The sequence below is a fragment of the Rhipicephalus microplus genome, chromosome 6 (assembly GCF_043290135.1).
Source record: "Rhipicephalus microplus isolate Deutch F79 chromosome 6, USDA_Rmic, whole genome shotgun sequence".
Taxonomy (NCBI): Eukaryota; Metazoa; Arthropoda; class Arachnida; order Ixodida; family Ixodidae; genus Rhipicephalus; species Rhipicephalus microplus.
In genome coordinates, this window is record NC_134705.1 from 141,408,348 (window position 1) to 141,480,436 (window position 72,089).

The 72,089-nt window shown below is 45.5% G+C and overlaps 3 protein-coding genes across 4 annotated transcripts in view; 2 read left to right on the top strand and 1 right to left on the bottom strand.

Moving 5' to 3' along the window:
- The window catches only part of LOC119167294 (endothelin-converting enzyme 1-like), a 22,180-nt gene extending 15,782 nt beyond the window's left edge, over positions 1-6,398 (bottom strand). The window contains exons 1-4 of the mRNA XM_037418752.2: positions 6,050-6,398; positions 4,406-4,729; positions 1,521-1,690; positions 1-382 (exon numbers count right to left, since the gene is read on the bottom strand). The exon at positions 1-382 is cut by the window's left edge and continues 672 nt beyond it. Coding sequence (XP_037274649.2) covers positions 1-382; positions 1,521-1,690; positions 4,406-4,729; positions 6,050-6,361 — 1,188 coding nt within the window. The 5' untranslated portion in view covers positions 6,362-6,398. The remainder of the gene's footprint in view (positions 383-1,520; positions 1,691-4,405; positions 4,730-6,049) is intronic.
- A 26,393-nt stretch (positions 6,399-32,791) lies between these two features.
- On the top strand, positions 32,792-47,046 carry LOC142765571 (endothelin-converting enzyme 1-like). Of its 2 annotated transcripts, none has more exons than XM_075866754.1 (6): positions 32,792-33,085; positions 36,660-36,835; positions 37,293-38,346; positions 39,258-39,689; positions 43,275-43,457; positions 46,790-47,046. In XM_075866754.1, exons 1-6 carry the CDS (start codon positions 32,999-33,001, stop codon positions 46,976-46,978), a joined length of 2,121 nt encoding a protein of 706 aa, XP_075722869.1. In that variant the 5' UTR covers positions 32,792-32,998; the 3' UTR covers positions 46,979-47,046. The 2 variants fall into 2 exon arrangements, with proteins under 2 accessions (XP_075722869.1, XP_075722870.1); XM_075866755.1 differs by having other exon boundaries at positions 39,258-39,545.
- Positions 47,047-67,072: 20,026 nt separating this feature from the next.
- The window catches only part of LOC119168421 (endothelin-converting enzyme 1), a 21,184-nt gene continuing 16,167 nt past the window's right edge, over positions 67,073-72,089 (top strand). Inside the window, exons 1-2 of the mRNA XM_075867856.1 lie at positions 67,073-67,276; positions 70,468-70,749. Of these exons, the coding sequence (XP_075723971.1) occupies positions 67,073-67,276; positions 70,468-70,749 (486 nt within the window). The remainder of the gene's footprint in view (positions 67,277-70,467; positions 70,750-72,089) is intronic.

Sequence of the window (72,089 nt, forward strand, 5' to 3'; positions counted from 1 at the left end):
TATGATTCTCAAGGTGAACCAGAGGTGGACGTTCCAGTTGAAAGAGAGGTCGAAGAGGGGTTTCGCCGGCGTAACTGGTTCATCTGCATCATCGGGCCAAAGGATGTCACACTCGCGCATAAATTCTCGCATGACGTGAATGTGCGAGCCTGTCTCTGTCATGCAGCTGTCGAAAATAGCGGCCACTTTCTTGCCCACGGGGAAGTGGACCACGCCTTTGGCGAGCGTCTCCGGGAGTTTGTACAGCCAGGACAGGAACATGTCGGACAGCTGTGAGCGTGAGAGCTGAAACTCCTTGCGTGGCTTCCAGCGTGCACAGACGTACGCGCCGAAGTCGTCGCAAGGGTCGATGCTTTTGTCCAGTTGGTGGGATATCTGATACCTGTGGACAAGAAGGCCAGGAAGCGTTGAATGTTGAGCTGCGCATACGGCACCAGGGAAGAGCTATCTGAGCGTTCTGTAATAAACGTCCTCTAAGTGTGTGCATCTGATTTCATCGTTCATTTTGAACACGATGCTACGGGATCATCGATGTCAATGCCACGAGGAAGGCATGCACACGTTTCATAGCAATGAATCAGAGTCTTGAATGCTGAAGAATGTACACACACATCTTTGGGTTGTCAGCTGCTGAAGGTAAATCTAGATAAAATAGCAAAGTAATGAACATGGCGAATACGTGTCGATTGCCGTCCCTCGTGTGAACTATACAACGAAGTCCAAACAAATACCCCTTTCGCAGTGATTCAAGCATGAAGTCCACTGTGTAATCTTTTAGAAAAAAAACACCAAAAAGTGTTGGTTTCCTTGTGCCCTCAAAAAAACATTCGAATCTATCTAAGGGTCCTCAATGCCATTTTTAAGATTAGACAGCGGACATTAGGAAGAGAATGTTCAGACTTATAGGAATATTTGTAACGCGGTAAGTTTGGTGTTATATCAATTTTTAAGTGCCACGTTTGGGTACTTGCTATTTTGCGATCTGCATGCTGGTTTCAGCGTGTGTGTGTATGATTTTTCACGTAGGCAAATGCTGTAGAGGTGTTGCTGTGCGAAGACGGGTACCGCTTATTATTTGTTTTCTAAGGCACTCATGCTTCCAACCTTCTATTCTACTCATGCTTCCAACAGTCCCTTTAAAGGTGAATTAGCATCCCTAGCTGGAGGCTGCAGCTTTTTGACAAACTTTTCAGGGTCCACCTTATAGGGTGTGGGTCGTTCCCTCCTCTGTAGTAGACGTCGTACGCACGGACGAACGGACACGAACGAACGGATGGTCTTCGCCCCACTCATCATCGTTAACTTCGTGGATGTGCTGGGATTTTTTTAGTACGCCAGTAGTCGCCACAACTATCGTTCCCAACATAATGTTTATTATATTGAAGCTATAGTTTTCCTTTATGTACAACTTCACGCATCTTTCTCATACGTTCCCTTCATTTCATGCACTTTGCATCATTAAGTGTGCAACCACAGCCAATGTATTATAGGTTTGTATTAAAGGGAAGCTTGTGTCTCACCGATGTGCCTCGCAGCCTTTCGTTTCGCAATACGATCGAAGACGCCGTTTCGGCTTGGGGTAGAGCAGGAAAACTGATGCCGCGACGATCGTGAGAAGGGTGATCGCCAACAGCGACACCGCGAGCAGCCTCTTCAATCTCCTTCGAGCAGGGCTCGAAAAGTATCGATCCTGCGATTAGTGCACGTATGGTTAGCGAAATTGCATGTTCGGTCCATTGCGAGTTTTACCAGATGATTAGCACCGTGTTATATACAATAGCATTATCGATGCCGTCTATTTTAGCATTTGGTTTGTACTTACCTGTTGAGTTGAGGGTTTCCTGGTAAAAACGCGCAAAAAGTATCCCTAGAGACAAAAGTAAACAAAACCTAGACAACTTATACGACAGGGGCAGTAAATGTGTACAACTAAAGGTATAGCCTCGTCACCATGATAGCCACTGCGACATTTACAAAAATGTTAAGTACAGCATGTACACTTAGAAATCCTAATGATGGATAGCCAAGAATAAATTGTTTGATTTCAGCAACTATTTGGTGTAGGATAACGAAGTTTCTAGCGCTGTTCCTCAATTGGAACTCTCTTAAACGTGTATTGCATAACTTTTATAAATATGACTAGGAAAAACAGTCTTGCACCGACAATAAAAATGAGTACTGTATGAATGCGAATTAAATTACAGCTATTTTAATTGAAGCAAAATTTTAGCCAGTTCCACAGTAATTTTCTGCGTGATGATGAAGTCCGAACGGTTACTATCCTTAAGTCGCGGCGCGAACTTAACCTTTAGAAATTAGGAGAGATATCCCTGGAATATTATGCTTTTAATGCTGATGAGTGCAGAATGCCGATCGAAGAATGCCTTGTACGTGATACGCTTTCGATTGTCCAGTTCATTGCAAATGGTGATTTAAAGCCGCATTCCGAAATGGGCGAACAGTTTTTATGTAGCGTGAAATGGCAGACGTACATCAGAAGGCACATGAGGACACCACACAGCGCTACTTGCAACAGCATGGTGATTTTTCAAAGCTGACCTACTATAAACCATGATCGCCCGGCAGCTGACCACGTGGTTTTTTTAAGTCAATTTAAGCGAAATTTTAAAGTCATTTTAAGCGAAGATATTATGGCAAGCATAATATCTTACATCAACACTAACGCAAGAAACCCAGCTGTTTAGGTGACAATGATATGCACGACTTCCGAATAAAGAAACCACGTGCGTCTGGAAGTTCTGCTTTAAGGGTCATACGGATGGTCTCTTCTTGATGGTCAATTTACCAACACTGACTGTGTTGTGATACAAAGGTCGGCAGGCACGCACAATAAAGCGAGAAACTCTTCAGGTGGCACATCACTGATTTGCAATTGTGTTCTCAAATCGAACATTCACGAACCTGCTCGTTTGGCTGAGATTGTCTGCCAGATGAGAACGGAACCCTATAAATCACAAACGTCTTTAATCCATCAAAATAGATCTGAATGATTTTTGTGAACTAATCTTTTGTAGCCCGATATGGAATTGTGGCAGTTTCCTGAGCCTATTAAGGACTGCGAACACTATCTTAATATAATATTATCGTCTTGCCACCTTCTTGAGATTATGCGACGGCTGGGGAACATGTGGTATTACGGCCATGCGTCTCGTTTCTGCCATCATGTGGCCATGAGCGCTTGACTTATTTAAACTTCTTTGGAACTTCCGGAAACTCTTTTCAATTGTCTTTTTTTTGCTACAGATGCTGTTTTAGCGTCTGTAGTCAGATGTCTATAAGCGTGGAATCTGCTTGTGGAAGTTCTGCTTTGTTAAGAGAGCATAGGACGTATTCAATGCTTTGTTGTATCACGTCGTCACAATACCTGCTTAGTTAGTATTAATTGAAATAAAATAAAGCTGTTTGAACGCATGAGTCATACCACCAGCATATGCTGTTATCAACAAACAATAATTGCGAAAAAAGGGCTCACAGTCTCTAGCAGACTGATTGAATGAACAGAAGGGGCCCCAGACATACTGGCCGATGTTTCAATGGATGGATGTATTTTGCCAAGGGTGTCTTACATGGTTGTTTAAGTTTATGCTAGTTAAACGGTAACTTCATGTTTCCCTTCACCGCTGGTGGTACTCGCTGTGGACCTTTTTACGGAGAAGAGTCCTTCATCCTTTCTGGGTAGTTGTGCGAGAGTAAAAAAAGCTGACGTCACAACCTTGGCAGTGCATTTTTTGGGGGAGTCACGCGTACTGAAAACAGCCCAGAGAGAACTATGGCGGTGCCCGGGGAGTCTTGGGTGAAAATATCCATATCCAATGAATAATCTGGAGAGGGAACGGTATTGTACAGAGGTCGTCGAAAGTTTCTAGGCCACTATCCTATGTATTTCTGTGGCAGCGTGGCCTGTGAACTTTTGACTCCCCCCCCCCCCTCTCTTGTACTCCCCAGTTTTTCTCCTACATAGAAATCACTGCCGAGGATAACTGGGAACTTGATGTCGGTACCTTAAAACCCATGGATAAATCCATAAAACTAACCCACATAAAACTAATCCACAAATGATGACAAAGATAGGTGCCGCTATCGAAAGGTTGCCCAGCATGTGTTAGCCTTGTTCTCTTCCTCATTCAATTTATATGCATCTTATTAACATTCATCGACACGCTCCTTACCTTCAAACCACCGAGATCTATATCTTTACACGAGGTAATGGCGCTAATCGATAAGGGCAGTGAATAGGCGCTAGCAAGGTGTCAGAACGGGTTTTACAGATAATCAGTGCCTACAGCGGCACAGCGGCAGTACCTGTGCCGCATTCTCTGCAGTGTTGCGAAAAGATGGGTGAATGAATTCACTCGACGTGGCAAACCATCTTCGCTTTACTCACAGTGGTAGATGATAACTCCAGGCGAATGTTGTAGGTCGTGTTGGAGGCTCTTGTCGAGTCCTGCCTCGTGCGCTGCTTCTCCCCAAAGGCTGTCAGTGTCTCAAGGGTCTTGTACATGTCGGCTACTTGGGACGACCCGGACACCATTGAGCCTGGTTTCCCTGGAGAAATCGTGGATCCAGTGATTGCGGGGCTATCGGAACCTGTCGATGGCGCATCTCCGAGATGATCTGCCTTAGAAGAAAGATCGGCGGCTGGCGTTCTCTTCGAGAGCGCAGTGCGGGGTGATGCGTCCTGCTTGACAGCGGTATCCGCCAGCTTTGCCTGCACAGGGAATGTTTCCATCATAAATGTGTGAAAGGTAAAAAAAAGCAATAGCAGAATTGACTGAGATTCAGGCTGAATTCAGGACCTGCGTAGCGCTGTGCGACAGCGAGGACTGTTGTAATGCTCTGCATAATGACTGCCTAATTTGTCTGTTAAGGAGCTATGTGCACGCTGACGTCTCGCTATGTTTTAATGAATCGTGTGTCATCGCTAGTATTTTTTTAAACAAGCCAGTAACCGTGGAAGACTTCGCGAGACTTGAGAAGATATACAGACATACAGGGAAAATTTTGGGAACTCCGCCTGGTTTTGCTAGAACATTTGGGACGCTGCCATACCTGGGGAGACATTACGAGAGCAAGCAAGTCTTAGCAAATCCTAGCAATACCTTTTGTTAGCGATTCCCACACAATGCTTTAAATCCCCCTTTTTTTACGAAGCCCTGCACATGCGTCCTTCACCTCGCGGAAAAATCGCGAATGTCTTTGTATCTCTCCAGTATTGCTTTTGGCAATACCGGCTGCCCTGGCCCCGTATCAAAGCCCTACCAAAATTGCATAAGGCCACACAGGAAAATGAAAGAGGTGGATTACGAAATGATTCATAACTATCGGCGCAAGCAGAGATATTTCATGCGCAATATCCTTTCAAGCAGTTCTTCATAGATGGTGACTTGTGGGTCATTTTAACGCGATATCGTTAAAGAGCTCGTCTCGTGGAAATTCCGGCGCCAGCGTCAGTGTCGGCGTCGTTTATTGTGAGCGAATATTGAGAGAGATGCAAATGAGATAACAAAAAATTCTGGGTAGGAGTAGGGGATCTAACCCGGGTCGTTTTCGTGGCAAGTGGATTTTCTACCAAAGCCTCTGCTTACAAACGCAATAAAAATAACTTCCTCTCGTTGGGAATGCAGTGAAAGTAACTTTCATGCTTTACAAACACAGGTGTCCAGTATACATGCTTCACATTATACAACATGAAATAATGCCGTAGTAATGCGTGATACAAGCGTACATTGCCTTTGGCGTTATCATAAGGGCTTCACAGTTTAAAGCCAGTCACTCACTACAAAAAGCACACTATACTGCACCCTTAAGGCCACGTAGAGGGCGCACAGCAAGTTTGCAAAGATTTCATTCACAGAGTGTTTGAAGTACGCACTAGGAGCAAAATATCGCTATCGTGTTCAACTCTTAAAGGCAAAGCTTTAGGGCCTCCCAATTTAGCACGACCTTGTGGTGTAAATATTTATGCGAAATGAATGAATGCTGTCCACGTAATCTAGACAGAAGTAACCTGTACGTGAGGCTTACTCACCGGGACGTCTTGAGCCATCGTCTGGGACGTCCGAGCATCGGAGGCAGAGGCTGCCACTGGCGGTGAAGGCATCACGGAAGGACAGGGCTGTGGGTTCACCACCGACGTCCTTCTGTGATTATGAGGCTGTACCTCAGCGTTGCTCACTCTGGAAGCGACAGCCTTCTCCGAATCTGAATGTACGGAGGCAGCTTCGGGTTTCTCTGCTGCAAATAAAGATGCGGCACTTGCGTCGACGGCGGCAGTCGGCTTGTTCGTCTCGGTGTTGCTCGATTCATTGTGTTCGGTAGCTTTCCTCGACGTAGATGACATTTTGCCGGTTGATTACTGGGGCATTTCTGAAGAATCATCAGCTGAAAAAAAGAAACGATGGCGACCGAGCATGGGATCGTTCACTTCTTCTGCATGTGCCTCACGCACACGTTGCGTCACGCTCAAGCAATGCTACTCAGTCGACTGTAGCAGTATAATTCTATACATTATTTGATGAATAATAGGTGATCTTAGTTTTATGTTTGGCTAGGAATTTCACGCACACATTTTGGTCTTATTTTAGCTCTCTAAAATGTTAGCTACGTAAACGTAACCCTTCGCTGAAGCCATATCTACCATCACGTATTTCTCGCTCTGATGCGGCTCTCTCATGCCGCCTTTGAATAGGTGTTGCATTCACAAAGGCGTACTTGTCTCGCGCTGGCACGGTGGACTCCTGTACATGTGACTCCCACGGAAGTGAATAGAGAATGGAACGCATCGTGTGCAGCAACGCTCGATATATATATATAGTGGGCATTTAGTATACGCATCCTCTTCACCGGTACATTATTATCATTATCATGTGTGGCTCATGCATCGTCATCGTTGTCGCGTAGCATCATCATCTTGGACTTCACTCGAGCGATTGGCGAACCATGACCGTTCCTGCAGTAGCTGGTGCCGCACTCAACCTACTGGGGTGTTCTTGGCTGAGGATTGAGTGGTTTTAAATTTCTGTCTTAGAGTCCGACTCTAGTTTGTTTCTGAGTCTAACCATAACTCTAGTGCTCATGTCGACTACTTCTTTTGGCCAGGCGCGATCCGCCTGGTCAGCGTCCTTGCCGTCTAATGAATTACCGCTAGACTCCTTTTTTCCGCAGTGGTATCGACAGCATTCCCGTAGCACTGGTACCTACAAATGGAGGCTTCATCAGACTTTCAAACCCTCAGGTGGTTCAAAAGGAACTCAAGACAACTTCAAATCATTTCCAGACCATCACAGATGTGCGCCCATTTGGGCGAGGAAGTATCGTGTGTAGGTCGCCGGATCAGACCTGCGTGCAGGATCTTCTCAAATGCACCTCCTTTGCTGCTACCCCGGTGAGTGCTTTTATTCGGCCTCACCTTGCATGTACCAAAGGCCTTGTACGGGGAGTCGCCTCCAAGCTGAGTCCAGCTGAGACCCTAGACAGGCTCTCTGGAGCAGGCGTAATTTCAATTGACAGGTGTAATCGCCTAGTCGACAACCAGAGGGTACCAACCGAATCTGTTATCGCGACATTTGTGGGCACAAAATGCCCGTCAGAAATAAAATTATGGCCACTGATCTTCCGAGTAGAACCCCTCGCTTCTCGTCCGATTCAGTGCAAGAACTGCTGGAGATTCGGCCACAGTGCGGGAGGATGTAAATCTAACGTTCGTTGTTGCACCTGTGGAGAGAGTCATCCTTCAAGCAATTGTACTGCAACAGTGGAAAAGTGTTGTCTCTGTGGGGGCAGTCACTGCGCCGACAACTCTGACTGTTCCGCTCGTTCCCGGGAGGTTCAAATCCTGGAAGTTATTGACCGCCGCCGCTGTTCTCGAAGGGAAGCCATTGACATAGTTAGAGACAGGGCTTTTGGATACTCTGGTATAACAGCGCGCTGCACTTCCAGTATGGACTCAACCCTATCGCAGGCTATTGAAACTGCTGTGGAAAAGGCAGTGAGTAAGGCAATGGATAAACTAATATCTAACCTTTCCGACTGTTTAGTGCAAATTCTTTCAAGCCAGATTGGACAAACAGTACAGACTAGTACAGAACCTGCAGTATTACACATTACTAGTGACGCCACACAGCTACGCAATGTAGTGATGGACGAACTTTCTGCATCTGCAGGCAAGGCTAAGCAGCCAGGAACACAGGTGCACTTGGACCGACATTCGCCTCGGCCGAGTACAAGTACTGATACAGATATGGAACTCGATATACGAACTAATAAACGTACCAGATCTCCTATCTTCACCAATCTCAAGTCCAAATCTAAACGGAATGAATCAGCTATTTCGCGTGAAGATGCTAACAAGGGCGCGACATGCGCCTCTGCGGTGCGCTCAACACCATAGGTCAGTTGAGGGTGCTGCAGTGGAACTGCCGTTCTATATTCTCAGCCTCAACCGACTTACATTACTTTTGCAATAATTTTAATCTTGATATTATAATTCTCCAAGAAACTTGGCTTACACCGGATAAAAATTTCCATCTTGCAGGTTTTCGTTCTTTTCGATTAGATCGCCCATCACGTGGTGGTGGTTTAATGATTCTTGTATCAAGTAAATTATGCCATAAAGCGAAAATTTCTTTCAGAATGTTAGACTTCGATTGCGAATTATTAGCATTAGACTTGTGTCTCCCCGGATACCACCCTTTTTCAATCGTAAATTGTTACTTCCCCTCTGGTGTGCAAAGCACGCGTTATCTTGACAGCGTTTTGGTAGCATGTAGAAAGGAAATTGTACTCACAGGAGACTTTAATTCACACCATTTGTCTGGGGGTATAAGGACAGATTCTTGTGGTAGGCGACTGTGGGAATGGACTATTGATCACAACCTCTCCTGTCTGAATAAAGGTCATGTAACATTTGTCCGAGGTCAAACTAGCTCAGTATTGGATTTAACGTTTTGCTCCAATGCAATCAAGATTTTGTCATGGGCTGTTCTGGATTCGGCAACTAACAGTGACCATCTTCCTGTAGTTTTTGACATTACTTGTCAAACAATAACTTTAGATCAGCCAAAACGCACATACATCAACCAAAGCAAATTTCAAGCCTGCCTCCGTTCTGCCATTTCCAAGCTTGGAAATGCCAGTACTAAGGAGATTGCATCTACGATAGGTTCAATGCTGGAGGGATCTAGAAAAAATTCTGAATTTTCTATTCCATCCAATAAACGATCCTCCTCTCGTTGGTGGAACGATGAGTGTACGCGCGATTATAGAAGACGAAAAGCCGCTTGGAAAAAACTTCTTCTTAATCAGAGCCCAACAAACTGGAAAGACTATCAATTCCTTGCTGGCGTATTTAAGCGTACAGTGAACCGCGCGAAAGAAGAATACGAGAGTAGACATTTTGATTATCTTTCTAAATCAAAGAATAAGCGTGCTTTGTTCGCTTATCTTCGGACAAGAAAAGTACTACCAGCACCTTTAACGTTGCAGTCATGTGTCTTGACGCCGGTAGAAATGAACACCTCTCTAGAAGACATAGCGCAAGGTTTAGAACGCAGCTTCACTGCGAATTTTTCGGCTATTCAGTCCGTTCTGGTAAACTTGCATGAATTTCCAGAAGTTTCTTTAGCTGAATTGAATCAGACAGTATTATGCTTACCGAGGACGGCTCCCGGACCAGATGGGATTACGAACTCTATGTTGAAATGTTTACTCCAGGAATCGCCTAATCTTTTGCTAGAACTAGTGAATTACTCTTTGGGGAATGCATGGATACCTCCAGAATGGAAACTTGCCAAAATTGTACTGTTGCTAAATAATGAAAATGATGCATACACGTTGGATAACATAAGGCCAATCGCACTGACATCAAACTTAGTGAAATTGGTGGAGAGAATCATCAATATACGAATTAATGAACTTATTACCATGAGGTCTATTCTAAGCCCCTGTCAAATTGGGTTCAGGGCTGGTTGTTCAATTTGGGATGCCCACGTTGACTTAGAAAGTAGCCTTCAGTTAGCTCGGCTACATAAAAAATATGCTGCTTTAGTTACCTTAGACATCGCTAAAGCATATGATACCGTGGAGCACTGTATTTTGATAGATCGATTAGAATACCTTAATTTTCCATCATGCATAGTAGCGTGGGTTCACAATTTTCTCGCAGACAGGAAATTTTATTGTTTTAAAGATGGGTTTTCATCATCTACTCATACCCAAATGAGGGGAGTACCGCAAGGCTCGGTGCTTTCCCCGGTGCTATTTAATTTACTAATGAGCACAATCCCACGTAAACAGGATATAACAACTTATGTTTATGCAGACGATATCGCATTTTTTGCAATGGCAGATAACATTCAGACCTTATATGAACGGCTGCAGACTTACCTTAATATATTGGAAAGCTGGCTCGATGGCAACAGCTTTTTACTTAATCCGAGTAAATGTGCCCTCCTTGTTTTCCCGCTGCAATACCCTGTGAACATCTCTCTGTCTTACCATCATGAGGATATACCACAGGTGGAATCTGTTAAATATCTTGCAGTAATTTATCACACATCGCTTAACTGGCGATCTCATATCGAATATATCGCCGGAAAAGGTGTGCGGGCCATTGGCATATTACGTAGGCTAAATAACTACCGCATAGGTATGAGAAGAGACACATTATTAATGATATATTGCATGTATGTTCGTCCCATTTTGGAATTTGGTTGTGTGCTTTTCTCTGGAGTTCCAGCTTACAAGTTGCGGCCTCTAATTCTTCTGGAAAGAGAAGCTTTGCGCTTATGCCTTGGCCTTCCCAAAACAGTCGCCAACAATGTGTTATATCTCGAACCGAGGGTCCCTCCGCTTTCTTGTCGAATTCGCCTTCTGACTGTTCAGACATTCTTAAGAATTTATGAATCACCATTACGACATTCAGAAACAGCCTTTATTTCCACCCCGGAATCATTTTTTGCTGCTAGATGGCCGCGATTTCACACGCCACAAATTATATTTGTGCTAAATTTACTGGAGCCTCTAAACGTACGTATATGCGACATCATGCCGAGTCGTTATAATTCAGCCCCGGTGGAAATTCAATTCGACGACATTTTTCCTAATAATGCCAAATTACTTCCCCATAATATTTTGGATGGTTTACTCCAAGATCACCTGCGCCGTATTACAACGAACGTTATTATTGCTACAGACGCATCGCAATACGACGAAAAGTCAGGGGTTGGTATTTTCAGCCCTATTTTAAATTGGATTTATTCCCTTCGACTACCCGATTTCATACCCGTTTTTGTGGCCGAGTTTCTGGCAGTAGTGCTCGCCTTACGCAAGTTAGATACAGCAATTACATCAGCTGTCATAATAACAGATTCCCTATCTCTTTGTGCGGCACTTTCTGTTGGTGCTGATAATCACGTAACAAAGGCGTTCCGTGCATTAGTACCTGCGCATTTAAGAAAAGTGCGATTAGTTTGGGTGCCTGGACATAAAGGTTTGTTTCTTAATGAAATAGCAGATTCCTTAGCTAAGTCGTCAATCAGCGAACCAATTCTACCGCTCTGTTCATCATCCACTTATGTGACTGCTGCTCGATTCCGCAGACGTACGCTTATGCAAGTCTTTAAAGGTTCAGCACTAACAAACTCTACAGAATATCGCCATTTATTATATCCCTGGCGAAGAGACTTTTGCCGCACTCGAAAACAAGAAGTAGCTATCACAAGGCTGCGTTGCCGGGTACCAAATCTAAATTTCTATAAACACAGGTCTGCTCAGGCACCTTCGCCACTGTGTGCATTCTGTGATGAACTGGAAACAATAGACCATTTCTTTTTGACCTGCAGGCGGTTTAACACATTACGAAAAACCCTATTAGAAATACCTTTGCGTGGCATTGGTATGGACTTATCTCTGCCTGTCATTTTGTCTTTTGGAGCTTCCATTTCTGGTTTCTGTAATGGCACAGTATGCGCGGCCGTCCGGGACTATATTGATGAAACTAATAGGTTGACTAATTAACCAGTTTCAATATCTTAACATGTTCACCTAATTATATACGTATAAAATCAGACTAATGCTCTATTCTAAGAATAAATTTGTTTATGTAAATATTTCTATGCATTACATTAAGCACCACACTTTACTATAGGCTATCGGTAATACCTCCATCATTCTAAATCTGAACAGTAAATTTTAAAGCCACTCGATTCTTGGCCAATCCCCCACAGTGGGTATGCGCCACTAACGATAGGAGAACAACAACAACAATCTTGGCTCATTCATCGTAGCTGTCGGCTGCCGGTTCCTCGGGCCTAATAAAAGGTAATCCTAACCAAGACTTCATACGTGGTGGAGCGTGCTGTTAGATCCCCCGCCATCCTCTCAAGCGCTCTACCCCCTGGAGCTACGTTCAGGTCGCCGCTTGGGCCAGGTGTCCGGAAATATGTTGCACCAAGATGAGGCCGGTGCTGCAGCCGTTCCCAGTCAACCACCGCGTGCCGCGCCTTCTCACGTCATCAACAGCCTCCAGCGTGAGCCCCATCCCTTCGCTGGTATGTGTGGGGAAGATGTGGAGGAATGGCTGGACAATTTCGAACGTGTCGGCGCTGCTAACCGGTGGAATAACACCAACAAACTCGCTCACGTGTCATTCTACCTCACGGGTGTCGCAAAGACGTGGTTCCTCAAACACTTCATCGACATCCCCGACTAGTCAGCCTTCAAAGATCAACTTCGCCATGTCTTTGCCACACCAGCTGTTCGTTCGGCTTTCGCAAAGAAAGCTCTCGCGACTCGGAAACAGCACATCGGGGAGTCGTATACATCCTACATCGAGGATGTTCTTTCACTATGCCGCCGGGTTGACACACCAATGACAGAATCAGACAAGGTGCGCCAGCTTCTTAAGGAGATTGCACCCGTCGCATTCAATGCCCTTGCAATCCAGAATCCGGCTACCGTTGCTGACGTTGCGACAACCTGTCAGCGCCTCGAAGAACTTGAGTCTATGCGCCTACAACCAGACAGTGACGCGGCCCGTATTACGACTGATCCAAACCTGCGAGACACGATAAGGGCGATTATACGTGAAGAATTAGAATCAATGGGATTCACACTACCTTCAATGTGTCCCATTCGGTCTTCTTCAACGTCATTGCGGGATGTTATCAGAGAAGAGCTCACGTCCATCACCCACATGGACAACCTGCTGCCCATTGTCTCTCATACTCTACCATCGTTCCCGCACACCGCCGCTGCACCACCAGGCACCGTCAGCTCGACGTCCCCGCCACGAACGTACGCGTCGGTTGCTGCCGCACCTCTCACAAGCTTTCCCACGAGCTTTTCATCATCACCGCCTGAGCCATCACCTGTCCCCCTGAGTGCTCTCTTTCCCGGTGCAGTTAGCGCAAGCTACTACCCTCCTCATCGATCGACTCGGCCTACTTGCTATTATTGCGGCTATCGTGGTCACATTGCACGCTTTTGCCGCAAGCGCCAGCAAGACGAGCTCCGAGGGTATGACATACGCAAACGGGACTATACCGCAGGAGCCTTGTACCAGGGCCGCCGTTATTCGTCACCGCCACGTCGATCTCCATCTCCGCCAGCATCAGGTGAACTGCGCAGTAGTCACCGATCAACCCGACGCCGTTCACCGTCGCCATACCGTCGCTCTTCTTCTCCCCTCCAGCCTGCTTCCCTTACTTCTGATCGCCGTTCGGAAAACTAAGCGATGAAGTTTTTGGAGGACAAACTGCATTCCAACACAGGACTCCAATTCCTCCAGCGCGCCCCTACATTATGATTGCGGTCACAGTTGAGGGAGTGGACGCTGATGCTTTGGTAGACACTGGGGCTGCGTTTTCTGTTATTCGTGCTGATTTGTGTGCCCGTCTTCGAAAAGTCACGACGCCTTATGATGGACCGACACTGGTTACAGCCCAGAGAACAATGATTCGCCCTTCCGCTCTCTGTACTGCCCGTGTACTAATCGACGAAATTCTTCATCATATAGAATTTGCTGTGCTATCCGCGTGCTCCCTTGAACTCATTTTAAGCTGGGACTTTCTTTCCTCTGCTTCTGCGGCTATTTGCTGTGCACAACATGTCGTCCATCTTACTGACACGGGCCACTTGCTCAACAATGAAACCTACAGGCCACTTCGACTCATCGCTGCAGTAGACATCGAGTTACCACCAAACGAACATCAATTAGTTACAGTTTTGTCCAACGACGTCGACTCTGGTGACATTTTGGTATCTCCGTCACCGCGTTGCTTTAATAAAGGCATAGCTCTCGCATCAGGTGTGGCTCGCTTCAACAATGGATCAACTGTCCTCGCTGCTACCAACACCACACAAGATAAAATTTTACTGCCACGGGGCACTACTGTCGCCTGCGTTGCCGATCTGCAGCCTGTGTGCGTTGTGCCTCTTACCCCTGGCTCCTCTAAAGTCCATCCTGAAGATCATGCTGCTCCCTCGGCCTTTACAGCAGCCATCAACAAAGACTTGAATGACTCACAGAAGCAGCAGCTGCTTGATTTGTTGGAAAAGCATGCAAACTCCTTTGACGTTCATTCATCCACCCTAGGCCAGACAACCGCTACAGCACATCGTATTCAGACCGATGGAACATCCATTGTGCACCGCCGTCCGTACCGCGTCTCTCTAGCCGAACGAAAATTTGTTGAAGAAAATGTAGACGATATGCTCCAAGGGGAGATCATCCGACCCTCAACCAGTCCTTGGTCGTCGCCCAGCGTTCTGGTACGTAAAAAAGACGGTTCCGTACGATTTTGTATCGATTACCGAACTCAATAAGGTCACTAGGAAGGACGTGTACCCCATGCCACGCATCGACGACGCCCTAGATTCCTTACAGGGTGCTGAATACTTTTCGAGCCTCGACTTGCGTTCCGGCTATTGGCAAATCCCCATGCACGAAGATGATAAAGAAAAAACTGCGTTTGCAACCCCGGACGGCCTATACGAATTCAATGTTATGCCGTTCGGTCTATGCAATGCGCCCGCAACTTTTGAGCGCATGATTGACACCGTGCTGCGTGGCCTGAAATGGAAGACTTGCCTACGTTACCTCGATGACTTTGTTGTCTTTTCATCGACGTTTCCTCAACATCTGCAACGCTTGGACGAGGTCCTGACTTGTCTTGCGGGCGCTGGTCTTCACATTAACACTAAAAAGTGCCATTTCGCCAGCAGATCTATCAAGGTACTCGGTCATGTTGTGAGCAAGGACGGAATTCGTCCAGACCCTGATAAAACTGCTGCAGTGCTTCGCTTCCCTCGCCCTGACAAACCGAAAGATTTGCGAAGTTTCCTTGGTCTCGCCTCTTACTTTCGGCGATTCATACAAAACTTTGCCTCCATAGCCGCACCACTTCATAAGCTACTTGCTTCCGGTATGCCCTTTCAGTGGTCTCAGGAATGTGAATCGGGTTTTGACAGGTTGAAGAGTGCCCTCACGACCAACCCTGTACTTGCTCATTTTCACGATGATGCACCGACCTTCCTGCACACAGACGCTAGCGGCCGCGGTTTAGGAGCCGTGCTCCTGCAACACGACAACTCTTCGCGGGAGCGAGTCGTTGCATACGGCAGCCGCGTCCTCTCCGCAGCCGAAAGGAACTACACGATCACCGAGCAGGAGTGCCTCGCCATCGTTTGGTCAGTACAGAAATTTAGTCCATATCTACATGGCCGCCATTTCACCATTGTGACCGACCAACACGCTTTATTTTGGCTTTCGACACTCATTAACTTGTCGGGACGCCTCGGACGCTGGATTCTACGCCTCCAAGAATATGATTTCGAGATCGTGTACAAGTGCGGCAGGAAGCATAGTGAGGCCGATGCTCTTTCTCGCTTCCCACTACCAGCGACTTCCCTCGGGGTTTCCGCCATCAATTTGCACAACACGCCCTCGGAGTCCACGTCTACGGCGGTTTCCTCTCTCGCCTCTACGGACCAGCTGCCTTCGGACGACCCCTACGATTTTCCTTCTCGACAGTTGGCTGACCCATACTGTCGACGTATTATAGGCTACCTCATTGGCAGTTCTTTTCCACCTTATGCAAGGCTCCGTCGCCAATCCTCGCAATTTAAGCTGGACAACTCGGTGCTGTACCGCAAAATTTACCATCCTGACGGTCACCGCTGGGTTCCCGTTCTACCCCGATCGCTTCGGTCCGAAGTCCTCAGGGCGCTTCATGACCATCCGACTGCTGGTCACCTTGGTTACCATAAAACCTAAGATCGCCTTTGAAGTCGGTTTTATTGGCCAGGTGTAGCTCGGTACGTCGGGTCCTGCACTTTCTGCCAATGTAGAAAACTACCACCACCTGCTCCTGCCGGTACACTACAGCCTCTACCGTGCCCAGCGACACCATTCGAAGTTGTAGGCGTCGACATTTATGGCCCCCTCCCAGTCAGTGCTGCTGGAAACCGGTGGATAGTAACAGCCGTTGGCCATTTGACGCGCTACACCGAGACGGCATTCGTTACTACTGGTTCAGCTTCTGAGATTGCCGATTTCATCCTCCGAGCCATTATACTGCGTCATGGTGCTCCACGTGTGTTGCTCAGTGATCGTGGAAGGGCCTTTCTTTCACAACTAGTGAACGAACTTCTTCACGCCTCTGGCACAACTCACAAGACTGCCTCTAGTTATCATCCCCAGACTAACGGCCTCACTGAGCGATTCCACCACACTCTTGCTGACATGATCGCCGCCTATATTCAACCAGACCACAAAAACTGGGACGTTGTTCTACCATTCGTCACTTTCGCCTACAATACGGTCGTTCAGCGGACAACCGGCTACTCGCCATTTTACCTAGTTTATGGACGCTCCCCTACTTCTTTTCTGCACGTCTCTTTCTTTACCTGCCAAGCGAATTCATCTCCATCCTCTTCGGAGGAATACGTTTCACGACTCGCACTGTGCCGCCAACGTGCTCGTATAAACACTGAAGCCCGCCAGCAAGACAGAAAGCTAGTTTATGATGAATCACATCGTGCTGTATTCTTCCAACCTGGAGACGAAGTGCTCCTTTTGACGCCTGTTCGCACACCTGGTTTGTGTGACAGATTTCAGCCTCGGTTTATCGGGCCGTACACAGTTCTTCAAGAGACTTCACCAGTGAATTATCACGTGACGCCACTTGTAGCCCCAGCAGATCGCCGTTATCGAACTACCGAGGTCGTCCATGTCTCCCGTATGAAGCCCTTCATGCGACGTTCTTTGTCCCCTTGACTTGCCGCGGCCAGGCTGGCCGCGGCAAGTCAAGGGGACAAAGAACGTCGCATGAAGGGCTTCATACAGGCTGGCCGCTTTCACGCGGGGGGAATTGGTGTGGGCATTTAGTAAACGCATCCTCTTCACCGGTACATTATCATCATTATCATGTGTGGTTCATGCATCCTCATCGTTGTCGCGTAGCATCATCATCTTGGCTCATTCATCGTAGCTGTCGGCTGCCAGTTCCTCAGGCCTAATAAAAGGTAATCCTAACCAAGACTTCATAATATATATATATATATAAATAAATATATATATATATATATATATATATATATATATATATATATATATATATATATATAATATATATATATATATATATATATATATATAATATATATATATATATATATATATCTATATCACCCGGCGAGGCCCTCTTCGGATGCTTTTGGACCGGCTGTACACGAAACTCTTTTCTGTAACCTAGTTTCCGAGGGCAATGAACATGTGCGTCAACGGTGTATACGTAGAATGCACCGAAATTTGTCACGTCAAGGGACTAGGTCATTACGCCGTAGAATCGCTTGGTGAAAGTTGGTCTGATCACGGAGGCACCACATGAAGTGCGGAAGGCTTGGAATGAAGGAGGAGAGGGGACACAAGCACCGCTGCTTGCCTAATTCTGGCACCGCAATGAAGTTGCTCGAAATACACTAGAGGGAACTCTGGTGCTGCGATCGTTCAGCCATTATAGGAATTATGAGCGGCGTAAAAATTCGTCTAGTATTTGTGCTTACGAGTATAGATGGCCTTGTGGATTCGTTTATGGCTGTGGTTTCGTTTTGTTTCAAATAAAAAAGAGTAAACCACAGACTTCATTTGAATTGGTGATCCTAAAAGATGAGGGCGATGAAATGCAACTGCTGAGCGTTCACCTACGCTTCGTCAAAAAAGCAGCTCCAAGCCACGCGACACCACACGAAGCCGAAAGTATGAAGGATAGGCAAGTTTGTGTACTATCCCATTATTTTCATGCTCGCTGAAGCGCCCTGTTGCAGCTCGCAGAGACAGCGCCAAAGTTACCTCTGGTGTACTTATAGGAAACTCTGTGGGCATCACTGGGGAGTAGCTGCCACAAGTGTCTCAGCGCGGGGGGATTCAGAGGCCCAAGCTGTTGTATGCTGTCGTGTAGCTTTCAAAGACGTCCGGGTCATCGATACGAAACGTAGCCGCACCAAAAGACAGTTCTTAGAGAACTGGCATATCGAAACAATGCTATAGAACAGGGTCTGTAGCTCAACCGCTCAAAAGGAACCTTACCGAGTGCATATGTGCATGGTCTACGGAACGAGTGGAAGAAGCAACGCAGTGACAACAACGGCGGAAAGAAAGATAAAGAAGATGGCAACAAACAAACAAACACCACAAGAAAAATAGCTGAACAGGTACACATGAAGAACATACTGAATCGGTCCTGAACCGTCTGGTCAGTTTACGGTTTTTAAATTCAACATTAGAAATTTGGACTATAAGTTGGCTGGAGGGTTTATGTTAGTCGTAGGAGCTTGGCATAACGCTGGAAAAAGCCCTGGCGCCTGCTGCTGTGCCGACGCAGCAACATGTCACCACGTACAGTGAGGAGGTAGCAAAGGGAAGTGATGCTGATTAAGAGAGCAATGGTGAGAGAAGAGGAAGAAGAGAACGTGGCGCCATCGTAGGCTGTTATTCTACGTCATTGCTTGACGCCACGCACGCGGACAATCTGTAGCGTAGCAAGAAGAGTTCGGGAAAGTGATACGCACTAGGAAAAGAATGTCGCTGTCGCGTTCAACTCCTAAAGGCATAGCTTTAGTGACCCCTATTTTTGTAGGCGGCGGTTTTGAACTGATGCAAAATTGTTGGGAATTATTTACACTACTACAATTATATATAGCGTTAGAACACTTACGATTTATTTTCTTCATTACCAGACGCAAAGCTACGAAGTACTGGAAGAAAGTTGCAACTAAAATTTTCACTGTCACGCGTCCATTGGGCTAGCGTTAAATTGCATGCTGTATCAAGATTCAAAAAGGCGTGCGTGCCGACAAAATAGAGTACGTCCCACCATTTTCAACTGTACCACTAAAAACGAAGAAGGTGACAGTTGGAAAAACAGTTGTTAGTCACTTGTGCGGCTTATCACAAAACTATCACCATCATAAACGGCTGTTTGCCAAAGAAATTATGCAAGTTTCACTACTCACAGCTCCACCAAAAAGGGACAAGGAACAACCGACTGTGAAGCACAGTGGCCAGCCGAGTACGTACAACAAGAGAGCGGTACTAAGTAGCAAGGAAACGAACAGTGGCTGTGCGAAGACCCCGAAGCGATTGAAGGCATACACTAACGACGTGCCTTTGTCGTCTCTGCGACTGTCTGTAGCTGAACTCGAACCTCTCTTGATTGAGAGTCAATGTAAACGCAAGCTTGCATGACCTAGCTATAGCCCAGGAACGATCTGGACGTAAGCTAGAAACAAACTCTGTCACCTAGCTAAGGCCTCGAAAGAACCTTGCAAGAACCACACCATTCTTCAAAATCATCTGGTGTCGCTGTTTCAAGCCTACCGCGGCACAGAGCAGGCAGTGAAGTGGTGCAGTTCAATCCGGTGTGCGGCGTGACCACCTTTACTGCACCTGCGCAACAGTTAGCCCAAGCACTGCCCGAACGCGTGCTATAGCGCGTTTCGGCCTGCGTGAAGGTTTGTGGCCTATCTCCCTTACCATCAGAAACCGTGTGATGAGCGTCAGGGAACGAGATTCTGCAGACGCGCGATGAACTCACGCCCTCCTGCGTGTCGTGTTCCCGCAATAACTTGAGATGACTAACAGCAACAGAAAAAACAGTGGACGCGTCAACATCAGGCAAGGTGTCCGTGATGAACGGAACTTTACGTCGACCCACGCATCGCTGTTCGTGCTACTCATGGTTCCCTTTAGTTGGACATAATGTAATTTTTTCCCTCATCCTTCATCTGAATTAATAATTTTCCCCTTCTATTAACGCCAGTTTTATGGCCCGCCCCCACAGAGGGTGGGAGCGAAGAACCAGGGCAGAAAAAGCAGAAACGAGGGTAGCATGAGCGCGAGGCACGCGCAGAAGAAGTCTAGTCGCTTGGATCGAACGCATCCAGGCATCTAAGGGCCAACCAACTAACCAACCCTCGTCGAGTGCTCCTGTTCCTCGTACGCTAAACAGCAATCACTCGCAATGTCATCCTCGGCGAAGTCTACAAGCCAGGAGAAAGCACCGAATGCTGACTCTACTGCAATCAGTGCTGCAAGCGTAGCACAGGGAGGTTCCTCGGCACTTTCCAAGCCTCCAGCACAGGACAAGCTGGTCCTCGAAGAACGCAGGAGTCGCAAAACCCACCGCAGGCAGAGCAAAGCGCAGCGCAGGCCACGATCTTCTATGCAGAGCAGTGCTACAAAAACGCCGACAAATCCGGATGTACAGGTCAGCCAGTGCTTCAATTCGAGCGTTTCCTATCATAGTGATCGCCGGTAACCGCAGAACGCTTGCCTTACGTTATGCATGACTTGGGAGGTCTTCTGTATGGACATTGTCTTCAACAGCAGTTCTTCAACTGCAGACCTCAAAAACAAGAAAATTTCTGTATATTTTGAGGCCAGATTTCCGCGCCTGCTTCTGCTTATAGTACTGTCACAATTGGCGTTGGCGTTGCCGGCGTAACCAGCAAATCAATCGAGTAGGGTACGATAGAGAGCGACCACAAACTTAGTCTGTCGATATCGTGAGCCACCGAGACCTACCCTCGCTTTCTTCTTCCGCCATGTGCACCGGCCACTCAGCTGGAGCTCGCAAGCGTGCAGGGTTGGCACGTTGACGACGGCTGGTTTCGCTTGTCTGAAGGGGCTGTCGGCATTTCGCTTGGGTCGCGACGTCTGAAATGCAGAGTGATGCGAGTAGCACTCGCGCACCGCAGTTCATGAGGCTATTTTAAGGAATATATGTTACATTGCTACAAATGCGGATAGCCGACACGTCAAACGCAGTTGTCGTTGCCCTGAGCTGAAGCTGCGCTCAGGAGATGTATTTCTGAGTAGTGTATTCATCAGTTCATTTCTTTCACAAGCCGGCCCGAAAAGTCGCGGGGCCGAAACACGGGCGAAGCCGGCTGCATTTTGATGCTGGTGGCCGATGTACTTGCATTGCGGTTCACGTTGGCGAAAACTAATAGGTCAAAATTTCCAGAGCCCTTCACTATGGCGTTCTTCACAATGATGTTTTCGTTAATGTGCTACGTCAACATTCATAACTGAATTGTGGTATTTGTGGTATTTTACTGCTGAGCTGGCTTTAAAGCTAACCACGGTGCTTGTTACCGCGTCTTTCCTGTGAAAGTTTGTTCAAATGAAATTAGACTGTGTTGAATGTTGTTCGACCGCCCTGCCACTCAAGGACGTCGCCTATTCTATCACGCGTATTTTTCTGAGCACACTTGGGCTTAGTTGTACAACTTCTATTCTGCCAAGGGACTTCCCTTCGCTGATTCTTCGTTCCTACAAGTTTTTTCACTTCTGGTCAGCAACGAAATTAATTCGTCATGTCACTTTCATGTAGCGGCAACTTAGGAATTCCTCTACAGTGAGTTAGCTCCAAAAATATCAACTTGGTGCAAAATATTGTCTATTGCGAGTCGTGAGAGAATACACTCATGAAAACAGGGCACGTGACATGCATATGGCGTTAAGTATATATAACGATGACTCTATACGTCAATTTTAAAAACGGTACGTGTGTTTGATATGTGAATATTTTTTCGCGTTTACATTTGCTGTAGGTGCGGGTTATGGGATATTTACAAAAGCAGCACAGTTGTTTTCAAATGTTTGTTGCGGACGCTAAACAGGCCTAGTGTCGCAACGCAAGTTTTTAGCCTTAACTTTTTTTTTTCAAACAGTGTAATTCAGATAACCAGGACGCATAGAGTATTCTTACTGAAGCCTACTGGTCAGTGGAGAAACAAAACTCAAGACGGAGTCGCTATATGAATGAAACATCTTCCTAACATTCATTTTAGATCTTCCCCAACTGACAGAGCGGCCATACGAACTATAGCTTACTCCACGCGAGTCTCCTAAAAATACTGAGTCGGTTACGTATGCAAACTGCTTGGTGCAAAATCCGCCAGAACCAAAGTACCACTGGTCAATCGCATAGTTCAACGTTTCTTCGCCCTCCTTAATTACGATGGATCTGCAATGCCTGCACTGCACCAGAACCTAATGGTGCTTGCAGAAGGAGAAGGTTTCTTGTTCGGAGTTGTTTTGGGTGCTGCATGTGTCTCGGTGACAATTCCGCCACTTCAATCGTCGCAAGACTGTCGAGATGTGTCAGAGTTCAACACTTAGGACGCATTCCGATAGAGGTTAGGTGACCAGGTTTGCCGGAAAGTAATGATCAGATACCGTACACCACTTCGCACTCTTCACGTGGTTTCAAGCAATCAAAACACACCTAAGAGGAATTAGCAAAATGATATGTGCGGCGGTTTCGCTTCCGCTTAGCATTTTTGTCAACACAACACCGTTAAAGAACTAAGGGTGTCATGAGGTTTGAAAGGTCTTGTGGCCTACACATTAGTAAGCGGTTGTTTCGCTTAATTGAGGGAAGTTGATTAGTAACTCATCCTTAAGCTTGCGGGTGGATTCTGTCAGTCGCCGGTGTGAAATGTGAACTACCGCTGTCAATGTATTGACGTTGAGCAGTAATTTCAGTGTTTGTCCTCAATATCTCATGGCCCGTATTAGCCAGAGGTTCTGCCACTGCAGTTGCTCCTTCGGGAAATCTTCAGCCAATCCTGGCATGAGGCATATGCATGAGGCCGAATGCGCCATTAAAATTGTGACGCAATGGTGGTTCTCTTAATATTCTAACGGTTTCACACCCTCGTCACACGAAAGCACATAACTGTTTCAAGCTTACAAAGGGTTAAAGCCCAACTGCAACGAAATTTTACTTTGGTGGAAACGTCCCTATAGATACGTAATGTACATACGGTAAGTTAGGATAACGACTGTGAAAAATCTTGCAGTCGCGAATTTATTTATAATTGCTGCTGTAACTGCCAGCAAGCAGACGACGTAGACCTCTAGCGGTGTGCCCAGGCAAATCGGACAGAACCAGATATGACGATTACTACAGAACGTCGCCGCGTCGCTCCTTGTGAGCAATCCTCCCTGCCACTGAATCCCTCTTTCCTGCGTTGAAAGCACATTTCAATGTAGCTCGCTTAAAACGCGCCTGTACGTTTGTTTGTTTTTTCCTTCCTCCATGGTTTGGACTACCTTGGCACCGCCTAAAGTGAGCGCGTACGAAACCCGTTCGCGCTGCATTGAAATCGTTGGTACCTCAAGTTCATGCCAAGCAGCATTTCTGAATATGGGGATCAGACACTGCAAACCCACCAGTGGGAAGCACTGACCTGCGTACGATAACACGCATGCTCATGCAGTTTTATAAAGTTGACATAAAAAACACACATTTTAAGGGGCGCGTCCACGATATGCGTGCTCTAAGATGGCGGAGCAGATGATATTTCTGTCGTTCACGACACTTCTAGTTAGACGTAATGGCGCCGTTTTAAATGCGAAGCATTTCTTAGCGAACTTCGGCGACTTTGCGCGTATCTATCTATCTATCTATCTATCTATCTATCTATCTATCTATCTATCTATCTATCTATCTATATATCTTTCTATCTATCTATCTATCCGTCTGTCTGTCTGTCTGTCTGTCTGTCTGTCTGTCTGTCTGTCTATCTATCTATCTATCTATCTATCTATCTATCTATCTATCTATCTATCTATCTATCTAGCCCCACACGACTTTTAGCTCTCTTGGCCGTTTCGATAATGGTATCGATACCAAACTTGGTATGCCATAACATGACTGTATGAAGAACCTATTTGAGTAGTCATAACATGAAAATTACGAGATGTGTGTCATGTCTTGATTTACATTTCATGATCCTGCAGCTCTTGCGGTGGTTTCATTCACCTGGCATGTTGCAAAATTGGTATGGTATGTAATGATTGTAGAGCGAGCTCAAGCGGCAGACCCTGGCATGAAAATCATAACATACGTGTCATGTAACAACATGACTACATGCCACGCTCATCATGCGCTTGCGACCGTTTCGCTAGCGTCACACATATCAAATTTGGTATTGAAGTACGTGAATGAATGACGAAGGTATGTGACTAGTGCAAACATGATAATCATGATATACATGTCATGTAACAACATGACTGCATGTCATGCTCATGATGCACTGGCGGCCACTTCGCTAGGTTCCCTTATACAAAATTTGGTATTACGGGACGAGAATGGATTGCGAAGGCATGATACTGGTGCGAACAGGATTAACATAACATGAGTGTCATGTAATAACATGTCTACATGTCACGCTCGTGATGCGTTCGCGGATATTTTGTCAGCGTCACATAAACGAAATTTGGTATTAAAGTACATGAATGGACGACATGAGTAAATGACACATCCAAACATGATAATCGCGACATGCGTGTGATGTAACAACATGACTACATGCCACCACTCATGATGCAATCGCGGCCGTTTTGCTATCTTCACATATGCCAAATTTGGTATTACGTGACGTCAATAAATGACAAAGGTATGTGACTGGTGCAAACATGATAATCATGAGATGCGTGTCATTTGACAACATCACGACATGCCACAGTCAAGGCGCCAATACACTTCGACGTAACACGGTGCGCGTGTGCGCCGGCGTTCATTTTGTCGCGTCACGCCGGCGTTGCCACGCCAGCCGCCGGTCCTGCTATAAATTTGCAAGCGCGCGCAGCGTTGCGTTGCTTTGACAGCGCGTCCGGCGTCCCTCCGTCACATAAAGAGGCAGACGCTGTGCTGTCTGGGTAACGTAGGGGGTGTGAAATGCAGTAGGTCGCCGTTCGCGCTGGTTGGCGTCGGGCCGCGCCGACGGACGCTGGTCGCACCGGTCGCGCCTGGCGCCAGACTATAGAGTTCTCACGTTTTTTAGATGCGGAGCATCTAATACTCGAGGCTTGTAGTGCGGCGCCGTCCGCAAGCTTCCTCCTCCTTCTTCCATTATCTGTGCATCCCTTCCTCCTCTACACACCGCGCGCGCTTCACTCCTCCACCATCTGTGCACCCTTCCTCCTCTACACACCGCGTGCGCTTCTCCTCTTCACGAACATTCGCTAGCTGTATAATGTAGCGCGCATGCGCCGTCACGCTTCGAGAACATCGGCAGCTGACGCGCGCGCATGCGCCGTCGCGCTTCAAGAACATCGGCAGCTGACGCGCGCGCATGCGCCGTTGCGCTTCTCCCCCTTCTCGAACATTCGACAGCTGACAGTGCATGCGCCGTCGCGCTGTATATATACTCAAGGTCGGCGCTCGCTCGCTCAGTTGCCGCTTGTCGGTTGGTTTGTACGGCGCGTCGACGTCCAAGGTCGCGGTGAAATGAATTTTAACGAATCCACAAACACAATGATTGACGTTCCTTCGACCAGCGCCGCCCTTTCGCATACGTGTGTACGTGTTCATTCATTTAACACCCCCTCCTACAACCACGTTAACCAACTTAGCCATCGACCCAAGTAAGTCGCAATTTAACACCCCATTTCACAACCACGTTAACCAATTTAGCCATCGACCCAAGTAAGTCGCACTTTAACACCCCGTTAACCAATTATATGCTCCGCATCCTCCTCAGTGTTCCCCCGAGGGAAGCTGCGGGCAATTTTTTAACGTATAGAGTCGCTGTGCCCAGCGTGCACGCGCGTCAACTTGACGTTGGAGTATATTGGACCCTTCATGATGCACTCGCGTCCATTTCGCTAGCTCCACAAATACCAAATTTTGTGTTATGGGATGTCAATGGTTGACGAAATATATGACTGGTGCAAACATGATAATCATGACACGTGTGTCATGTATGAACATGACGACATACCACGTTCATAGAGTGCTCGCGGTGGTTTCGCGAGATTCTAAATTTGGTATCACGTGACGTGAATAGATGACAACGGTAAAAAACACATCCAAACATGTTAATCCTCACACGGAACTCATGTACCGCATAATTTACTTCCACCTTGTAACATTGTTGTGATTTGAAAGTGACATATGAACCTTCGTCATTCGTGCTTCGCATTTAATCGATTCCCACTTTACGTGGGATCTGCCAATTTTTTTTCTATTTTACGGTTTCAAAAACACCGTCGTGTGCAAGCTTTTCTCTATAAGGTAAGCGCTTGTATTTCGAAGGCGACATTTGGCTGGTAGCACTACCTCTAGCTAAACTACCTATATATTGAGGGAGACGCGTGAGGCGCACGGCAGGAGCAGTCGCTCATCGCGTCGGCTCCGTGTTTTCTGGATGTTTCGTGGCGGAAATCACAATATCTAGCAAATTTGTCGTTACGAATCGACGCCACAAGTCATCGCGACCATCCTGACGAAAAATCAGGTGGGAGGACTTGCATTTGACCATTTTATGTCTGTTTTTGTGTTCGCTGCGCCGGAAGAAGAGCCACCTGCATAGCGTTCGCCGTAGACACCGCCGTCACCGCTGCGACGCAGCTATAGCGTCGCGAGGAACCACGAAGAACGTGGCACCGTTTTTTCTTCGCGGTGTGCCAACGAGACGCCGGGTGAAGACTTCGAGGGCTCGGCGCCCTACAGGTACGAGGTTCTGTTATTAAAGATTTGGCTAGTACGCGACTACTACAGTGGTTGGTAGCCATCGCCACGAGCCTTATGCTCGTCCAAGTGCGTTAAACCACATGAGTGATACTGCAGGACACAATGAAAAGCTTGGGGGCTTACAGGTGCGTCCAAGCATCATAAAGCCGGCACGTTTGCAAATTCACAACCGCGAAATGGCTCCAGCGAGCACAGCAGCATTGGAAGACGATGAAGCTGAGATCAAGAAGCCTCGCTTAGAAGAGAATCCTCTCGACGATAAAACGTCAACGTATTACCTAAGTGAGGGAGAAGACATGGGCGAAGATGAACCATTTACGTTGGTTACTTATAAAAAGAAACGAGCAGAGGGTATCCCAGTCGTCTTTCGTCCAACAGCTGAAGGTGCTAGCTTCTAGAAAGTGAACCCCAATCAAGTGTCAGCTGAAGTAGTTTCCGCTGGTAAAGAAAAAGTGCAGTCATTCAGAACGACCAGAGATGGAAGCTTTAGTGTCAGCGTTGCTTCCTTAAGTTCAGCTAAGCGACTTCTGATCCTTTCAAATGTAGGTGGCCTGGAAGTTAAGCCTTTCATCCCAGAGTCATACATTCGGAACGTTGGGAAAGTAAAACATGTTCCTCTGCAGTATTCAGACGAACAACTCCTAGAGTACTTGAGAGATGCAGGGGTTATATCGGCACGACGGCAAATAAAATACTACCGCCAGGAAGATGGAGGAGTAACGACGCGTCCACTTCACTCAGTGATCCTGACTTTTCGAGATGACCGCCCGATTCCAGGAAGAATCTACTTAGGATTCACCAGTCACCCAGTGGAAGAATATCTTGGTCCAGCACTTCGGTGCCATAACTGCCAGTGATTCGGACACATAGCGAAAAATTGCCGTAACACACGCCGGTGTAAGATCTGCTCAGAAGAACACCATCATAAGGAGTGCAAGTCTGTTCTTCAGCCTAAGTGTGCAAACTGTGCAGGTAATCACGCTGCCTCATATTCAGGCTGCCCGCAAAGTAAAGCTGCTGCAAAAATGCGTCGGCATGAGCTCATCCATGGAAGAAAACCGCGCCCCAACGAACCATCTCCAAACCATGAGATTGTTCATCCTGTACGTGATCCACCTCAGCGGCCGCTGCAACAACAGCCGACAAGCACGCCAAGAGAACCACCAAGAGAGCCGCCAAGAGCACACTCGAGAGACCACCCACGAGAAGTACCTTCAAGTAACCCAACCTACGCGTCAAAGCTACGAACGCCCACGGGACCTCTGCCGGAAAGTAGCAAAACCGACAGTGCCAGTGTTCGCCCCAACTACAACATCGAAACGCCACGTCATTCTCAACAGGCCTCAGAAAATCAACCATTCAATGGAGACCGTGCCTCTGCATCAGTCATGCAATTGATTCTGCCAATGCTTTTCGCAGCACTTAAGGCAATCCTGTCTGCTCTACCGGAAGCAAACAACCTGCCAAAAGTAAAAGCCCTGCTGCCTCTGGAAGCACTATTGTGTCAACAGTCCGGGTCAAACCTGTGACAAGTAACATAGGAATAAGCGCTACAAAGATGTCTCCATATACCAGTGGAATGCCAATGGTCTTCGAAGGAAGTGTGCTGACTTCCGTAAACTCCTTCTGCAGTATAACTTTCCAATACTTTGCATCCAAGAGGCAGAAATGAATGATGATTTCCGCCTCTCCAACTACGTGATATATAAGTCATCTCGTAGAAGTGGTCCTAGCAGAGTACATTTGTGCGTCAGAAAGGACTTACCTTCTCATCAAGTTAACTCAAGTGATTCGGACTTCTCGGAATTCGTCGCTTGCAAAGTATCCTTTAGTGAGCAGTGCTTTACAGTGATCAATTTTACCTAATTTTTACCTACAACCTTCAAGCCGCATTTTGGTGGAAGAGCTAACAAATACCTTCAACATTTCTAATTCATATACGTTTATATGCGGAGACTTTAATGCGCACAACATAATCTGGGGTAGTGATCGATGTGATGCACGTGGGAACATTGTTGAGTGTGCCGCAGACAAATGCAATTTGACAATTTTAAATGACGGCTTCCCAACTTTTCTTCGAGGGAATAATTACTCTAGTTGCATCGATGTAACCTTGTGTTCCCAAGATCTGGTGAATGGTGTGGTATGGACAACGGATGTAGAAACACGTGGGAGTGACCATTTTCCCATTCTAATAAGTCACCCCTACGTGCGAAAAGACGACACCAGACGCTACAGCAAACTGACGAACTGGAAAGCTTTTCGGCACCACATAACAAACCAAAATAGTGAACTCACGACAGTTGAAAGCTTTACTGAATTTCTGCGAGATAATGCGAATAAATGTACAAATAAAGTCCCGATTCCAAAAGACTATGCTGCAGTCGATGGTGAGTATGAACATCTAAGAGCCATCAGACGACGTTCAGAAAGGGCATATCGACGCAGCGGAAGTTTAGAAGTATACAAAAATGCACAGAAAATCCGCAGTGTAATGCGCAGACGGCTAGAAAATTTAGGTAAACCACGCTGGCGTGATTTCTGTGGCACGCTCTCTCCCCACACACCTGTTCTAAGAATTTGGCTTGTAATTCGAGCACTTAGTGGCCCTGTATCACAGAGCTTCCCATTTCGTGCTCTTGCTGTAGCTTTGGACAAACCGGAAGCTGTGGTAGCAGATGAATTTTGTCAACTTATCAGTAGACCCGCCGCATCATAATGTGCCTTATTTGATAATTCTGTCGCATTAGCCAGCCAGAAAATTAATGCTTGCTTTTGGGCCCAGTATCATCAGCTAGACCCTGTATTTACGTTACGGGAGCTGCATTGTTCTATAGCATCATGTCGTCAAAAATCGGCCTCTGGACCGGACGGCATTACGTACAATATGCTAAAGAACCTTGAGCGCACAGGCACAACTATTCTCTTAGATATTTACAATAATCTATGGACGCAAGAAATTGTACTCGAGTCTTGGAAGTTCGCTCGCATCATTCCGATCTTAAAACCGGCTAAGACACCCTTGAACCTTGAATCCTTCCGTCCAATCAGTCTGACAAGCTGTTTATGTAAGGTAATGGAAAAAATGATTGATGCGTGACTTCAATGGTGGTGCAACAGAACTGGTGTATTCTCCAACTACTTGACAGGTTTTAGGAAACAGAGATGCACAATGTATGCAATACTGGACCTAGTAACGTATGTGGAGCATGAGCGCGCCTGTGGTAGTTTGACAGTCGCAGTGTTCTTGGACATCAAAAGGGAATTTGACACAGTCAGTCACACTCACGTTCTGCTGAGTATGTTAGAACACGGACTGTCCGGCAGGTCTTTGCGGTGAGTATCCGAATTTTTATCAGGTCGTAAAATATTCATTCAGACAAGCGAAGGAAAAAGTGAAGAACACGACGTCAGACAGGGAGTGCCACAAGGAAGCGTACTCAGTCCTTTTCTTTTCAACTGTGTTATGGCTGATTTAGCTAAAAGACTGCCTTCCAGGTTGAAATACTCCTGATATGCAGATGATGTGTGCATTTGGGCATCTGGCACGGACATACGGTTGATTCAGTTTGCATTGCAAGGCGGAATAAATATTATCAACAACTTTTTAAAAGAAAGAGGAATGATTCTATCGCACGCAAAGACAGCTGTATTGCCCTTCACCCGTAAGAAAATAAAGAACTTCAATCTCAATTTAGAAGAAGAACCACTAATGATTGTGACACAGCATCGATTTCTCGGAGCAATACTTGATAGGCAGCTATCATGGGCATCTCACATAAAGAAACTCGAAAACGAGGTGAATACGCTAGTGAATATACTCCGCAGAATTGCTGGGACATCATGGGGCGGATCTGTATCATCCATGCTCGCTGTTCACAATGCTTTAATACGACAAAAAGTTGCATATTCTGCAGCAGTGTTACACGGCCTTTCCCGCACTTCAGAGGAGCGACTTCAAAGACTATTAGCTAGGGGACTGCGCGTCTGCATAGGTGTTCCACGAGCGACTTCCAGCAGCCTTGTCATAGCAGAGACTCGACAACCACCCTTTCCAGTCATGAGAACAATTGAAACATGCCGCCATTTTTTTCGCTTTCAGACGCAACACAGGGACCACCCATTGGCGCTGGAGATTTTACTAAGAGATAAAAGCAATGCTCATAACGAAGTCGAGAGTAATGTACATATATTACCCAGACATGAGTTTTGGAACTCTGAAATGGACTATCCTCCATGGGTGCTTGGTATACCAAGCATTGAATTCTCAGTGGATGGCATTATTAGAAAGAGAGACATGTTCATCCAAGCTGCTCAACAACTAGCGCTTTATCAGATACACATGCGGTATCCAGGGTACATACATATTTACACAGATGGCTCAAGTACTACAACGTCTTCAACATCGGCATTTATCATACCACAGCTCAATATTCAGGAATCGTTTAAATTATGCCGCACGACATCATCTACAACATCTGCGCTCTTCGCTATTCTTTATGCTCTAAAGTTTATAAACTCGGTAGCAGATGCTAGAAAATGGGTACTTTTCAGTGACTCACAGGCCGCATTAAGATCACTCTCCAGTACAAACAGGACAGTAATAAGTGATAGTATGACATACGAAACGCTGAAGGAGCTCACTAAAGCAAAGAAGGCGCAACATGAGATCAAATTCCAGTGGATACCTGGCCACTGCAACATTCCTAGAAACACAGCTGCCGATGAAGCAGCACGACAAGCACATCGTAAAGACGTTACTGTTTCTTTACCGACTTCGAAAAATGAATCGCGTAGTATTATAAAGAATACAACTTTCAGAATTAGCAAAACTGCTTGGTTAGACCGAAGTACAAAGAGCTGCGATTTATATCACATCAATACATTCATTGAATTCAAAATTACGCTGGCATTAGATAGAAGGATGAAAACTCTAATTCACCGATTCAGGCTAGGCACCGCATACACAAAACATTTTTTGCACAGAATCGGGAGAGCTGAAACTCCCGAATGCGATTGTGGATTCATAGATGAAGACGTATGTCACCTTCTCATAGACTGTCCACATCATGACACGCCAAGACGCTGTCTTAAAAGCGAACTGTTCGCATTGGACCACAGACCATTTAGCATGAAAAAACTTCTGGGCCCGTGGCCAACTGGAGTTTTACAGTCCCACGCTTTAAAAGCATTAACACGTTTTTTACAAGACAGCGGGATTGCTGACAAGTATTAACAAAGAACAAGCTTTCGTTTGTAACACATGTACTTATTATATACAGTATCATGTGACACCCATCACGTGTGTGTTGTGAAATGAATGACGTGTCGACTATTATGTACATACGAGCGAATGCATCTTTATAAGGACCAGACGTGTGCTTTGTTGTTTTGTTGTTGTATTTGCTGTTTGTGTTTTGTTGTTTCCAGAGACTTCTTACAATGACTTTCAAACATTTACTTACAATTGTGATATGTACGTATAAGTGCGTCTTTGCATATCTGTGCCTGAGTTTTCTATTTTCCATGCACTGCTTTCTATGTTTTGCTTCAAGATATGAGTTCAAGTTTCAATTAACGGCTAAGGAGTAGCCGGCGCCATAATGGTGGGCCAACATCTCCTTATATATCATATCAATAAAAAATAAAGAAAACCTATATATTGACTTTTTGTGGAGTGCCAAATTTTGTTGCCGTCGGCCTGTAACGTCCCGCTGCAGGTAGGAGAGGAGCGGAAAGGGGTCCGAGGGGACGAAGTCATTCGTACTACCGGCCTTAAGAGAATTGCCGCGACCGACGTTCTCCACAAACCACGTGGCTCGCAACCGACTCTTTCTATAACCACTGAACGAGCAAAGACTGCGGCATCGGGTATTTCTCCTGTGTCGTCGGAAAGTCCTGCGTTCTCTTCAAGCAACCCTGCTGCTCTTATGCCGTTTAGCGACAAAGGCAGCCAGGGAAGGAAATCGCTGAAAGCCTTGGACAAGTTGCTGAAGAATCGCGCGGTGCCTCACGTGGTGAGTTCTTTGAATGAGGTGTCCGTATAGTTACTGAGGCGATTGCCGGGCATGTCTCTCGTGGAAAACATGCACCGCCCGCGTCAATAAGAAAGACGCCTAAACACGCACGTCCAAGCGATAATCCAGATTGAATGGTGACGTCTTGTTCGACGTCAGCAGGATGACACTATAGTGACTTATGGTGTCATCGATTGGCAGATTCGGTGTGGTCGACGAACTCTGCGCCGGAGCATTGGCACCGGGCAATAGGAGGGAAAATACCGATGAAACACACGCGCTCACTTTAGAGCAAATTGCAGGGTCAAAATGAAACGCGATACGTGCGTCTCTCTTCTTGCTTCAGTGGGCAGGCTAGGCACAGCGACGTTACGCTAGCAAAATGTGGGCTTCGACGCGAGGCGCAACTGAGACGACCGGAGTTCGTTGACGCGCCTTAAGTTGGCACCATTCCGAGGCACGGGTCACTTGCAACTTCCGGTCGAATCCGCCGATTTTCGCGGAGCATAAAAAGTTGCTCCGTGGAATGGATCTCGCGACGGAGCTGCTCCAGGTCTGCCAATGGAAGACACAGGGAATACACTCAATCCTCCGATGGAATATACTTGCTGCACATGAAGCAGAAGAAAGTATTACCGGAAGCGCTCCGAATCTGCGAATGGTGGGCACCCTTCTAAGTGTGGCGGTTCGGGCTAGCTGGTATGACATGACCATAGTTGTAGCGCGAGAATAGAACGACGAGAAAGTTCTTGTCCCTGTGTCGTCGCTCGGTTCTCGTGCTATAACTATAGTGACAGTACGTTATTACGTCGTTAGAACACCTTGCTCCTTGGTCATAGATGCATTTCGGTCAGGGGTAGTGGTCCATCGGGTAAAGTATGCAGATAGCTTGAGAGAGCGAGAGGAAACCTACGCAGTTGAAGGATGAAGTAAAAACAATTGAGTTGCTCGTAAGCATATGATCTCTCAAATTAAGTATTTAGGGCTAAATAGAGAGACCCTTAGCTATAAACAATAAATAACAATAAAGAAAGAGGATGTTCCGTCTATTTCGAGTGCTCATACTGAATGGTATTTACGTGTAATTTTAGTATTGCCAATACTGCATTGGCTAATTGGGTTCTTTAGCGGCAGTGCAACTAGTTGTGTCTACAAGCCACAAATGCGGCAGCATATTTTGAAAAAAATTGTATCAATGCCCGGAAGGCACTGTAATTTTGATGAAGCTCATGCACCTTTTGTGATCCTTGAATTACATTCATTTCTCAGTCAATATTTTCCATGTACCCACCCTATTATGAGTTATTCTGTTTTCTTTTCTGAAACATTATTGTTGGTATTAGGACATTTGGAACGTCATTTTATGTTGCCGCTTTTCCTTGCATTGCGTGAATGTTTGCCCTGGTAAACCACACCCTAACGTTTTTCTGTTGTTAAAGGAATCCTGACACTATGAGCTGACTAACGCATTTCATGTTTTCTATCATGTGCGTCATCTGCTGAACGTCTGAAATTTAAATGCATCTGCCATTTCAAAAGCATCGTTTCGTGTGTTAAAGTTTATTATCATTTCCACTGACTCCTTCTACGATGCTACTCATGTTGACAGAAAAACCAGCTAGACGCGAGTAACTGCTAATGTTCAGACTAGTAAACTGAGTTTTTCGCGCTGCAAGTACCGCTAAATGACTTGACGCCACAGGAACGGCAAAAAGTAGACAAACTTTGCGAACTGCGCATTTGAAAATTCTCACGCGTTTCACCACAAAAAAACACACACTACGTTGAAAGGAACAACCAAACCACAAAACAGTTCGAACTTTTACTCGTTTGAAATGAATGCATCTGTGAAGCATGTTTCTCTAACATCTGTGCTGATCATGCAGCCGGTAATTCGCTATAGCGAAAGAGCGACTCTTAACGCGTCAGAAAAGTTATTTGATGAAAAAGTGGCCTGTTGATCTTGGTGTGATTTTATGTAAATTGAAACTGATGATGTTTTCAGGTTTCCTCCGTAGCATAAAGCTGAGGTCCCCAATTATTAAGAAATATATTTTTTTCTGAGAGACAAATAGCCAGTTTCTAAGCAAAGTATTCAGAGAAATCTAAATACTTGGGAATTCTTAAATAATGCAACTACGGTTCCGTGAATGTTCTGTCAGCCACGTCAAGTGGCGCAATTCCTTTTCTACAAAAATGGCGTTGTTCAGTGAATGCTTGCACTGTTTTCATTTAGAGCGCCGTACAGGAAGCCTTGGAGTCAGTTGAAATCATGTGTGCGTGCGTACTTGTTTTAGAGGCTAAGCAGTTAAAAGACGTATGCACATGCTACCCACCGCGTGCGGTGCGGCTGTGTGAGTACGCCGTGTATAGGCCCTAACGGCGAAGTTCGTCTGGTGTCCTTTGTCACGGCTACATTAAGTGAGACAACACCCGGATAACGTACGGTGTAGTCGAAACACGTGTGAGACACCCAAACAGAGGGTCTACAATAGACTAATATTATTCACAATTCCTATACAACGATATAAAACTCCTAAAAGCACAAATATTTTTTACTAGTCGGTAACTTTGAAGTAAATATTAGAGAACCTCGCCCACTCGTCATTTTTGTGTATATATATTTTTTATATAATTCTTGTTTTGAACATTTCAGGTAGTGAAATATTTGAACATTACTCAGGATTGCTTTTTTGATACCATACCATACTTTGTTTCTAATATTATTGTACAAGTAAAAACACTGTGGTGCTTTTCGCATTTATATGTGTGCGTTTCTTGCGTAACCCTGAATTAAATTTCTTCGTATAAAGCATGTCTAAAAAATATTTTACTGATTTCTTGCACTTACATTATCGATCCACTACTTCTTTACCACTTCCCTTTGTATTGTAGGCTAACCAGACCGGCTTCACCAATACGGATACATGAATAATTATTAATTTATAATTCAATATCACTGCTCAATGGCTTCAGTGAAGACCAGCCGAAGAGAAAGTCGTTACCGTACTGCTTTTTTCGGTGACGGGTGACGCATTGCTTAGGACCTCGTTGGTAGCTTTCATTATGTAATTACCGCAGTAATTGAAAGAGAATTCACTCTTTAATGTCTGCTAAGCGTAAATAATGCGCATAGGAAGTAGATAACAAAATTGACTTGTTATCACAGTTGTCTTGCCCCAATGCTTGCTCGCCATGAGTACTTTCCACCATGCAGCGTGCTACACTGGTGTCACATGGAGTTGTGCTCCTTGCTTGTGAAAACGAATCAGGTTCATGTTATTTTCAAACCTTTGGATCAAAATAACCATTACTCATCCAAGCAATTTGTCACTCGACGCTGAAATCGAACCGAAATAGCTCTCTACCTTTCCAAACCAACAGAACATCAGCCGGATGGCACTTGCCCTAGAGAGTTGTACTTTCAAGTTCCGATAAATTGGTGCGTTGCAGTGCGGTGTCATTGCTAAAGTAAATAAAAGCCTAGCATACCGATTGCAAGCCATGATCGTGTTTTGGTAAACGGCACATCTGGGTGACACGTCCATTACCGGTCTTCTCATTTGCAATGCAGGAACCACTTCCGGCTACCCCTGCTGCCAAGAAATACCGACTTCTGTACAAAGTGAAGGTGTTGCTGGCAGTGTCTGTCATCGCAGTCATTGTGGGATTCACTCTCCTGCTGCTGAATCTGAAGCCGAAGAGCCATCGTGTTGAATTTTGTGTCACGAAAGGTTGCCAAGAACATAGGTGAGACAGAGGCAAGGCTTACCTTTACAGAATCGAGTAATTAAGACTGGTCACACCACAGAAGCTTTGACTACGGCAGGTCACACCGACGCACTTAATATAAACAAAGTATCCAGGATTGGTTTGGCAAGTTTGCTTGCCTTTGAACTGCTTTCTTTTTTTTCATTTTCGAATGGTGCTATTTGCTACGTGGTGTCGAACAGGAATGGTTAGCGTGACTACTTTACGCTTAGAAAACTCGGCTTTGCAAGGACCACGACAAATAAAGCGCCTAGTAGGCTGCATTTTTATATGCGTAATGAAAACGAGCAGATAGTGCCCAACAAGAATACGATCCATCAAAACTCGACTTGTTCATATTTAAATTCAAGGAATCCATTGGCGAATGAAATGACACTTTGACCAAATGAGTATCTATCTATCTATCTATTTATCTATCTATCTTTTTCTTTTGCAGGGACCGTATAGAAAGTCAAATGGATAAGAACATTGATCCTTGCCACGACTTTGGCGCTCACGTGTGTGGACGCTGGAAGGTTATTGGAGAGTCCTACATGTCACGCTCTCAGATGAACGATATGCTCCTGGCGTGGCTCCTCAACTTTCCGAAGACGCTGAAAACCGGCGTGGTTCACTTTCCAGCCGGCAGGAAAATTGATGCGATATTTAAAAGCTGCATGGCACAAGAGGAGTCCGAAATTCACATACTTAAAGAATTCATGGAAGCACGGGGTATCCTCTGGCCAGAGAAATCACCAGAGGATGTACCTCCGGCTATGGCCCTGTTCGACCTTTCCTTCAACTGGAACGCCGACCTGTGGTTTGCTCTCAGGGTACTACCAGCTGTCCCAGGGAAAGTTCAAAGGCGTATATTCTTCGGAATTAACGGCGAGATCGTCATTTGGAAAGCTTTGATGCAGACGATTCCAAAGAAACACTTGGAAAGCGTGTACAGCGGACTCTTCAGGATATTCGCCAACGACTCGCGAAGCGTGCCGGACCACGATGAGATGTCCGAAACAATTCGCATTCTTGAATACGTGTTTGATACCATAGTGCCGGCAGGGTTTTCCAAAGCTCGCGCAGGGGCTTTGTTTCGCCTAGGCGAGATCGACAAGATCACATCTCTGCCCCTTGCGGTGCATATGCGAGACATGTTCAACGCCGTGCTGAGAATCACTCCTCCCGTCACATTAGACGAACTGGTGCTTGTGAGTGACCTGTTTGTGTTCAACAGCATCATGAAGGTACTAAACAGGGTTAGTAACACGACACTGTTGCGCCATGTGGCATACTTGTTTGCTCAAATATACGGGGCAGTAGCCTACCCCAGAGGTTTTCTGCTCGTCCTTCATGGCAGTGAGGCCCAGGCCAAGGAGGCACGGCCTCGTTTTTGTGCTCGTCGAGTCGAGCCAAGCTTCAAGCTCCTTGTAACCACCTTGACTTCCGTCGCTAAATTTTCAGAAGAGGAACGGCAAAGTGTCGTCGAACACTTGGAAGAAGTCGTCCAGGTGAGCACCTGGCAACATTCGATGCTAGGCTAGTTTTTCTTCGTGAGTGTTATCCAGCGCCATATTTTGCCACAAGCACGCAAAGTCGTGTTAGGAGGGATGATGTCATGCTTTTCTATGTGTTCGCTCTAAGAATCAGCGCTATATAACTTTCACAAACAAATATACGCATGAAGAGCTAGCCCCCCCCTATTTCACCTATTGAACGCCACGATGAACGACTGCTTGTTATGGTCTTTGCTGTGCTTGTTTAAGCTGTGCCCGCAAGTGTATTCCAGAACTTCCAGCTGCACTCCTTCAGAAGCGTAACCATACAGAGAACCAAGCTAAGCATTCAATTAACAATACATATCTCGGTGCTCACCCAGTCATAACTGAGTTAAGCCACAGCCAACTCTTTTTGGAGCAGCACTTCCAGAAATTCTTATCATTTTCTTGTGCCTTAGTCACCTCCCGCATTCGTGAATCAATTTTTTGCGTTATCACGTACGTGTCCATTGCTTTGGCGGCAGGTATGCGTTGAGAATGTGGTCGAAATATGTCATAATATGGTTGCATTGTCATTTGTGTAGCCACCGTACGTGTCACACATCAATGCACGTGACGTTTCTATCTCTCTCCCCAGTAGTCGCAATGGTTTCTGATTCCAACATATTCTATTTAAGCTATTTACCCGGCTAGTGAAACTGGTGTGCTCAGCCACAGCATTTCCCTCAACTCGGAGCATAATTGGGGCTGCACGCAATATGATCTTATTTCTCTTTACGACACACTCTTGCAGTCAAGGCGAATTGCAGTTTCTACCACGTCCCTCAAAAGTGATCTCCAAGAAAGAACTGTGTGATACGTGAATTATTACCAGCCCGAATTCTGTGTGACTTCATGTACACTGCGATGTTCCTTCACCGCAGGTGGCTATGAACAAAACAGGTGCCTCCTCATGGCTAGATTCGAGGACCAAGAAAGCAGCCTTGGAGAAGCTCAGCAACGTCCAAACTGTCGTGTGGCCTTCGCAGAAGTTCCTGTCTCCGAGTCGGCTCGAGAAAGTGTACAAACATTTCCCCGAAGACGCCACGTCCTTTACCGAGTTCTGGATCGAGGCGCGTCACAGTCAGCGTCTTCTGTTTGGCACTGATGCAGCCACTGAGGAGCTGCTGCTCGGGAACAACTACAATTTGCCGTACGTGGAGTACGTACAGGTGCTCAACCATCTCTCTCTCTCCATCGGTGCACTGCAGCCACCGCTTTACTACTCGGACGGCACCAAAGCTATGTTGTACGGTGGTGCCTTGTACCTCTATGCTCGGGCACTCATCGGTGCCATTGACAGCGAGGGAGTCGAGGTGAGGGGAGAAGAGTGTAATAGGTAATGAAACCAAAGGAGTCATAGTGAAAGTTAATTGTAACGCTAATTAAATAAACGTAATGTCCGAACGTTCCTTCGCAATCATTGCAAGGCAGCATTGAAGGGTTCAGTATAGAAAGACTGTTCATTCGCACAACGAACTACGATATCAGTGACTCGTACATGTGGTTGAGTTTATCTCTTTCAATGGGCCTTTTTCTTGAACTATTAACCGGTTTAAAGTCAGCCCATCCCTCGCACGGTAGAGGAGAAGGAGAAAGAAAGGAAATACGGGGTGGTTAGCCAGTCGGGAATCGGTGTAATCAGAAGCAGCCGGCAAAGAGCTCCATACAGGGCCTTGTTTGTATGAGGGTGCGTCATTCATATATCATAAGGTCAAGTTCAGTTTATTTGGCACGTTTGTCATGCATGCAAGCACACACAATCACCACGCTAATGTGATGTGTATACAATGTACAATAGATGTATACATTAGTTGGCCTGTCAGTTATGTTTTCCCGCACTTGTGTCATGCCATGACAATTTTTGTATCGATCCAGTTAACAAAATGGACGGAAGCGAATCAATACCGTGTCATGTAATTCCCACCGCACATGTCATGTATGTCATAATATGCGTGCTACCTGTCATGTTCGTCAATCACGCGATACCAAATTTGAAGTTTGCAAAGCAATCTAAACGGCCCTGAGTGCACCATGATCGTGGCATCTAAGTGACGCCGTACATAGCATGAATGTCACGATTTTCATATTGCCACCTGCCAGTTATTTTTGTCTTACAAAAAGGTCTTGTCATATCAACTTTGGTACATATCCGTTTCATTAGACCACCACGCGTCGCTCACCTCCATGCAACGTAAATTATATTGTACATGCCATGTGTGTCCTACTTTGATGTAACCACCCGTAATTCATGTTTCTCATACAATCACATCATTCAATATCAAATTTAGCGAACATAAAGCTAGCAAAATAACCGTGATGAAGCCACACAGTTAAAATCGCATGCCACGCGCACTGCACATGAGCGTGGTCTGTGGATTTGGTTTGAGACACTGACAAATTTGTATAGTTTTTGGTGAAGACAACTGTGTTGTGCTGTAACAATGTACGTCCTCCGACATGCCATTGTCAAACAACACTGCTTTCACACAGCACTATTCGTTTACGGTGGCATGTTTGTGTGAGACGTCGGATAACTTGCCCAAATGACGACGATGAAGATGTGCTTTGGAGATACTGATTCAGCCGAGACGAGACACACGCATGGCGTTGTTTCCGTTCAGTTTCTTCACTATCCGCTTTTTAAAACAGCATTCACGTCGTTGCACCCGCATCGAACCAACCAGCCCAACTAAGTGTGCTGACTATCTCAAATGGTCCGTTAAGATCCATCTGCCGTAAAGGCTGCTGAAAGGCGACGTCTAGCACAAATGTGCAATAGTATGGCATTAGCTGCACCACGGATCGAACTCATCACATCGCGTTGTGAAAGTGTACAACTGCAAGCTGCCCTCCCTGGTTCTGGCAACATAAGACCACATTCAAAAAAGAAAAGCATCAGGAGCGAAAAAAAAACTCCAAGACAGGCTAATATTTATTTACACCGCGGGTAATACGTTCGCTTTTATTGTGGCACAGCTGCTATCGTCTGCGTCACTTCTACATGCTCTTGATTAGCAACTGAAGTGGATGTGTGCCACTTTGTTTTTATGAGCTTTTTATTTCTACAAACGTTCGTATACAAGTGCGGATCACGCCGAAAAATGTTTGGCAATTTAAGGCTCTTGTTTTCAGGAGAAGCACCAGCAAAAGCTGCATTATACGTACAGACCTTCTGCGCGTAGCTGTGGTGTGGGGGATTCGTTTGGCTGTGCTTAAAAGCAAGATGTGTTGGCACTCCTTAGCTCACCGCTGGTGCACTTTCAGCTAGTTCAAGTTTGTTTTGCAATGTTCATCCCACGCTTTCATGGGTGCAGTGGACAGACAGTGGTCGCTGTAGCATTTATAAACGTACGCTGACGGGCAAGGCCATGTTTCTCAATGAGCGGTCACTTAAAAGCTCTTCACGAATGCGTCTTTGCTGATGCTGTGCGCTTTGATCTCAGTGCGGGTACTTCGCAATTCCGAAGTACAGATGAATTCATAACGCTTCAGAGCACACGGAATTGACTACAAATTATATCGTAGCAGAAAACGTAGACTTCAGTGAAATAACTTGTTAAAAAACTATCAGTGCCTCGGCACTCCTTTCTGAAAGTTAACCAGCGAAAGCTGAAACGTGCGGCCCCGGTCTTTAGCAGTGGGTTCAAGCCATCGCTGCCCTGAAGCTTTTCACAATTATTAGCCACATGTTCATGCTTCTTAATGAAGATGGGCACACGTTTGGCTTGGGTTTGCCGCAGTGCAGTGCTTATTTCACATGCCGTACTGTACCTCCCATAATCATGGTCACTGAGGAGTGTTACGAGCTGTTAAATGCGTTTTGCAATGCGTTAATCACAGTGACTGTTCTCAAACCACATGCGGTCACAGGCGTCGCAGCCAAAGCTGACGTGCCGCTGATGAAACTCCCGCCGAAAGCGGGCGTTCGCGCCGGCTACCGCGCCCCCGCTATCATCACGTTGACGCTGTTGCGCCCGCAACGCGGCTTGTTCCGCGCGACGTCGTTGCAAGCGCTTGACATCGCGAGATAACTCGCCGGCGTGGTTTGCGGGATCCGCCCGCCGCCGGCACTTGTCTTGCCGTTCGGGCCGTTCCACGCGCTTGCCGCACAGCCGCAACGCACGTGCCGGGACCCTTGCCGCACGCAAGCAGGGGGGAAATAAGCCAATTGGCAACGCTCTTGCACCCTCCACTTTGGGCGAGAGGTGTGCCGGCACGTGCGTTGCGGCTGTGCGGTGAGCGCGCGGAACGGTCCTTCGCGATGCAGCGCCGCTTGGAAGGCTGCAGGATCATCGGTACTCAGTTGCTGCTGGCACTCGTCCTTGCGGGCCTTTTTTCGTACCCGGACTACAGCATCAGCCTGGTGATTGTTGTGAGCTTCCTCACGTTTTGCGAGCTCTCTCGCGCTCTTCTAGAGTTGTCTGTGGCTTACCCACGTGGAAGCTAACTGCAGGAAGAGATACGCGCCTGCTCGTCGCCACGGCTGCAACGAGATCAACAACGTCACTCACAATGCAGCCAATGACACGCATGCTTGGGTACGACGCTGAAAACGATGTAACTGATAACACAGCCAATAGAGACCGCTCGAGACACCAAACCAGTGGGAGACCGATCGTGTCAACGATGCCTAATGGTTTTTAGCTTCCCCTAGCGATATACAGCTTTCGCTGTAAAAAAAAGCATGTGAGAGGATGGGAAAGATATGTGGTGGTAATTTTTAGGGGTGAAATATTTTAGGCCTGATGCTTTTCTCTGGTTCAGGTTTTTTGGTTGTGCCGGCAATATTGCTTTCCATGTAGACATGTGAACTCTACATAATTGAAAGTTTCAAAGCATCGTTGAAGAACCGCAATTTGTAGCGTGTATATAAGTAACAATGTAAGCCGTGCTCACAGGTCAGCTCCCAAGGGGAGACAATGGCATCAAGGCCGAGTGACAAGGTGTTCGGCACTTTCAAGCAGCGCATTCTGGGTTGCCTGCCGGGAAATACAAGCATCTTTCGCGAGGTTCCAGCAATTGAAGTGGCTTACGAAGCTTTCAAGCAGCACCAAGAAGAGCACGACCCCCAACTATCAGAGGTGGGTACAGAGATTCGCAAGCCACCTTCTTCATCCTACATGTGCGTCCATTTCTTAAATACGGAACTGGAACGCAAGGGCGGGAGAGTAACATCCTGAAATGAATCTAGTACCTATATGAAGGTATTTGCTTTTCTTAAGATTTGTCACACTTTCAAAATGTCTCGAGCAATAGAGAAATGAAGTTCATCTTGCGAGATTAAGATAGCACGATGTAGTATATCGTGGAATACTATAAAATACAAGAGATGCTGACCGCCTAGAGATGAGGATTGAAGATATAGACGAAGGTGTAGGGAAAAATTATTCTCCTTCCTATGAAGATGGTCTCGTGCTACAATGCAGATATATGATTATATTTTTTTATAATTACGGACCATTTTGGCTAATCGCTGTAGTGCTAACTCCAAGTACGTCATGCCTCCGTGGTTAACTGACATTGAGAGGCGAGAAATACTGCGGGCACGTCAGTTTTGAAAGCGAGCCTTATCATGAGACAATAGGAAACCAGATAACTAATTCAGTCTTACCGTTGGCATTCTATATTTTTTCGGGCAGCATGCAACAATGTAGATAAAAAAGTGCAGTTTTTTACATAAGTTGCGCCATCGCTTCACGTCTGTTTTAGGAGAAGGCTTTGGTTAGCTGAATAGAATTTGCTGTTATGCTTTTCCCTGATGAGTGGAAGATGATTTCAAAAGGTTAATATAGCCTATTTAACTCCGCTGCTTTGTCTCGCCGAAAAGGTGTCTAACAATGTCCAGTATATTGAACAGTAAAAAGAGATTATTCGTGAACTCTGAGCATTAATAAGTAAACTATTAAAGTCAATATAGGGGCCGAGGTCAAGTCCTCTGTAACCATGCGTGTGGCGGTGAGAGAAGAAAGTCGGCCCCGTATCTCCCTATTAATCTGCAAATATCCCCGAAAGACGATAGTCTTGCGTGTGGAGAGAGTGAACAGAACATTTGTTTGATGTTCTGCGCAAGAAAATCGGTGAATGGTATTCTGGAGGCGCTGCGTTAGTGTGCCTAGAGCATGCAGCGGAGGCGGACGAACGCATCGTCACGGCACACGTGAAACATGAGCGCCATCTGGCAGTTTTCTTGGAAAAGGAAGCGCGTGGCTTGGAGGCCGGTGTGCGGCGCCCGTCTCAGAGTTGATAAGGTGTAGAATGTAAGGCGACGGGTAGGTGCCACCACCGTCTCGTCTTAGCAAAGCGTTGGAAACACTTGCCTTTTCGTGCAAGCGTTGCATGGTCAGAGCAGCGTGATAAGCCCTACGGTCCTTAAAATTACTTATGTGTGCCTTTTATAGTAAAAGCCGCACATGCAGAATATATACGTGTTGCTATGATGGCCCAGACAGACATGCGCAATAATTAATTTTTAATTGATAATTGCACAAGTATGAACGCTAAATCTTGAGCAACATTGAAGGGCACTGTGGATGGGGTCGGTAAATTCAAATACCCGGTGCCGTTAAGAGTGTACAAACAGGCAAATGTACAGACAGACAGACCAAAAGTTTTGCCTCGCAAGTCCCCCAAAAAGACTATCGTCTTTAAATACAAGAAAACTATTTCGGCAGATGCCAGGTGCAGGAGGACTAAGGTTTATTCTCAGCCCACAGCATGAGAAAAAAAAGGCCCCGGATCTGCATGTTACAATGCAAAAGTCGTCTAAAGACGATAGTCGCGTCCGGATAGAGTGAACAAAACATTTATTTGATGTTCTGCGCAAGGAAATCGGTGAATGGTATTCTGGAGGCGCTGCGTTGGAGTGCCCCGAGCGTGCAGTGGAGGCTAACGAGCGCATCGAGGCACGTTAGACACGAGCGCCATCTGGCATTTCTCTTCGAAAACGAAGGAAGGCATGCGCGCCTGCGGTGAAAAATGCGTGCCATTTTCGGAGGCGATAAGGTGCATAACGCAAAGCGACGGACAGGTGCCACCACTGTGTCGTCTTAGCAAAGCGTTGGCAACACTTGCCTTTTTGAGCATCGCGCTGCACTGTCAGCGCAGCTTGTTGAACGCTACGGCCCTTAGAATTACTATTGTGTGTCTTCTCTAGTATAAAGGCACGCATACAAAACATCAACGTATTGTTATGGTAGCTCAGATATGCGAAATGATTGCATTTTAATTAGCAATCGCACAAGTATGAACGCTAAACCTTGAGAAATACAGGTGGGCGTTTAGGATGGAGTCGGCCATTTGAGGTATCGTTAAGAGCGGACAAACAAAGAAATGTACAGATAGACAGGCCGAAATTTTTCTGTCGAAGGTCTCCAAGAAAGACTATCGGCTTTAAAATGCATGGGCATGCACCTGAGTGCGCCATAATTAATAAGCGGCCGATAAAGATGACGATGGGTGCTATAGCCCCCACCCCCCCTTTTTTATAGGTCTACGAATTAAGCAACCTTTGCGATTGGGGTTGTAAAAAAATAGATACCGCAATGTCTGAGGAAAAGGTGCTGTGTGCGATGGTCCACATGGCTCACCATTTAGTGCAATTGAATCTGTCACCCGTTGAGGACGCGAGAGAAAGCTGAGTTTTAAGCTCGTGTTGCTGGAATGCCCGGAAACAGCTCCTGCAAAACTTTGCTTGAGATTTTAAAAACTGGCTCAGCAATATGTTTCGACAACTTCAGCCTTAGACGCGGCAGGTGTGCAGATTCGGAAGCTTCCGAGTGGACAACTAGAAGGCATCCCTTGTTTGACTCGAGAACTAAGAGAGCCAAACATACCGGCTTACGAGCGATTGCAAAATATTCACGCAATATGGCGCGCTTTTTTTTTTCAGAAATGCAGCCTGTCTACGAATTACGGCTTGTGGCCGAACAGCAAATGTTCATTTCTTCTTTTGAGACGTTCTGAGAATTTCTTGCAGTAGCTATTTGTGATGCCTAACAAAAGTTTCTGCACCATCTAGCAGCGACATACAGCACATTCGGATGTTTTTAGAAAGAAGTGTCTTGGGTATTCCTTCCGGAGAGTTTTGTGAGCTTTCTCATAACTTTCCCATGGTATGCAGGTTGAAGGCACGTTACAGCATCCACAGCACTCCACAAATGTTTCACTTAAGAATGACATAAACATAAAAATTATTAGTGAAAGTGTTCCTACTATTTGTCTTGTAAAGTTAGCAGGCTTTTTTGAAAAGAGTGCAGTGTATTTGCCAATTTTCGCACCTTAATGACGGCTTGACGATGAAGCTGTGATTTGTGTCTGCACTCAGACGCAGCTGAAGAAGATAACATTGATCCTATTGCAATTATTAAGCACGCCACTAATATAAAAAACACGGCTTTGTCACGCTCTTTCGCAGGAGTTAACGGAAGAGAAGGTATTCTTCATTACTGCTTGCCTCTCAAGTTGTGCCAAGACACCTACTGACAACCTCTACGGCGGGGACTGTAACAAGGCGATGATGAACTTCGCACCGTTTGCCGAAGCCTTCGGTTGTCCAGCGGGCTCCAAGATGAATCCGGCTGAAAAATGCACGTTTTACGATTGACATTGGTAACCAAATGTATGATGTGTTTGATACAGTGTTGTTTTTTTACTGTCTTGTGTATAAGTCATAAGTACCACTTGTTTATGGTTCGGTAATGATTAAACATTGTGATATTGTTCCTGACGATGTCGAAGTGTGTGTTCTAAAGAGTTGTGATGCAATTTCCATGGTACACAGTAAAAATTTTTACACCCAGAAGGGTGTAAATGAGCTTGTCCCGTGGACGACACCCTAAGGGTGTTAATTCAGCACCTTCCAAAAAGGGTGCTTTTCCATGCACCCTTAGAATAGGGTGTACATGTGAAAAAACTGTAGGGTGTTACAAAAACACCCTTAAGGAAGGGTGCCTTCGATGTCCATCACTTTTTAGCACCCTCTGAGGAGGGTGCGAGAAGGGTGCACAAGGGTGTTGAGTGCCCATGGCAGGGGTGCCAGTATTCTTTTAGACTGCACTAATAGATATCAGCATGCACTGATTACACACTACTTGAAGAAAGTGGCCCTGATTATCAATGGTGCGCCACCTGTCGAGCTCCATTCATTGCGTCTGGGCAAAAATAAAAACGCGTACTATCCTGTATGAACTTGTGCTGGATTTATATATACTTCACAGTATATACGCAATGCGCGTTACAGAAAATGAAGCCTTGCTGCCCTTGCATATTGCGTTTATTTAATAGGCAAATAAAACATAAACTTTTCTTCTGCCACACAACTTTTTCACCAGATATACGTTCACGTATACGTACACTACACTTGCAACACCTCAAATGTTTATTATATTTATTCAGTTTCACTTCATTGACAATTCTTTGCAACATACAATCCCAGTGGTTTCCAGTTTAATACTCCTTCATGTACACAATCGGTTAATAGGAATGAAATACAGGCAAATATATACTTATGATTCTTTCAAATGTATACAATCACCATGATTTCACTATATACGCCTTCATGTACACAATCGTTCCCAAAAAAGTGATGCACACAAAAATATATATGGATAGTGTTTTCAAATGCATACAATCACGGTGAATTAAGCTTTGTATTCCTGGATGTATAACAATTGGTTATGAGAAATGACGTACATGCAAACATATATGGGTTTTCGCACATATAACTTTAGCGAATACTTAAGAAACCAATACAATGATCAGAAACACAATAAGCTAAAAATGAACACAAAACTTAGTCAAAACACACAAAAAACAAAAAAGGTAATGCATAATTATGGCTAATGACACAGCTGGGTCACTTTATTCCAAATGTCCCAGCCATTTTGGCAACCATTTCAAATGTATTCGAAAAACTCGTGCTGCATTGAAAATAGTGAACTTCTGGAATGTTTAGGAGAGGAAAAATATTTGGTCACGTGGCTGCCCTCTGAACTTCCTGGAATGCCGTCTAGGTGTTGTATGTGAAAAATTTTATTTTAAAAGCACCGCTCCTTCTTTTCATACGAAACTCGGTCTACGTGTTACGTAACAAGAGCTTAATTTGGGAGAGTTGGTTCATCGTGGTTGTGTGCTAGTCACAGCGCGACAACTTTAGGAAGAGACAGAAAGGACAGGAAAGAGCACCGACTGTCAACTGAATTTATTGAATGTGCTACGAGCGCTTTTATACGGAGTACAAGAACCGTGTTCATGCACGACGACACGTGTGAGCACTACAAAATAATCTTAACTGTGAAAAGAATACTCCCTCTCGGAAAGGATAAGTGAACGTTTAGTGATGCACTGATCATTGGTTTACCTGATAAAAAATACTTCTACAAACGTTAAATTGGCATTAGGTAAACCTATTCTCGTGAAGAATGGGGCAAGATTGACTATTCCTGTTGCTGTTTAGTGCACACACTTTTGAAAGCTTGCAAGGGGTGGAAAACAACATGCTAATATCATATCTGCTGGCTATTTTTTTTAATTGTGAGACACATGATGTGGTATAACATGCAAAGGTTTTGGTCATTGTTTTTTGTTGGTCCTGTCTTCTTTATCTTTACTTTTTACAGGAGCGTTTTGCAAACGGGTGTGATGATTCTGTTGGGATACCCAGCATCTTTTAGTCTTTTAATCTGGTTTTTAAACCTTAACTCACCCTTGTGCTAACATGACTTCTGAAGGGTGGCCTGAGTACATGTGGTATCAATTCCTCTTTCTACTAATTTTGAATGCCCACTATGAAAAGGCAGAACATTCTTAGCACTCCTGGGCTGATAGCATCAGCCCATACCCCAACAGCATCATCACACTTGTTTGCGAAACCCTCCTGCAGAAAGTAAAGTTGAAGGAAACAGGACCAAAAGAAAGAGAATGACCAATCACCTTTGCATGTCACACGGTACTACGTACATAAGGTGTCTCACAATTTTAGGAAAAGAGCCAGCAGATATGACATTGTTGTTTTCCATCCCTTGCAAGCTTTCAAAAGTGCATGTACTTACAGCGACAGGAATAGTCAATCTTGCACCATTTGTCACTAGAATATGTTTACTGAATGCCAGTCTAATATGTATAAGATGCCGCTAACATGTGGAAAAGTAAACATAGGACAAACTGGGCAATGCTTCAATGATCAAGCAAGACAGCATGCTTTAAATGTTAAGAAGGGCTATAGTAGTCTCATGGCCGGGCGCCGTAAAGAATGTTAGTGTAGTCCTAGGTTTCATAAAACACGGTTGTCACAGAACGGGCGCTAAAAATGGGCGCGCCGCCAAATTCATGCGATAACGCGCGAAAGAGACGCCGCGAGGTCAAAAGAAAAAAAAAGAAAACAAACATCCAAAGCTCCCCGGGGCGCGCGCTCTCCTCTCGGAAGCGTGGCTTCGCCGACGAACCTCCTCACCCCACAACGGCGGTCGAGCAAGTGCTGGAAAGTTCCAGAAGGAAATAGGCGTGGTCATACCGAGCTGAGTCATCTGCCGCGGAGGGCGTTCCAACCATCTCGCCCTCTTCCCAGCCTTCGCTGCGTATCGCGCCGACGAAATGATGAGAACCTTCTGGAATGTCGCGCGGAAGGTATTTAACCGAGCAGCGGAGATGAGAGATCAGGAGAAGACGGAAGTTAGCGCCAGAGCGCGTAGGGATTCCGCCGTGTAGTCGGCGAAGGTTTCATCCGTAGAGAGAAAGCAGGAGAAGATGATTTCCACCTGAGGGGTGACGACTCGAGCTACAGGCAAGAGTGTGTGTTTACCGCTATCGAGCGAAGACGCGTGGCAACAGCTGCGTGTGTGAAGCCGACGTGTTTCCGGCGAAGAAGTTTGAAGCTTGGAGAGTGGCCAATTGAAGACGCGAGGTTTCCTGGAAGAGAAACTTCGGCGAGGTTTCCTGGAAGAGAAACTTCAGGGGCAGCGGAACGACAACGGCGCTGGACTTTGAGTGAGTGATTCTCGGAAGAGTATCATCCAGACTTTTGTTCCAAGAACTTTGGACTGAATAGGTTTTCTATCTCTTTAGTCTTTAAGTGTCTTGGTTGTTCAATGCATGCGACGGCATTGTAGTGCGTAGCGTTGTTTGTGTCCGTTGTTTTGAGTATGGCTGATTGTACTGTGTAGTACGTTGTTTGATTGGTGACGTATTGTATGTAACTATTGTGGAGTGTGCATTCTTGAGTATTGTTTTCGATCTGCCATTTTTGAGAATATAATATTTGTTTTGTTTATCAACTCTCGGCTCTGACTTGTTGTTTGGGCCACAGCCGGCGTCCGCTGGCGCACCAAAAAGGACCGCTTCTAAATTGTCCATGCTTTCGTGGTGCGTTTCGGGGGGCCAATACTTCGGCCCTTGGAATTAGCCCGACGATCGCCTCATTAATTAACGGGACCTGTGTGTGACAATTAATCTGGCGTCCGCGACAGGACCTTTTGGTGCACAGTGTGCCCAAAGTAGTGAGAAAGAGCCTCGAGTTGTTGATACTGCTAGCGGAATGAGTTCGTGTGTTGCTCAGTGTTCTCGTTAACGAGTGCAGGAGAGTGTTCCGATAGACTGATTTAGGCAGATGTTTTTGCAAGTGGCAAGGTTTTATTTGCGAGACACAATGGATCTCGAAAAGTTAGTAGCTCTTGGTGAGAAGATGGGTCTTTCTGGCGCCGAACTACGGAAGTGGGTCACCCAGAAGAAAAAAGAAGAAAAAGAGAGGGCCAAAGAAGAAAAGGCAGCTGAGCTGGAAAAAGAGAGGTTGGTGGTCGAAAGAGCCAAAACGGAAAAAGAAGCTGAGTTGGAGAGAGAGAAGTTGGCCGCTGAGAGGGTCAAGGAAGAAAAAGCAGCTGAGTTGGAGAGAGAAAGGCTGGCTGCTGAAAGGGCGAAGGAAGAAAGAGAGCAACAATTGAAGTTAGAGCTGGAGAGAGAAAAGTTGGCAGCCGAAATGGCGAGAGAAGAAAGAGAGCAGCAATTGAAGTTGGAGCTGGAGAGAGAAAGACTGGCAGCTGAGAGGGCGAAAGAAGAAAAAGAGGAAAGAGAACGGCAGCGACAGCACGAGATAAAACTCGAGCGGCTCCGTTTGCAACAGCGAAGTGAAACTCCGGTCCAAGCTAGAGTTGAAAGCAGTGAACGGGAGGATCATGCCTTCCACTTGAACCCAAGCAAGCTGCTCGTAGCGTTTGATGAAAGGAAGGACGACCTTGACGCGTACCATCACCGATTTGAGACGATTGCGAGGAGCCAGAATTGGCCGGAGCATCAATGGGCAACTGCTTTGAGTACTTGCTTGAGTGGTGAAGCGCTCAGTGTCTACGGTAGGCTGACGCCGACCGATGCAGCCAACTATGCAAAGGTGAAAGCTGCTTTGCTGAAGCGATTTAGATTTACTGTGGAAGGATTCCGGGACAGATTTCGGACAGGAAAACCAGCTGATGGTGAGACGGCTACGCAGTATGCTGCCCGACTTTGCCATTATTTCGACAGATGGATTGAACTTTCAGGGACAGCGCAGGAGTACGATGAGCTCAGAGAGCTCCTAGTTAGAGAACAATTTCTTAGAAGTTGCCACCTAAGCCTGTCGCTGTACTTGAAAGAGAGGAAGGCTGAGTCACTTGAAGGAATGCTTGAATTGGCTGATCAATTCTTGGAAGCGCAAGGTGGAACTAATTTGGCCAAGGTCAAGAAGGAGTATCCCGAAGACTCGAAAAATCTGGCACCCGAACCAAAGAAGCGTGCACCGGAGAGTGTTCCGAGATGTTTCCTGTGTAACCAAGTGGGTCATCGCGCGAGCCACTGTCGTACTAACTTTACGAGCCCTACGGTATTAAAATGTTTCAAGTGTGGTCAGACTGGGCACAAAGCAGACGCATGCCGAAACGGGGCGAGTCAAACTGACCAGGTATCCTGTGTGCAAGCGGCACCGAAATCCGGCAATAATGCCGTCACAGATGGATTCGTAGAGTTGAAAAATGGGGAGAAAATTCTTATTGTGGGTGCGGTAATGGCAAAACAGCCAACCGGTGTTTCGAAGGGAATGCCAACGCTGCCTGGAAAAGTAGCAGACAAAAAGATTACGGTGTTAAGAGATACCGGCAGCTCCACTGTTATCGTGCGGAGAAATCTGGTACGGGAAAGTGAGTTAACAGGCAAAATGAAACCGGTTTGCCTAATTGACCTTATGGTTCGGATGCTTCCCGAAGCAGAAATTGAGGTTGAAACCCCGTACTTCAGCGGGAAGGTTCCTGCTTTATGCATGACGACCCCCCTTTACGACCTTGTCATCGGAAACATCGATGGGGCGCGAGGACCGAATGAACCGGAATGTTTGGGAGAAGACCCTATGATAGAGCCCTCGCCAACCCCGCGACCGCGAGATACAGTGGAGGAGCATCCCGTGACGGACCTCACTAGAGCCCAAGGTCAAGCCGCGGTGCAAGAGACAGCGAATGAGAAGATTATCGAGTTGAATGAGTTCACGGAGTTCGCAGCTGGACGTACGTCGGCACGACCCCAACCGACCGAGAGCGTAAAAATGACGGAGTCGGCCAGCCAGGCCCAATACCGTGACATGAACAAGCTGGTAAATAAACCGACAGGACCCGTTGAACCTTATGACCCGTTAACGGTGTCGGAAGTGACAATGATGGCTGAGACGCCACCTCAGATATCGTCGTTGGAAAGGGCTCGCCGAAAAAGAACGTGGAAACACAAGAAGAGATCGAGCGAGCACCGCAAGAAAGGGCGCAAGCGCCGCTCGGAATGCACCGGATAGGTGTCGAGGTCGAATCTGAATGTGTTTGGCAGTACTGAGTGCCATATGTTGTGTTGATGTTCTTGTTGTCCTGTGTCGCAACTGTATGTTGAGTGAGTCAAAATGTTTGTTTCGGTAATGTGATGTGTAGTAATGATGTGAGTATAGTAATTGTTGTAATGAGAGAACTTTATACATTTGTATTGTTTGGAATGTGTGATGAAGTGTTGTAGTCATGTACCTGTGGCTATATTTCATGTGTCGTGGAATTGAATTACAATGTACAGTTGTATTTAGGATCTATTGTGAACGTGAAGTGTCATGAGCGACGGTTTGTGTTACAGTCTTTCAGAGTGTGTGTTGACTGTTCGCGCTCGTTTGTGTGGTTTGGAATATTATGAGATAATATTCTCAAAGTGGGGGGCAGTGTCACAGAACGAGCGCTAAAAATGGGCGCGCCGCCAAATTCTTGCGATAACGCGCGAAAGAGACGCCGCGAGGTCAAAAGAAAAAAAAGAAAACAAACATCCAAGGCTCCCGGGGCGCGCGCTCTTCTCTCGGAAGCGTGGCTTCGCCGACGAACCTCCTCACCCCACAACGGCGGTCGAGCAAGCGCTGGAAAGTTCCAGAAGGAAATAGGCGTGGTCATACCGAGCTGAGTCATATGCCGCGGAGGGCGTTCCAACCGTCTCGCCCTCTTCCCAGCCTTCGCTGCGTATCGCGCCGACGAAATGATGAGAACCTTCTGGAATGTCGCGCGGAAGGTATTTAACCGAGCAGCGGAGATGAGAGATCAGGAGAAGACGGAAGTTAGCGCCAGAGCGCGTATGGATTCCGCCGTGTAGTCGGCGAAGGTTTTGTCCGTAGAGAGAGAGCAGGAGACGGTGATTTCCACCTGAGGGGTGACGACTCGAGCTACAGGCAAGAGTGTGTGTTTACCGCTATCGAGTGAAGACGCGTGGCAACAGCTGCGTGTGTGAAGCCGACGTGTTTCCGGCGAAGAAGTTTGAAGCTTGGAGAGTGGCCGATTGAAGACCTGAGGTTTCCTGGAAGAGAAACTTCGGCGAGGTTTCCTGGAAGAGAAACTTTAGGGGCAGCGGAACGACAACGGCGCTGGACTTTGAGTGAGTGATTCTCGGAAGAGTATCATCCAGACTTTTGTTCCAAGAACCTTGGACTGAATAGGTTTTCTATCTCTTTAGTCTTTAAGTGTCTTGGTTGTTCAATGCATGCGACTGCATTGTAGTGCGTATCGTTGTCTGTGTCCGTTGTTTTGAGTATGGCTGATTGTACTGTGTAGTACGTTGTTTGATTTGTGACATATTGTATGTAACTATTGTGGAGTGTGCATTCTTGTGTATTGTTTTCCATCTGCCATTTTTGAGAATATAATATTTGTTTTGTTTATCATCTCTCGGCTCTGACTTGTTCTTTGGGCCACAGCCGGCGTCCGCTCGCGCGCCAAAAAGGACCACTTCTAAGTTGTCCACGCTTTCGTGGTGCGTTTCGGGGGGGGGGGCAATACTTCGGCCCTTGGAATTAGCCCGACGATCGCCTCCCTAATTAACGGGACCTGTGTGTGACAATGGTTTTTGAAAAAAAACCAAGCAGAAAAAAGAGACATTTTAGAACTCTTTATCAGGAAGGCCAAGGATCAATGCATCAGTACACCTTCACTTATCTTTTCCGAAAAAGAGTATTCTTTTCTCGGTTAAAATTATTTTGTCATGGTCACACATGTGGTATTGCAGATGAGCCCTGGTCTTGTGCTTAGTATAAAAACGCTCGTAGCACCTTCAATAAAATTCAGTTGACAGCGCTCTTTCCTGTCCTTTTTGCGATAAGATTTTTATTACAGAAAAAAATTCATTTTCTTACAATTTTGGTATAATGATGAGTTTTCAATGTATCACAACATGGAGCAAATTGCATCTCAATACGGACAAAAATCACAATTTTGTGAAATTTGTGATATTTTCTCGTATCTTTCAGCAGCTTGAGAGGTCTAAAGATATTTTTTCCTCAAAATATACCTTCTGTGGAATAAGTATTCACTGCTCAAATATTCATACAAAGTGCAATATTGCAATAAAAAATGCAAACATAACACATTTTGGCTTTATTCTTGGAAGCGAATGTAGCAAAAAAATTGCACTATTATTATTGAGCTTCAAATACCTTACAGAAGCACATTTACTTAACAGGTAGACCGAATTTGCTTTAGAAAAAATAAGCGGTAGTTTTAAAACGAAATTTTTCACAAACAGCACATAGACGGCATTATGCCAAGAAGTTGTAAGCCAGCCACATGAACAAAACTTTTTTTCTCGCTGAAATATTCTAGCAGTTCACTGTTTTCAACGCAGTAAGTCAGAACTTTTTTTTCAAATACAATTCAGACGGTCCCCAAAGTAGTTGGAACGTTTGGCATGGAATGGTCCAGCTATATTTAAGCAAAATAACTTACACAAATAACAATGTTTGTTCATCTACCATGACCACACTAGAAAAAGTTGTTCAGGCATTGTGACACTAAAATTTTCAGCGTCGTACTGCCTGAACAACTTCTTTGATAAACTCCAAACTTACGCCGAGAAAAAGCCGCTCAATCACGGTGGATGTTAAAGGCCTTGTGGTCGTAGACAATGTTGAAAATAAAAAAAATCAACTCATCAGTGCTGTCACTCCTTCGTCATTACTGACACGGAAAATTTTTCGGTTATCCATGTGGAGGTTCAGGAAGTAGGCTTGCTCTAGGCTGGGGCCGGAGGTAGACTACGCAGGACGTCAGCGGCACCCTCTCATCCTGTAATAAGAGCAAATATGACTTCTCATAAAAGGATGTTCATGCTGTTCTGGCAGCACCATATATAAAGAATGTGTAGTGTGTATCCTTCTAAATGGCGTGTAATTGACATTACACTGAACTCGACTCATACAACCCATACATTCCAATAATTTCGTATAATAAAGTAAGAGTTTTCCAGCATACAGCGAATTCCCGAAATGAGGTGAAGTGTAAAACTACAGCTCAAAAATGGCACTTACGAAAGCCTGATTTCACCTAAGAACCAAATTCCTTCTAGGGTAGTGAGCCAGTGTGAAAAACAATTCCTAAAGTACAACGTTCAGAACACATTAATCAAAATGCACAAGAAACTTACCTCTTCATGTACAAACAGTGAAGACATCTCTGCTTCCTCTTTTACATGAGAACAAATGATCTTGGGCGTGGCACTAGCGAAGAGGACTGCAAAAAAAAGTAAAAGATTTACTGACTTTAATCACGCCTCTAACAATCTGAGGAATTGTTACAAGTCACCAATCAGTGCAATTCTGACTGCCTCTATAAGGGCATCAAAAATGAACAATTTTCTCGTTATTTCTATTCTCACAAGACGCTCCGTCAATGGAATATAATCCAAATTTGACGCTGTGCTTCCTATTTGCCTGCTTTCTAGACGTAGGGCTGCGAACATGTGTTTTGTGCACCTAATCTAGCACAGAAATTCGTCATCTCTAATTCAATAATCTTAATTCATTGTAATTTGATAAAAGATGTAATAGATCGTCCAGTTTTTAAAGAGTTGCGGGCCTGCAATACGCACTGCCTTGCACGTATGAAAGTACTTCTTTAAAAAAAAATTCAAAGCTTGCTTTCAGAAAAAGCGTCTGGCATATTTCGACAACCAAGCCCATCCTTTGATGGCAATCAGGGGCACGCTATTAGCGATTATTGACTACGGGATTTACAAACGTAACCCGTCCCTAAATACTCAGTTAAATACAATCACGCAAGTAAGAGCGCTCGAACGACACCAACGCGCGCGGACGCCGACTACGTTGCAGCAGCCCTGGCTTATGCTAGAGCTACCGCACATAGCTCGAACAGTCACGTATACTCTCTCGATTCTGTTATAACGCCGAACATTATCGCAGATGAAAGCGAAGTATGAAAACAGCAAACAGAAACGAGGGAAAACAACGCACGGCGATGGCCACAACAACGCGCCTTTGGAAGTCTGCTAGATCTTTCCCTGTTGCTGGTGGCACTTGTCCTAAATAGCTTAAAAGACGGAGGCGCACGTGCTGGGAGCATCGCGGCATATCAGCACCTCCAACTATAGCGTCTTTAAGCAAAAAAAAGCCATTTCGTACAGTGCGCCTCTGTACAAAATTTTTGCTTTTTCTTTCTTTTTTTGCACTTACACCTACAGAAGCACGTTGCACATTTGAGTATTAATAGAAATGTTATTACAATGTAGCCCAAAGCACATCTTAAAACAATATCAATCACTTTGTGCAGTGTAGAGACAATGTGCGATCAGCAACTAATCCCGCCCTTGTTAAGTGATCACATCACTCACTGTATGAGTGATGCAGGCACTTACACAACATCGCGCATAGCAGTGTGAACTCGTTAAGTCACACGTTTAATCGGGCATCTGCAACAGGCCCGCGAACGCATGCTGTTGTAAATGGCTGGCAGCCTACTTCGGCAGAGCTGCTGCAGGCACCCAGCTAGCGCTGTATGATTACTATTTACGAAAACAGTACACTCACCGTTAACATGCCCACGTTGTCCGTGTCCGCCACTCCCTGAATATATATTCCTTAATCCGAGCGTCACTTCGAACACGGTGTCATGCGTGACCACCTTTGAATATGTGCCTGTTCGCTAGAACACACACAGCGACCAATACCCCAGATCAACGCAATGCATTTGAAAGACGATCAGACAGAGAGAGCGATGTTGAGAGAGAGAAGGAGGAGGCACTGGCGGCGGCGCCGCAGCTGTCGACGCAGGTGTTCGGTGACGCAACTATTCGCTTATCTACGCCGCCGTTGTGGGAGCAACGCTGGCCGGGGTGAGCGGGGGGGGTGAGGAGCGGGAAACCCGCCAGGATGGCGCCGAAGAGCAAACGCTATGGCGCATACGGCGGACGGCCGTTCGTCGCGGAATGACTCCTTGTAAATGGCAACTCTCCTTCCAGCCAGTCGCACAGCGACGCAGGTTATTTACCAGCCTCGGGTTCTTTTGACGGAATGCGATTGCAGTGGGCAAAAAATAGTGAAGCAAAACTTGCGGAAAACAAAGTGCACCGTGGAATGGCCAGAAACAATAATTATTTCGTCCACGGTGGCATTAGCGGGAGAGCATCGCTACACCTTTTTCCAGAGGAATTTCTTTTTGCATTGTCTGTGTCTGGCACTTCCGCGTATGGTGCTGCAAACACTGAATGCGTAGTCGAAGCTGGAACAAATTAATCCACAGTCGCGGATGTTTAGAAGGCTTGTCACGCACCACGAAACGTGCCGAGGTTGTTATAACAAACTTTTTGCTGACCACATGATCAGCACATAATTCCATATGGTTACCCAATGAGCAAGCTAAGCACCTGTAGCAAAGGCAGGGCACGTTCTTGTTAAACGTTGTTAATATAAACGATGGTTGTGCATAAGTGCAGTTACAGCTTTCCGTGGGAATTGGTCATAACCCACATTTTCGAGCGTAGAAGCACCTCAGCGGACCTAATCAGCTACCACAGCAAGTTCGCAAGCAACGATCAGGTACGAAAATGTGCAGCTGTTTTCCATGTACTGAATAGTCCATGTACAGTGCGTTGACAACCGCCATTCCTTAAGCCACCTCCCATATAGACTCCCAGTCTGAACAGGTGTGGGACCTTAAACAATAAGAAGCAGTGCCTCCCCCCGCACACACACACACGAAATTTGAGGGCGCAAGGGCTGATACAAACGCATACTTATTCACAGGCGCACACACATACACGTATACACACATACGGCCACACACACACGCGACCGTAAACGCACGCATGCATGGGCGTACACATGTGCACAGGCACGCTTCACACAAGCACGGACTCGCACATACACGCGCACGCACACATGCACGGGTGTACACACAATCGCGCTTACACGCACACACACCCATACTCGGGCGAACATTATTTGTGTGTATATAATCCATAGCAAACATGCAGCTTATAACCAACGCTAAGGAAAGCTTTGGTAACATGGATTCCAGTTAATTGCCATTATAGATGAAACGCGATTTGCTTCTGCTGACATTCTGCTGTATTCAGAGAGCACCTTCACACATTCTATGTCAATTAGGCCGTCATTTAACGCAAGGTCCACATATTCGTGCAGTAGCTGCGCTGCTCGGCCGCCAATCCGAAGGTCGCGGGTTCGATGCCAGCCGTGGCAGTCAAATTTAGGCGGAGGCGAAAAGGTAGAAGCCTTTGCGCTGTGCGATATGAGCGCTCATTAAAGAACACCAAATGGTGAAAATCTCTGCAGCTTTCCACTACGACGACCCTCATAATCATATCGAGGTTTTTGAGACGTAAAATACCAAATATTATAATTATGTCTTCTTCTTATGCTGCATATTCCATCTGATGAATCGGCACCTACACCCTTCTCAGGCACAAAAGCACCCTTAGAGCCTATTTTAGGGTGCTATTGAGGCAAGCACCCAAACAAAGGGGTGCTTTTTTTCAATCCACCATTTGTGGGTGTTAAAGGGTGTTGCAAAGGGTGCTTTCTCGTAAAAGCACCCTTTTTACACCCTTTTGGGTGCAAAAATTTTTACTGTGTATGTGTTAGTTTATAGCAAGGATCGCATATTTTGTTTTCGGTAATGGGCTTCTGCAAATTCGATTGATATAGGCCATATAATGAGCATGAAGGAACAAACAATTGCAGGCATTACAAGACACATGACAGTAGCGCAAGATGGTTGAGCGTTTATCCAATGTTTGTATGGGGAAACGTACCAAAGTGGTTAATGCACTGAAACTAAACCGGGCTGCACAGCTTCGAACTTTTTCAAATTGAGTTAAATAAGAAAAGTAAATGACTTAATCTAGTAAAGCTGAAAATTGGTCAGCACCTTATGTATGTGTATTTGGATACTGTTGCAGCAGAATATGATCTGGTAGAAGTGAAAATTGGTCCGCGTTTCATGTATGTGCAAGTGCATTCTGATTCAGCGGAATCTGATAGGTGAAATTGAAAATCAGTACGTGCCTTATGAATGTGCATGTCGATACGAGTGCAGCAGAGTCTGATGTGGCAAAAGTGAAAACGGGTCGGCGCCTTATGAATGTGCATTTGGATATTGGTACAGCAGAATCTATTATTACCAACGAGATACGGGCGCGACAGTTGGAAAGATGAATTCTAGTAGAGCGCCATCTTTTAGAGCAAAATTGTGGTTGCACGCCGCGTAAAGCGAAAGCGAAACATTCTTGTATGCAGACATACTTGTGACGCTTATGAAGTCTATATTAGTTCCTTGATGCGATTTTTTTCCTCCAGGAAATATGCTATTTCCAATAGTGGGTGCATTTCTTGGGCATTACAAACTTTGCTAATATAAAGTGCCGCTGCAGAAGTGTTCTCAACATGGCCAGCACCCCATTTGGTTAGATACAAACGAAGAAAAAAAAACTCCGTAGCGATGTCAAACGGTATCGAACACATTACCTTGAAAGTATATGTTCGAGCAAGTGAACGAAAATTAGCATGTGAGTTCCTGAAGTATGGCCTGTCGAGAGGAAACTAGTCTTGCAGGTACGCTAAGGGGATAGAGTCGTACGGCACGTAGCTTCGATTACGCAGTATACAGATGCGTGCATGGCTGTCACAGCAGCTGCAGAGACACCGTTGAAAACAAAAACACCTGTAAAATACAGGTAGTTGTCACGGAAATCACACTGTAATGAAAGACGACAACTTTCCACTAAAATGTGTGTCGTGTAATCGAGCCGTCAAACTTTGTCCATAATTGAGCTCACTCGCACAATCCATTTATTTATTTTATATACCCTCAGAGACACACCAAGACAAAAACAAGTCCGGAAGGTGCAGGTCAACGACTGACCTCTAAAAGGGTGCAATGCTTGCCTGCGTATTTCCCGCTGGCACGCGGTTTAGCACAGACGCGGGAAGAGTACACGGAAGCTAACTTTCCGTAAGAAATGCCGGGCCCACCATCACTTTGTATATATTCGAGAGGTGGCGCCTACTGTACGGCAAGCTTTATTGATTCCAAAAAAGTCGATCTGAAACTGGCCCGAAATTATTTCTCATGAATCATTTATTGACACAATGGCACACGTCGCCGTCAGCAAAGTTGGTCCGTAGAGGTTTTAGCGCTACCATTTTACTCGATGAGGCCAGTGGAAAAAGATTGCCCGCAGCTTCCCTCGGGGGAACACTGAGGAGGATGCGGAGCATATAATTGGTTAACGGCGTGGTAAAGTGCGACTTACTTGGGTCGATGGCTAAATTGGTTAACGTGGTTGTAGGAGGGGGTGTTAAATGACTGAACACGTACACACGCATGCGAAAGGGCGGCGCTGGTCGAAGGGACGTCGATCATTGTGTTTGTGGATTCGTTGGCATTCATTTCACCGTGACCTTGGACGTCGACGCGCCGTACAAACCAACCGACGAGCGGCAACTGAGCGAGCGAGCGCCGACCTTGAGTATATATACAGCGCGACGGCGCATGCACTGTCAGCTGTTGAATGTTCTCGAAGCGCAACGGCGCATGCGCGTCCACTGGAGAATCAGGAGAATTGTAGAATGTTCTCGAAGGGGAGAAGCGCGCGTAGCACAGATGGTGGGTGACGGTGCATGCGCGCGTCAGCTGTCGAATGTTCGAGAAGGGGGAGAAGCCCAACGGCGCATGCGCGCGCGTCAGCTGCCGATGTTCTCGAAGCGCGACGGCGCATGCGCGCGCGTCAGCTGCCGATGTTCTCGAAGCGTGACGGCGCATGCGCGCTACATTATACACCTAGCGAATGTTCGTGAAGAGGAGAAGCGCACGCGGTGTGTAGAGGAGGAAGGGTGCACAGATGGTGGAGGAGTGAAGCGCGCGCGGTGTGTAGAGGAGGAAGGGATGCACAGATAGTGGAAGGAGGAGGAGGAAGCTTGCGGACAGCGCCGCACTACAAGCCTCGAGTATTAGATGCTCCGCATCTAAAACTTTTACACTCTAGGTAGGCTGTGTCGTCTGGCGGTGCAGCGCGCCGGTATCACACAAATACGGTTGGAGACAACGTGAGACCTCCGCGGCATTTTTCTTCTCGCAAGTGGATTCGCATACGTCAGCGCCTGTTGCACACTCGAGAATGATGCTTTTAACCGGCCAGCCGGTGACCCCGCCATTAGAGAATATTGCCATCGGCTCACCTAAGCTTCGATTTAGCTTGAGAATAGATATTGTGCATTCGACTGGTGCATCAGTTGTCAGCGATAGCTAGAATAATTTCTTTGATGCTGCTTATTACTCTTTCATGTGACGAAATGTATACGATAGCAGGTCCTACTTCCTAATAAGTTTAAGATGTTGGGTCAATGTTTATTATTGCTGTCTTACTTTCCACGTCAAATGATGAAGTGTCACGTCAGGTCGAAGTGCGCACTTGTTGCAGTCCGTCGTTAATGTTTCTTTAATTCTCGTACTTTAAATCGTTACTTTTTATTTCGTTATTGCGAAGTTTACATAATAAATGCGTGGCCAGTCTTCATGAGTAAGCGTGGTCATCAATGAACGTGGTCATCATCGCGAGCAATCACTAGGACAGAGTAGTAGGGACATGTACTCTATTGTGCTCTCCAGACGTTACTACATTAGCACTAGCAGCCCAAAGGGCTATATTATCCGTTATGCACCCTCATCAAAAACCGCCTCTGCACTCATTGACAGCTCTGTGACTATTATGCGCCTTACCTTCACACACCAATAAACTCATTGTACTTTTATCTGAAAGGTCCATGTGCTCAGAATCCCAGGTGGTCGGAATTTCTGGAGCCCTCCACTACGGCGTCTCTCATACTCATACGGTGGTTTTGGGATGTTAAACCGCACGTATAAATCGTATTACTTTTAGGCTGTAAAAAATTTCCACTTACTTCATTGCTTTTGGCTCCTACTTGCCGATTTTATAGCCCAAAACACTTGCACGGTTACCCTATTACGGAGCGCGTGAGGTGTATATTACTGAAACCTTGACTGATTCTTTATTCATTGGCTTCATCACTGAAATAATTTGAATCTCACCACACTTTTCTTAACACGATAGAATTTCTTGGATGCCTTGAACGCAGAAAGTTTGGTTTTTCTGTTTCTCTGTCTGTTCGTCACAATTCGGCCCTCCCGCAAAAGTTCAAGCACTTTCTGAATGCCCAGCAACCTTGAACTGGTGACTGCGTTCGCACTTTTGAGAATTTTTGATCACAAAGCGAACAATACGCCTATCTGAGGCGCAACATCAAAACGTAAGTATGAGGTGGCGCGTTCCTTTACCAGAAAATATATATGTACATAATTCTCAAGACCTTAGTGCTTCTTACGCTGCGCCGGAAATGCGACGTTATGCGCGTAAATCGCTGTGCCAACGATATTGGGATGCCAACTGGCAGATACCGTGAGTTCGGCACAAACTAACGTTTCCCAAAGGCACTGCCAGATGACGTCCATATTTTACGCAGCATGAGGTCTCTAGATAAAAGAAGTTTCATTTAGGAATCCTAATGCAGCACCTCCTCTATTTTATCGATGCCAGCCATATTCGGCTGATTCAACATAGAGGAGCCACTTTCTCAGGCAAAGATACATAAAAAGGCCACGTTTTGACGACATATCTGCAGCGATGCACGCAAGTACGCAGCCAGTTTTTACTTTGCTGCTGATGGTCACATAGATTTCGTATCTCTCTACACGCCTGCATTTATTGTTTTCCGCACTCAGAAGCCTGCTTCTCGAAATAATTTATCAATAATTCGTTTTGTGCTGGGTTCTTCGCAACGCTCCAAACTCGGTAAAGCCCTTTGAAAGAGAGAGAGAGAATTCGGTCGACACGATCTATTTTTACTCACTCGCAATCGTATCACCAGCCGAAAGAAACAGAGTGTGTGTGTATTATTCAGGAACTTAAGAATTACTTCGAATGCTCAAACTGTTTTTTTTTTCGTTGAATGATTTATCTGAGCCACAGAAGTAGGACGGTCTGCTTAGCTACATACAAATCTTTGGTGGCACTAAAACTTCGGGAAAATTATACGTCGACATTCCTTTGAATTGTTCGTTGTTTTTCAATAATAATAATAATAATAATAATAATAATAATAATAATAATAATAATAATAATAATAATAATAATAATAATAATAATAATAATAATAATAATAATAATAATAATAATAATAATAATAATAATAATAATAATAAACATCTATTATTATTATTATTATTATTATTATTATTATTATTATTATTATTATTATTATTATTATTATTATTATTATTATTATTATTATTATTATTATTATTATTATTATTATTTGGGGCTTTGCATTTCAAGATAACAATATGAGTATGACAGACGCCGTAGTAAAGGGTTCTGAAAATTTTAAAGATCTAGTTTATTTGAACCTGCTCTAACATCGCACAGCACACAGTTGCCGTTTCCATTATATCGTAATATTCTTACGTTTGTTACTTCATAAACTTGTCAATATTTAATCCTTGAGTATGTCCTAGGCGATCGGCTTATTCCTCATCCATCTTCTCTATTCAAAAAGCTTCCGCTTGTATTAGACGCCGGTTTTACGACCAATCGCCGATAGTGGGAAGGAGCGAAGAATCAAGAAACAAGCAAGCACTCCAGCATGCAGATTCCACCTTCTGACCGTCGAAACTTATTTAAAAATTTACGTATGTTCATGAGGATAGTTTCAGTTTGTATACATGTCTGAATTGAGAACATTTTTTAATGAGCCCTCATGCAGGGTTTATAAACCTCAAGTTTTGTTTTTTAAAAGTGAGATAGAGCCGCTAAATATTCATATATGCAGCATCAAGGTATAGCTGTGGCTTAAGCGCACTAAAAAAAAGACAATTTTTAAGAAACACAGGACCAGTGCTTGAGCGTCTTTGTTCATGCTTTGAAACCAAAGCTGTAACCTGCATCGCAACTAACCATTCCAAGTGCCGATTCTATCTATACGCGGTGCCGTATCAAATCACAAATCATTGGCAATGATAAAAAATCAATTTTATAATAAATTTCCATCAAACTTCAAGCTACTTTCTTCCAGATAGCAATTAGGCTTGCTAGAACACTATTTTATTCAGTTATGAACTGATAACGTAATTGCTACTGGTGCATTCATGTGTGAAGATAAGGCGGGAGTAGTCACTTTTGCAGAAGCTCTATCGTGGTCGTTCTCATTGCGTCTCCCGGATTACACTCCAGTATTCAAACCAGAGTTCTTAGCGATTATTTTAACTATTAAAAATTTTCTATACAGGATTCAACTGTTGTTATAGTTACTGAATCGCTGTCAGTATATCTAAAGCTCTCAGTCCAGGTTCTTCTTCCGAGTCTTCTATAAAAAATTCATTCTCGTCATTGATGCCAGAAAAAGCTTGCGTTTGGTGCGATCGTTATAGGTCTCTGGTGATCATGGCATATTACTGAACTAGATGGCTGATGCTCTAGCCCGGTGGTCTCTAGGTGGTACTGTAATGTTCGTTGTGCCTGATACAACTTTGATAATTGAATCCTGAATCCGCAAATATTCCTTAATACAAGAATACATGAAAATGAAGTTGCCTTTCCAAGAATATGGTCATCTTTGTTTTGCTTGGAAAAATAATTGGTGCCCACCTCGTTAATTGGAAGCGTGTTTTACAATATTCAATGTCATTTCCTCTAAATTTTAGTTTACACAGGTCTGGTTTGGCACTTTCACCACTATGCTTTTGCTGTCGAAAGCCAGAAAATATTGATCACTTTTTACTGACTTGCCGTCGTTTCATTAGATATAGGCAAAAAAAAACACGTTAAAAAATTTATTCAAGAACCTAAGAATTGCTCTGAATTCGGAAAATGATCTTTCTCTTGAGGCCTCTTCTCTAGTCCACAGCCACAAAGACATCTGCTTAGTCGTATGTGAATTTCTTAGCGACAATAAAATAATTCGTTCCTGTTGTGATGCAAATGGAGAATTTCAAAACCTAATGCTTTTACTCTATTGTCTGATTTATTTCACTGAATTGGTATATACTCAGTACAGAGAGTTGGGCGAGTTGCTAAAGATGCGTGACTTCGATATTTTAACGCGAAAAACGGAGACGAAAGAAAGAGACGTAGAAAACTTCAGCGTCTACGTTGTCTACGTCTTTATCTTTTGTCTATGTTTTTGTTTTGGCGCTAAGATGACGAAGTCATTCATATACTCAGTAGATTGCTACCACGAAATAGTAATCTTTGAAAACACTAAAAATATTGTATTCTTCAGTAGCCGCATCGCTTTTGTTCTTGTCTTTCTTTTCTCTCTGTCTCTATTGTAAAATTTATTAGTGTAATAATCTCCAGCTTCAAGAATAATCTCCTGAAATTTGTCAAGCAACTTTGGAGCAACTGAAAAGGAATTTAGCCACAAGAATGTTTGCGAGGCCGTATGTGGTTTTCTAAAGGCGACAAAACAATTAGAATGTTAAGCTGAGACATAAATTCACTTTATTTCAAACCATTATAGCCTGTTCGTTCTTTGTACTACCTCTGTTTTATTTTTAATCTATCCTTTACCAATTGGTTCTTTGTTTAAATGTCACTATCTAAATATTCAGGGTGGTAAAACAACTCCACCTCACAAATGAGGCACCCCGCGTTTTATGGCCCATCCCCCGTAGTGGGTTGCGCCAGGACTCTGAGGAACAACCAATCAACCAACCAACCAACCACAAGGGTCGCAAGCAAGCAAGATGCGTGAGCGCGAGGCGCGCGCAGAAGAAGGCATCTGGTCGTTTGGGTCGAACGCATCTTTCGTCAGCTGCGGCGGTTCTCGATTCGCTAACTAACGAAGTTGCTCGCAATGTCGTCCACGGCAAAGCCTGCAAGCAAGGCGATACCACCGAATGCCGTGGCATCGGAAAAGCCTCCAGCAAAAGACAAGACGGCCGCCTCGGATGAGCGGAAGAGTGACCAGCGCCGCCGGAGGCAGAGCAAAGCACCGCGCGGTGCGCAAGCTTTCGCTCAGAGCTATGCCACAAAGCCGGCGACAAATCGGGATGTCCAGGTCAGCCATTCCTTTTAATATCTATAGCTTATCCTAAAATAGTGATCGGTGGAAAGCATACAGCATGGTGTCTTCACTCATTGGCTGTACATCACTTAGGAGGCCCTGAGCACTGAAATGATCAGTGATTCCTCAACCGCGTACCTCCCAAACAAGCAAAGTTTTCAGGCTCCCGTTTCTTCGTTTAGCGCCGACACTGTTGTGTTCGCTACAGTACCCGATAGAGAGAATAAAAGATTGCGAACGCGGAGTCTGCCGATCTCGCGAGCCACTAGCCTCTAACATCGCCTTCTTCCTCTGTCACGCACACTGACCCATCGGTGGGAACTCGCACGCATGCAGGGCTGGTACGAGCACTACAGTTTCTTTCGCTGCTGGGCGTTTCGATTTGTTCGCATCACCTGCGACGTACAGTCGTGTGGGTAAAAGTCGAGAGCTGTTGTTGTTTCACTTGGTTGGTAACGCCTTCAATGCACAGAGTGGGGTGCCTAGCACTCGAGCGCTGCAGTTTCTTTGGCGGTTTGTAACGAATGTTACATTGCTACAATTGTGCATTGTCAAAAAATTTCAAACAAAGTGGGCGTGGCTCTAACTCGAAGCTGCACTCTGAATCAACATTAGAGAGTAAAGCAATCGTCGGTGGATTTCCGAATGCTGACCTACAGGTGGCGGGATCGAATCCCAGCCGTCGTTGGACGCATTCAGATGGCAAGGAAATGCAAATGACGTGTACTTGAATTCAGTGCACGCTAGCGAACAGCAGTGGGTCGAAATTTATGGAGCCCTCTAATACGGCATTCCTCACAATTGTATCTTTGCTTAGGGACTAAAAACGTCAACAGTCATAATTGAATAGTGTATTTTATTTCTATGCAAGCATTGGCTAACCGTATGGCTTCTGTCGTTGTCTTTGCTTCCATGGCGTGACTTCTCTAAAGTGGTAGCCAGCTCACTCAATATAGAGATCTCGACTCAAGATGTGACTTCTCTAAAGTGGTAGCCAGCTCACTCAATATAGAGATCTCGACTCAAGATATATTGTTGGATGCAGATTAGACCCCGTCACTTTGTAACGTGGCTTCTCACTTCCGCGCGCAAATATAGGATTTAAACATGACTTCTAGGTGTTATGCAACTTACTTTTGGTGAAGGGTATATGTGTAATCATTTCTCTGTAAGAAATTTGAACAGAACGTGTTTTTGCTACATTTCTTTTTTTGCGATTATATTTGCTGTAGGGCAAGGTGCGGTATATGCAGGCGCATCAGAGAATTTTTGAAACATCAATATCGAACAATCTGAAGGTCAGAATTTTCGGAACAGTATAACATGACCAATCATGTCGCGCGCAGCATCATTACCAACGCCTGCTGGTCACTGAAAAATACCACATACGATGGAGTTGCTATAGAAAATCTGCAGCTCCTTACCATTCACAGCTTCATTGTTGGTTGCGAAACTCTATTATGAATGTTGTGCAGGTGCTCAGCTGTTGCATATGCTTATTGTTCGGTACCAAATGTACCGAAAGCGTTGAAGTACCACTGGTCAATGATCAACTCTTGTGTTTCATCGCCTTTAATGTTTACCGCATTGCGGAGGGGCACTTTCTGCAAAGAACCAGAACATTTCCGTGCTTCAAGATGGATGAATGTCCTTATGCGGAGCTTCCTTGCGTGCTGCATCTCCGTGACATTTGGCGCGCTCGTATAGTCTGAAGACTTAAGAAATGTGCCAGAACGCAACGCTTAGAGCATATTCACGTTGGCCAGTTAAAGAAGTACTGACACAGTTTTTTGAATATTTTGGGATTGCTGTTCTAAAAAACAGAAAAAAAGTACTGTAGTGCCTGGGAATGCATCATATACGTTTTTAGTACTACAATCATAAAAATTGTCTTTCGGTTTTGATGTCGAGGGTGCAGCTTCCACGTGACGTGTCTCGGCAGGTCGACGTCACGGAGAAACGCCAATTTGCGACGTACTAGCAGTAGATGTGCCATCTGCTCGTAGTGCACGTAAACAAGAATGAGTGCGTTGTCTCCAGTGACAATATGACAGGAATTTTTGTACTGCATGCAGGACGCTGATTTTGACAACTTAGTGGAACTGTGTTGATACGACTGGAGAATGTCTATAGTGGTGGAGCTGCCTCGCCGATACTCGACGACGAAAACATTGATATCAAAGAAAATATTTCATACATCTTGGCTGACTCCAGTGTGGGGAAAGTGTTAACACTGCATAACAAGGAAGCTAAAAATGCGCCTTTTGCGATGTCTCAAATTTGTGCTGGTTTACCTTTAGAGAGGTCGTGTAACCAGAATGGTTGGAAGGCAATAATCGCTTACCGTAGACAACAATGCACTCTCGAAGATAATCGAGCAAGAAAAACACACACACACACACCTCTAACGAAAATTTGCACAACGGAGATGCAAAACTTCTTCACTTCTCCTTCGTGTTTAATCACAAGAACCTGCTCCGCCGCGCTGGTCTAGTAGCTGAGGTACTCGGCTGCTGACCCGCAGGTCGCGGGTTCGAATCCCGGCTGCGGCGGCTGCATTTCTGATGGAGGCGGAAATGTTGTAGGCCCGTGTGCTCAGATTTGGGTGCACAGTAAAGAACCCCAGGTGGTCGAAATTTCCGGAGCCCTCCACTACGGCGTCTCTGATAATCATATGGTAGTTTTGGGACGTTAAACCCCACATATCGATCAAATCAATCACAAGAACCTGTAGGAGCTTAGAGCGTTAAAATGTTTCAAAGCTTCTCCGGCCTCTATGACGAAAAATGGTCACTTCGCCTGAAAAAGAACCTCTTCGTAGAATGCAAGCAGAGACTGATGCTTAAGCTCGTGTAGCGTTTTAAATCACCGGCGTGAACGTCGCAGTAACTTTGATGCCCATGGCGTTTTTTTTATTTTGAAGTTAGGCAAAAAAATGAAGAAAAACGGAATTTGAAGTCAATACATCAAGGGTCACTTTCGTCATAGCTTCTACCACTGGCATTATTCTTACGAGAAAATCACTGCAAACTGTGACGTTAGACACATTCGCAAAGTGAAACATCGATGGAAATAAGCATAATTACGCTCTAGCGCTTCTTTCAATATGCAAGCGGTTGCACATCCTTCTCATGCGAAAATGCGTTACCCTTTCGACGTCACAAATGAATAACCTCGCGTTGCAGGTAAAGGAGAAACAGACGGAGGTCCAAGTGGGTGGAGTCCCCCGTGCTACCGATGAGAAGAGAGATGCGACAACCGACGTTCTCCGTAAACCAGGCGGTTCAGCACCGGCTATTCTAGCCCCTGAACAAGCAAAGGCCGCGGCATGGGGTCTTTCTCCTGGGTCGTCGGAATGTCCTGCGTCTTCTCCAAGCCCCGCGGCCTCTCCGGACAAGCGCCGCAAGGGCAGGCAATCGCTGAAAGCCTTGGACGAGTTGCTGGAGAATCGCGTGGCGACTGCCGCGGTAAGTTCTTCGCGTGAAAATTCTGAAGTTGCTGAGGCGATTTCCTTGTACGCCGCGTTTCCGAAACATCTGGCATCGCTGTGAACACAAAAGATACCGAACATATTGGGACCAAACGTCAAGTCTTGTGAAGTCAGGGGTGGCTTCATTCACGACGTAATCCATATGCCACTAGGGGCGTATGACGTTGTAAGATCAACTCATTGCTTGCTCAAACGTGGGTTTTTGCCAAAGGTGGTAACAAGAGGTGAGGTGTGCGATAGCTTTTGAGGGAGAAGAGACTAGTAATATACTGGTAGTGTAAAATTTAATGAGAGACTCATAAGCACACGCTTTCGCCTGTAATGTCCTTAGTGGTAACGAAATAGACAGTCAAATCTGTTAGAGATTCGTACTCTTTTGAATTCTTACTGATGACGTCCAAAAAAGATAATGCGTTTACATGACTACTCATTGAGATTGTAAGCTCGCCCTGCAGTTTTGTCGTGACAAAAATTGGCTTTGAATTATTAATTTCTTTGGTGGCAGTTAAAAGGGCTGTGTTTATAGTTCATAAATCTATCAATATACTTTTTGTAAAATTTCTTAAAAATTCTCTAAAACTCGTCAAAGTAGAACTTGATAGTTTTTAAGCTTATGTGCCTTTTATCATTCCCAGGTCACCTGCACCTTTCAATCAACATTTTTCATGTAGCCACTCTTTCAGTCTTGCCAATCATGACTGCTAAAAATTTGGCTGATCCTATGTACCATTGGAATCAATGTCCTGGGAAGCATTAGGAGGGAAGGTGGACGTTGCGTAATTTTTTTTCTAGAGGTAAACGTTACGAAATTACACTAAACACTTGTACAAAGCCACACGCACTGACATGTATGTTGAACAATCACGTATGTTCTTTGTAGCTAACTTCCTACAGTTTCGGAACAATGTGGAGAACAATACTAGTATTACCAACACCAGAAGCGGTGAGCTGAAATGTAGCGCTTGTGCTTGCGGATTTGGTAACACTGGATAGTGCTACCTAGACGTACTTCAGTGGATGGCGCTTAAGTTTGACGGCTGTATCATAGGAGCGCACACGTAATGTTTTTTTTTTATTAGATGGGAAACACTGCCACTACAGTTCACGTTTCACCATCATTATGCCTGCATAGGGTCTTTCTCCAAAAGAAGTACGAGACCTTGCGTAGTTCCGTGGTAGATTAGTTGACTGCCACGCAGAATGCTTGGGTTCGATTCCTGCATTCATTGCACTCATCGGTTCAACGCTGCTTATAATGACTTTTTTTAACCCTCGGTAGATCTAAACTGCCAGACACCTGTGACGCATCCCCGCATA

Bases quoted from the DNA above. Each gene is read 5' to 3' on its own strand.
- LOC142765571 (XM_075866754.1), top strand. From the start codon at position 32,999: ATGCCGTTTAGCGACAAAGGCAGCCAGGGAAGGAAATCGCTGAAAGCC. The intron at 33,086-36,659 runs GTGAGTTCTTTG...TTTGCAATGCAG, and splicing joins ATCGCGCGGTGCCTCACGTG to GAACCACTTCCGGCTACCCC. The intron at 38,347-39,257 runs GTGAGCACCTGG...CCTTCACCGCAG, and splicing joins ACTTGGAAGAAGTCGTCCAG to GTGGCTATGAACAAAACAGG.